This window comes from Sminthopsis crassicaudata, chromosome 4 (assembly GCF_048593235.1).
Source record: "Sminthopsis crassicaudata isolate SCR6 chromosome 4, ASM4859323v1, whole genome shotgun sequence".
Lineage (NCBI taxonomy): Eukaryota > Metazoa > Chordata > Mammalia > Dasyuromorphia > Dasyuridae > Sminthopsis > Sminthopsis crassicaudata.
Window position 1 is genome coordinate 378,294,721 of NC_133620.1, and position 72,089 is coordinate 378,366,809.

The following is a 72,089-nucleotide window of genomic DNA, read 5'->3' on the forward strand; positions in this document are numbered from 1 at the left end:
GGATTCAAATTCAGGTCTTTAGATTCTAACTTCAACATTCTTTCCACTGTACAATATCAATTCTCTGGGATAACATAAAATCCAGTTGGATCATTTTCCATGCCAGATCCTAGAGGGAATGTTGAAACAAACTTGAAATGATATTGAAAGATCATCTGGACATACCTCTTCATTTTATAGACTAAGGAAAAAGGATTGAGAGAGGTGAAATTATTTTCCCTTCTACTTCAAAGCTAGATGTCTGAGGTAGAATTTGAACTCAGGTCTTATTAACTCTAGAGCTAGTGCAGCTGCCATATTAATTCTGAAGTTTCAGATATCTACTAGACGTGTGACCTTGGACAAGTCACTATGTGTCTCAGTTTCCTCAAACACACACACACACACACACACACACACACACACACACACATACACATAATGCAACATGCAACATAATGTCTTGTTCCCCCCACAATTAACAAAGTCACCAAGAGCAGATGGATATTAGGGTCAGTGTTCAGGAGAGCATCTAAAATGGAAAGGAAAGCATGAAGGGAATTGGTACAAAGAGACATAATAGCCTGTGAGCTGCATGTAAATGTTTAAGGAAGACAACAGTTTTTTTTTTTTTTTTTAAGCCAAGGAGAGACAGAACACTATAATTATAAGTTTGCTTGCTCTTGTTTACAATAAAGGTATAGTATTAGGTCTTATGGGGAGCTTCTACTCTGGTGCTCAGAAATGTGGCAGCAGTCCGAAACACTGAATTCTAAGACAGGATTTGAACTCAAGGTTTCTTCATTCATTAATTTAACAAGCATTAAATTCCTGTTCCATATAATACACTGTGAGATATGAAGATGAAAATATTGTTCTTGCTTCCAAGATTACAATTGTTAAGAGCCCTCTCCTTTTCCCCAAAGGGCTGCCATGTTCCCACTCTAATATGGGACCAGAAAGACTGGAGGAGGAGCCTAAACCGCCAGGGGCATACAGAGTGTGGAATGTCTCTAAGGGAAAAAAAAGGTCTTGAAAGAAGCATTGAGAAGACCTGAAATAAAAGAAAAGATAAGGAAAATAGCTGAGTTAAAGGATTATCTTTCCCCTTGTTATGAACGAAAGATTTCATATAAAAAGGAATCATCACTAATGTATGTCCCTGGTAGCTAAGAGATCTAAGCTAATCTTTCTAAGTTGTAGATAATCTTGCCATTTTTATGGTTCCAATCATAATCCCAGGAACTTTTTCTGGAACTGGACCAATCTCAGCATGTTGAATGCCTCATTCAGCTCTTCGATTATTATCTGAGACACATTGAAGTACTCTGCTAGATACTATGGAAAAAGCATTGGTTTGGAAGTTAGAAGACTAGAGTGTGAAACTACCTATGTGACACTATATGAGTCACTTAAATTGCCTGGGTACCACTTTTCTCATCCGCAAAATTAATAGGTGAGAGTAGATGACTTCAAAGGTTCTTTCAACTTTAGAGCTCTGATCTCTAGTAATATATTCTCCACTGACTGTTTCCTCTAGTTGTATACCCCTTATGATATTATATGGGACATATTTGATTTTTAGGATTTTGACAGCCTCAACATAAAGAGAATAATCAAGATTGTAACCAGCATGAGGTACAGAAGTCTATTGTGGCTTTTGTCATATTCAACACCTTAAAAGAGAAGAATCAAAGAAGCAGGGTCACTGGGAGTAATCGGAACCATGCACAATAAAAGAATTACTTTTTTTCAATTCATCTAGAGGAACTGATCACTGAAACAAATACCTTTCTCAGAGTCTCAGAACAAGAGTATTTCCTTTGGCAGAGGCATGGCAAGTGACAAATCTCAGAAGGTCTGTTCCTGTAGATACTGAGTTTGTACCAAGTTCAAGAACAACTATAATTCAAATCCCAGCAGGATTCCATGATCACAGGCTCTTGGGAAGACAGTCAGAAATTTACCTGCACAGAGTTTACTGGCAAAAATGGTATAGGAACTGTTGCTGACAGGGTTCCTGGCAATACAGGTGTACTGGTCAGGGTCACCAGGTTTCCATCTGATACTGAGGATGATCCCTTCACTGGATGCTTTAGTTCTCTGTCCCAAAGGTATCCAGTTGTATGTAACATTCTCTCTTATTTGTTCCACAGAACATGTCGCATTGATGAGACAGGTGCCATTATCATTGGAACTAAGACTCAATGCAATTTTGGGCTTTGTCAATCGCTCTGCATGAAAAGTAAAATATAATATAAAATATGATAAATATATAATATAAATAAAATATAACATGTAATAATCAATAAGATATTTTAATTATGCTCCTCCCCATTCTAAAGATGGTCAATAATTTAAAAACCCTATATTTCAGAGTTCTACCCTAAAGATATCAAAAAGGAGAGGAAATCAGTGATTCAGGATATTCTCCATCCAGTTTCATCTGCTAACATTACCTGAGTCTGCACATCTAGAGTTACAAAGGGGTGGAGTGTTCAGATCAGACAGAAAAACCTCCTTCTACACAAATAGAAGCATGTAAGGGGGGCAATAGATACTGGCTTCTCAGGTCCCATATGTGAAAGATTGTCATTTGTGGGACAGAGAGTGATAGTGCCCATGGCAGTCATGTTTTCCTCCAACCATTCTGGGAAATAATTTACCTGTTCTAGGTTGTTATTGATCAGAAAAGGATGGTAGGGAAAGGACATATATTTACAAATAGTGGCAGTCTGCTGTAGGGACAAGGAAAAGGATAAGACTTCTTCCTTTAAGCTTAAGATGTTCCATCATATGAGAAATCAATTAGCCTTAGCTATATACACTTGGGAGTCTAGTATGTTAGAGATGAAAGGAACCTGAAAAACAACAACTCATCCAATTTAAAGATTCTCTCTGCAACATCTCATCTGGTCTTTATTTGAATACATTAAAACATGGAGTCCATGACCTCACAAAGCAGTCCATTCCAATTTTAAACAAGTTAAGTTGTTAGAAAGTTCCTTTTTTCCCCTTAAATCATTGTAATGTATAGGATCATAAATATAAGAAAGGGATAGAAGATATTTAGACCAATGCCCTCATTTGACATATAGGAAACTGAGTCTCCCAAAAGCTTAAGTGATTTGTTCAAGTTACATAAATGTTAAAGGGAAGAATAATGATTTATAAGAGTCAGACTATTATAAGTAATCCCCCAAAAGCTCCCTGACTGAATTCTCTCAGAATGTGTGGGATAAGTATATATTCTTGCACATAGTGTAACCATCTTTGTCTTGATCCATTGATTTCTGCCTTCATCCCTGTTCTATCCTTGGCTTGATTTTCTATTTTCTAATGGACCCAGTTTCACCTGGTGATTTTTCTCTCCATTCTCATTCATCTGTCCCTTTTTTGAGTAATAGTATATACTTTATTCTCCAAATTCTTCCATTTTTCATCTTGTATTATTTAATAAACTTCTTTTCAGATTTCATAATATACATAATATTTGACATTAATTATATTATCATTTTTGTTATATTAATATACCTTAAAGTAATCTACCATTGCCCATACTTGGTGAACATTACTTTTCATTATTACTTATAATTCTTTTATGTCAATCTTACCAGAAATAGGTTTTTTTTGTTTGTTTTTTGTTTTTTGTTTACAAAATAGCTCTTTTTTAACAAAGCATTTTTTTAAGCTGAGGCAATTTTTACCCTGAGACAATTGGGGTTAAGTGACTTGCCCAGGGTCACACAGCTAGAAACTACTAAGTGTCTGAGATCAGTTTTGAACCCAGGTCCTCCTGACTTACAGGACTGGTACTCTATCTACTACACCATCTAGCTGCCCAGAAATAACTCTTTAAAAATTTTTTTCTTGTTGCTCCTAGTAACACACACACACACACACACACACACACACAAAAGCATTTATGGTCTATGTCCTTAAAAACAGTGAAATTATTGAGTCAAAATTACAAATGTTCTTGTAATTTTTATAGTGCATTCTCGCTTTCTGTCTAAAAAGATTGTGCAAATTTGTGATTCTTCTAGTGATAAATGTGAGGACCTGCTCTTCCATAGTCTCAATTTTTATCTATTGATCAGTGAGAAATAGTATAGCAAAAGAGTTTAAATTTGCATCTCTTGTTACATCTCCATATTCTCTAGTGACTCCCCATTGCAAGATTGTCTTGCCCAAAAGTATTCTTGTGTGATTGAGACTCAAATTCAGCAGACATCGCTATGCCCTCCCCTCCCCGCCAAACCCAAAATTCTTTTCAGTTTTTCTCTTGCTTTTGAGGATACCGCCATCTTTCCTATGTTTGAGTTCATTACTTTTTTGTCATCCTTGACTCTTTGCAACCAAATCTTGTTCTATCTCTGTAACATTCCATATATGTATGTGTGTATTATCTATGTATGTGTGTCTTGATAAATGTTTTATCTGTCTATATCAGCTTTCTATCCCTGTACATTCTTCCAGAACCTGAATTCTGTCCCTCTTGAATGACAGAAACTTCTAGTCCTGTCCTGCCTACCTCAATTCTCTTCTTAGATTATGCCCTCCTACTAGCTTTATCTTATTTTTACTTATTATAACTTATAACTTATTATTGATGCCCCACTATGGCACTAATTTTCTGCAAATATATCCTTTGACATAGTACTTTGGGGCTCAGGCATCCATAATAACTTTATATCATATTAAATCTCAAATCCATCTGTCAAAGATCTCTCTCCACCTATTCTCACTATTCTCAAAACCCATATTTCAGTAAAGTTGATGTTTGCCCTGCCCTTAGAACATGCAAAGCAAGTCTTTATCTGACCTCTGAATTTTCTCCATATTTTTACTCTCATCTTTAATATTCTCTCTTAATCCTTTTTTACTTGAGTAAAATAAGCCCGTATTTCATCCTAGTCTAGCTGGAGCCTCAACTCTCCTTCTTTTTCTTTCCTCTTTCTTGCTTAACTTACCATATACATCCAGTCTGACATGTTCTGAGAGTTCTTGTCTTGTACTCAGTAAGGAGGCTTGGAGCTTATAGGTACTACTGTCTTCTTTCCGAAGCTGTCGGATGTGTAAAGTGATATTATCATCACCAAGATGGATTCGTGTTTTCATATTGGTTTCAAATATTTTAGTTTGTTCTTCTCTTTCCCATAGCAAGATCTTCTGGGTTTCATTGTAAAACCAAGAGATTTCTGAGTAAGGCCCAGGATTGAGTTCAGAGAAACTGAGATTTACAGATTCACCAACAACACACAGCACATTTCTTGCTGAGTAAACTGCCAACCAGAATCAAAGCAAAAACCTTGTTAGTAATAGGATGATAAAAATCATAGCCAAGGAAGTATCTTGATGGTGCCATTGAAAGGCATTATCATACTATCAGACATAATAATAGATGACATTCACATAATGTTTTAAAGTTTGCCAAATGCTTTACACTAGATATTATATCATAAGAACCTCAAAACAAATCTACAAAATGCTTTTTTTGCTCATTTTTTATTTTTATGCTTATTTTAGAGGTAAGGAAACTAAGGCTCAAAAAAATCAAAAGTGACCAGCACAGAAATTAAAAGAAACCTGGTTAGTATCCAAGTTGGTATTCAAAACTGACTGCCAGGATCCTGTGAACCATAATATAAGGAGGACTGAGAATGGTGAATGGCCAAGACCATGTTGTTTAGATCACAGCTGTGACTGATCTTGTATGAGAGTCATCATCGCCCATCCCCTTGGTGTATGTGATGAGATTTCAGAAGGCTTGCAAAATAGCCTACTTTACAAAACCTTTCCTAGAAAGATACATAGTTCAGAAGAAGAGAAATTCTATTAAAATTATCCAGGTACCCAGACTCCTTAAAGCTGTGCTTAAAGATATTTCACCTGTCTCTCATTGTCTCTCTCATTTCAACACATAAAGATCTCTTATAGTAACAGTATAAGGAACTGTTTAGGAGTATAAGGTTAAAGGTATAGGCTCTCCCTGCTTTTACATGATACTTCATAACTGGAAAGAAATTGATGATCTTATTAGAGTTACTGGTAGCAACTGATACCTTCCTGTACCCACAACCCAGTTGTTTTGTCTCCCTGATTATGGTTATATATTGTGGCAAAGTAAACTTTATCATAGACTTCAGTTGGCAGGAGATTCAGTGTTAAATGAGTAAATTAAGTATAGTGACAGAGCTAAAAAATTCGTTTTACTGTAGATTAAGAAATCCTTATGGCAAGTTCTTGCTTTATCTTGACTCTCAGAATACTTTAGTACACTAAAATAAAGTGATAGTGAATCACCATCTGTCCTTGAGTTCTGCTTTCTTTTTCTATAAGATATAGAAAATGAATTGGTTCTTCCTATCTAAAATGACCACTTGCATTTGTACCCAACGACTTTTGTCTATAATTAAAGTGTTAGGATATGTCTATAAGACTTATTTGGTTTATTAGGGGATGTATATTTTCTTCACACACATATCCACATATGTGTGTTGCAATCCATAATGATTGTAACATTTCTGCTGATACATGTGGTATTTCATATATCACTGCTGGAAAAAAGAACAGAATTGATCACAGAATCATTGTCAAATTTTTCTATTATGCCATAGACAATATTATAAGTGCTAGAAAATTAAAGAAAAAATTTTAAAAAGAAAAAGATAGATCCCAAGAATTAGACCAATAAGCTTTATGTTGATATTCAACAAAATTCCAAGATATATAGTTTTTAAAAAGAGGAGATGATATTTAGAAAAAAGTCACTAAAAAGTTAAAACTTTTTTTGCTGATGCAATTGGGGTTAAGTGACTTGCCTAGGGTCACACAGCTAGGAAGTATTAAGTGTTTGAGATCAGATTTGAATTCAGGTCCTCCTGAGTTCGGGGCTGGTGTTCTGTCCACTGAACCATGTAGCTGCCCCAGTCAAAACAATTTTAAACTAAAAATATGATCACCATTCTTATAGATTAGGTAAATATAACTGGATTTCTGCAAGATATTTAATAATTTTTAATGATGGTTTTGAACCAAATTGAAATGATAAGGACTGGATTATAGTCAAATTAGATTTTTAACTGATTGAATTATCAAAGATTGATGATTGATAGTTTAATGTGAATCTGAAAGAGTCTATAGTGATGTATCTTAGAGACCTGTACATAGACACTGTTCAATACTTTTATAAGTAACTTGGATGAAGACATGAAAATGATATTTGTAAAGATCACAAATGACCCTAAACTATGAGGGAAAAGCAAAACAGTCTTTGACCAGATGGCCTTTAAGATACATTTCATCTTTATTTTTTTATGATTCTCTCACTAATTGTCAGAATTACATATTAAAAACATGATTAATAAATTGATCCACAATTCCAAAGGACTCATGATAAAAAAAAAAAATTACCTCCAGAGAAAAAAGTGAAGAACCCTGTGTGCAAATTGAAGTATAATTTTCTCACTTTCTTAATTTTTCTCATTTTTTTGCAACATGGTTAATATGGAAATGTTTTCTATAATTTCACATAAGTAATTGAGATATAATATTGCTTTCTTTCTCAGTGGGTAGAAGGGAGATAGAAAATTTATAATTCAAATTTTTAAAAAGGAATGTTTATGATAAAAACATATATATGTGTGTGTACATATATACATATATATATACATATATCTTTGTACTAAAAAAAAAATCCCATACCAATAAGCCAATAGACACATATATGAAGTGCCTACTATACCTAGAACATGCTGTTAGGCACTGGCACAAAGAGAAAAATTAAAACCAATTCCTGTCCTCAAGACCCTTATCCTCTACTTGGGTCTTACTAAATGATAATAGGTAAATATATACAAGATGATTTGAGAAGGAAGGAGTGCTAACAACTAGGGGAAAACAGAAAAGTTTACTATAGGACATGGCATATGAAGGAGGCCAGAGATTCTAAGAGGTAAAGGTGTAGAAGGAATGCAATCCAGATATAAAGGATTAGTAGAAGTAAAAGTAGAATTAGAAAATGAATTACTGAGTTCAGTGAACATAAAATTTATCATCTTGACTGGAATACAGAATTCCTAAAGGGGAATATTGTAAAATAAACCTGTAAAGATAGCCTTCTCTTTTGGCTGCTATTTGTTGAAAAGGGGAATTAGCTTCATATGAAACAAGCATTTGCCTTCTGATTGACAACACTCCCAGCTGAGGCTGTCTCGGTGCTGCAAAGGTATCAGACATTATGAAAACTCACGGATGAATTGTCACCCCAACTTCCCTTTATTTCTAATCCTGGAACCTCCCAGCAAAGAGATAGCTAAAGATGAATATAAAGTACCTTGAGAGGAAATCATGAGCATTAGCAGACACAGCCTCCACCAGCTAAAGATCATGCTGTTTCCTTCTGTAGTCTGGGTTATTCAATCCACTTGAAGAGAAAAGATGTCTAACCTCCCTCACACTTCCTGCTCCCTTACAAAAGATAACCCTCTTCTGGAGGTGCGGGAGGAAGGGGAGGAGTCTGAAATTTAAAAAATGGGGAAGTTGTAATATTTGTAAAATATTCATTTTTTTTCCTTTTTGACTCTCTCTGGGTAAATGAGTTTTAGTAAAAATGACCAGTCTTATAACTGTTTGGTCTGGTATTGAAATAGTTATCTCCCGGGTGGAGCCAAGATGGCAGAGAAGAAACACATGACTCTGTGAACCTCCTCACTCCCTCACAACCAATTAGATAAATTAAGCCTCAGAATAAGTCCAGGACTGATAGATACCACAAGGACTGGAAGCACGACTTACCAGCTGAAGAGAATCTGGAGTTCCAACAGGAAAGGTCAGTTCTCAGGGGAGGAATAAGAAAGACCAGCACAGACGGTGGGGTAGCTGGCACACTGCGCCCATTGCGCTGGGAAGGGCTCTGGGATCAGAGAAGCCACTGAGGTAAAGGAATCTGGCACAGGCTGTTAGCTCTTCTCTGCTAATTATTTAGCAGTTCAGAAGAGAAAGCCAAAATATTTTAAAACTCAGATTAGATTTTCCCCGGACCCTGGAGGTGACTCAGCAGATCTCAGCACCAGGGGGTGTGGCCTCAGCTACCTCCTGAGAATAGTTAAGAGACTGACAAGTGGGTGGATACGGCCCAAGGCAACACACACTGCCTAGCTTAGCTGGAGGGAGTGGAACTCAGCTCCAGGAAGTCCCAGAGAAGCGGAACCTTTGAACTAGGGACCGGGGTTTCTGGCAGACACTTCCAGTTTGAGCACAGGGGCTTTTCACGTCACCTGCTGCAGACATCCACGCCCCACCCGGACACATAGGCTGGGCTTTGTGCTGTCTTTACTATTCAACGCCCTCGAAGCACAGCAGTGCTAATCACCTCTGAGGCACTTCCAGGGAGGGGGTGGGGAACTCTCTCCCAGAGCTCTCTCTTTGCTCAGGCGCAGTAGTCGCTGCATCCATCCGGTCTGGGAGGAAGCTGGTAAAGAAGTAAATAAATAATTTCCTACCCCAGGGACAGACCCCAAAAGATTTTTTAAATATGAGCAAAAAGCCCCAAAAAACTATAGATTCCTTCTATACAGAGAAAGAGCGGGTATCCAACCCCGAGGAAGTTAACAGCAGAGAGACAGCAGATAACAACCTAAAGGGGAACGATTCCTGCCCCCCATCACATAACTCTCTCCTAGAAGAAACTCTTAAAAAATTAAGGGAGTTTGAAGAAAAATGGGGAAAGGAAAGGGAAGCTATGATAGAGAATAACAACGTCCTGAAATTGGAGTTGGAAAAAATAAAGAATTCACAGGCGATGCAGGGAAACAAAATTTATGAATTAGAAAAGGTTAAAAAAAACACAGGAAAGTAGGATTTCTGAATTGGAAAAGATAAAAAAAAGTCTCAAGAAAATAGAATTTCTGAATTGGAAAAAGAAAATAATTCTCAAAAAAAAATTAGGGAAATGGAAAAAAATTCAATAGAGCAAAATAATTCATTTAAAAACGAAATTGGGCATTTACAAAAAGAACTAAAAACTGTGAAAGAAGAAAATAACTCCTTAAAAGTCAGGATGGAACAAATAGAAATGAATGATTCACAGAGAACCCAAGAATCAGTCAAACAAAACAAAAAAAAAATGAGAAGCTGGAGAACAACGTCAAATACTTTTTTTTTTTTTTTTTTTTTTTTAGGCTGGGGTTAAGTGACTTGCCCAGGGTCACACAGCTAGGAAGTGTTAAGTGTCTGAGGCCAGATTTGAACTCGGGTCCTCCTGAATTCAGGGCTGGTGCTCTATCCACTGCGCCACCTAGCTGCCCCCTAACGTCAAATACTTACTGGGAAAATCTATAGACCTGGAAAATAGATCTAGGAGAGATAATCTGCGGATTATTGGACTTCCAGAAAACTATGACCAAAAAAAGAGCCTAGATTCTATTTTACAGGAAATTATCAAAGAGAACTGTCCAGAGATAAAAGAAACAGAAGGGAAAGTAGATGCGGAAAGAATTCATCGAACTCCTTCTGAAATAGACCCTAAAAAAAGAACACCACGGAATATAGTAGCTAAGCTGCAGAATTACCACACAAAGGAGAAAATCCTGCAAGCAGCTAGAAAAAAACAATTTAAATACCAAGGTGCCACAATAAGGGTCACCCAAGATCTGGCTGCCTCCACATTAAAAGATAGAAGGGCCTGGAACCTGATATTCCGTAAGGCAAAAGATCAAGGACTGCAACCAAGAATGAACTACCCAGCTAAGTTTAGCATCTTTTTCCATGGAAGAAGATGGTCATTCAATGAAACAGAGGAATTCTATATGTTTCTAAGAAAAAAACCAGACTTAAACAAAAAATTTGATCTACATCCACAAGACTGAAGAGAAACAGAAAAAGGTACACAGAACCCTTGAGAACTGTAACTCTGTTGTGGGTATATAAAAAGTACTCAAGGATAATTTGATTTTACTGATATAAAAGAAAAAAAGGGGGGTGTAGTAAAGGGAAGGAGGTCAGTTCAGAAAAAGGGGAAGGAATGATAAAAAGAGGGAAACTACATCCCAGGAAGAGGCATAGAAAATACACCATATCTGAGGGAACTTAGTGAGGGGGAGAATCATTGTGTGAATCTTACTCTCATCAGGAGAGGCTCAAAGAGTAAATAATTAACATATTTGTTTTTCAGAGAATTTTCTCTCACCTCATTAAAAGGGGGGAGAGGAAAAGGGAAAAGGAAAAGGAGAATAAGTGAAGGGACTTGGAGGGAGGGGGGAGGGATCCTAAAAAAAAAAAAAAAAAAAGAGGGAGGGTTGCGTGTCACAAGGGGGGTCTGTAAATTAAATATCAGGGAGGGGGATCAGGGGGGTCAAGGGAAAAAAGCATAATCTGGGGATAATACGATGGCAGGAAATACAGAATTAGTAATTTTAACTGTAAATGTAAATGGGATGAACGATCCCATCAAACGGAGACGGATAGCAGATTGGATCAAAAAGCAGAACCCTACAATATGTTGTCTACAGGAAACACACTTAAAGCAGGGAGATACATACAGAGTAAAGGTAAAAGGTTGGAACAGAGCCTATTATGCTTCAGGTAAAGCCAAAAAAGCAGGGGTAGCTATCCTTATCTCAGATCAAGCAAAAGCAGAAGTAGATCTCGGTAAAAAAGATAAGGAAGGAAACTATATCCTGCTGAAAGGTAGCATAAATAATAAAGCCATATCAATACTAAACATATATGCACCAAGTGGTTTAGCATCTAACTTTCTAAAGGAAAAGTTAAGAGAACTGCAAGAAGAAATAGACAGTAAAACTATAATAGTGGGAGATCTCAACCTTGCACTCTCAGATTTAGACAAATCAAACCACAAAACAAACAAGAAAGAAATTTAAAAAGTAAATAGAACATTAGAAAAACTAGGTATGATAGACCTTTGGAGAAAACTGAATGGCAATAGAAAGGAATATACTTTCTTCTCAGCAGTTCATGGATCCTATACAAAAATAGACCATATATTAGGACATAAAGATCTCAAAATTAAATGTAGGAAGGCAGAAATAATAAATGCCTTCTTCTCAGATCACAATGCAATAAAAGCTACATTCAGTAAAAAGTTAGGGGTAAATAGACCAAAAAGTAATTGGAAACTGAATAATCTCATCTTAAAGAATGACTGGGTGAAAGAGCAAATTATAGAAACAATTAACAATTTCACCCAAGATAATGACAATGATGAGACATCATATCAAAATCTTTGGAATGCAGCTAAAGCAGTAATAAGGGGAAATTTTATATCTTTAGAGGCTATTTGAAGAAAATAGAGAAAGAGAAGATTAACGAATTGGGCTTACAACTTAAAAGGCTAGAAAAATACCAAATTATAAACCCCCAACCAAAAATTAAACTTGAAATACAAAAATTAAAAGGAGAAATCAATAATATTGAAAGTAAAAAAACTATTGAATTAATAAATAAAACCAAGAGTTGGTTTTATGAAAAAGCCAATAAAATAGATAAACCTTTGGTAAATTTGATCAAAAAAAAAAGAAAGAGGAAAATCAAATTGATAGTCTTACAAATGAAAAGGGGGATCTTTCCACCAATGAAGAGGAAATTAGAGAAATAATAAGGAGTTACTTTGCCCAACTTTATGCCAATAAATTTGATAAGTGAAATGGATGACTTCCTCCAAAAATATAGGCTCCCTAGATTAACAGAGGAGGAGATAAATTGCTTAAATAGTCCCATTTCAGAAAAAGAAATAGAACAAGCTATTAATCAACTCCCCAGGAAAAAATCCCCAGGGCCAGATGGATTCACATGTGAATTCTACCAAACATTTAAAGAACAATTAGCCCCAATGTTATATAAATTATTTGAAAAAATAGGGGATGAAGGAGTCCTACCAAACTCCTTTTATGACACAGACATGGTACTGATACCTAAACCAGGTAGATCGAAAACTGAGAAAGAAAATTATAGACCAATCTCCTTAATGAATATTGATGCTAAAATCTTAAATAAGATATTAGCAAAAAGACTTCAGAAAATCATCTCCAGGATAATACACTATGATCAAGTAGGATTTATTCCAGGAATGCAGGGCTGGTTTAATATTAGGAAAACTATTAATATAATTGACCATATTAATAATCAAATTAATAAGAACCATAAAAGCATTTGACAAAATCCAACATCCATTCCTACTAAAAACTCTTGAGAGTATAGGAATAAATGGACTATTCCTTAGAATAATCAGGAGCATATATTTAAGACCTTCAGTAAGCATAATATGCAATAGAAATAAACTGCAACCTTTCCCAGTAAGATCAGGAGTGAAACAAGGTTGCCCACTATCACCATTACTATTCAATATAGTACTAGAAACGCTAGCCTCGGCAATAAGAGCCGAGAAAGAGATTCAAGGAATTAGAGTAGGAAATGAGGAAATTAAACTATCACTTTTTGCAGATGACATGATGGTATACTTAGAGAACCCCAAAGACTCTGCTAAAAAGCTACTAGAAATAATTCAAAATTTCAGCAAAGTGGCAGGATACAAAATAAATCCACATAAATCCTCGGCATTTTTATATATCACTAACAAAATGCAACAGCAAGAGATACAAAGAGAAATTCCATTCCAAACAAATGTTGAGAGTATAAAGTATTTGGGAATCCATCTACCAAAGAAAAGTCAGGAATTATATGAGAAAAATTACAAAACACTTGCCACAAAAATAAAATCAGATTTAAATAATTGGAAAGACATTCAGTGCTCTTGGATAGGCCGAGCGAATATAATAAAGATGACAATACTCCCCAAACTAATCTATTTATTTAGTGCTATACCAATCAGACTCCCAAGAAACTATTTCAATGACCTAGAAAAAATAACAACAAAATTCATATGGAAGAATAAAAGGTCGAGAATTGCAAGGGAACTAATGAAAAAAAAAACTCAGAGGAAGGTGGTCTAAGTGTACCTGATCTAAAGCTATATTATATAGCAGCAGTCACCAAAACCATTTGGTATTGGCTAAGAAATAGACCGGTAGATCAGTGGAACAGATTAGATATAAAGGACAAAAAAGGATACATATATAGCAACCTAATCTTTGACAAACCCAAAGATACCAACATTAGGGATAAAAATTCATTATTCGGAAAAAACTGTTGGGAAAACTGGAAATTAGTATGGCAGAAATTAGATATGGATCCACACTTAACACCATATACCAAGATAAGATCAAAATGGGTCCATGATTTAGGCATAAAGAGGGAGATAATAAATAGATTAGAGGAACAGAGGATAATCTACCTCTCAGACTTGTGGAGGAGGAAGGAATTTATGACCAGAGGAGAACTAGAGATCATTATGGATCACAAAATAGAAGATTTTGATTACATCAAACTAAAAAGTTTCTGTACAAATAATACTAATGCAAACAAGATTAGAAGGGAAGTAACAAATTGGGAAAATATTTTTAAAAACAAAGGTTCTGACAAAGGTCTCATTTCCAAAATATATAGAGAACTGACCCTAATTTATAAGAAACCGAACCATTCTCCAATTGATAAATGGTCAAAGGATATGAACAGACAATTCTCAGAGGAAGAAATTGAAACTATATCCACTCACATGAAAGAGTGTTCCAAATCACTACTGATCAGAGAAATGCAAATTAAGACCACTCTGAGATACCACTACACACCTGTCAGATTGGCTAAGATGACAGGAACAAATAATGATGAATGTTGGAGGGGATGTGGGGAAACTGGGACACTAATACATTGCTGGTGGAGTTGCGAAAGAATCCAGCCATTCTGGAGAGCAATCTGGAATTATGCCCAAAAAGTTATCAAACTGTGCATACCCTTTGACCCAGCAGCGCACTACTGGGATTATATCCCAAAGAAATACTAAAGAGCGGAAAGAGACATATATGTGCCAAAATGTTTGTGGCAGCTCTTTTTGTTGTAGCTAGAAACTGGAAGTTGAATGGATATCCATCAATTGGAGAATGGTTGGGTAAATTGTGGTATATGAAGGTTATGGAATATTATTGCTCTGTAAGAAATGACCAGCAGGAGGAATACAGAGAGGCCTGGAGAGACTTAAATCAACTGATGCTGAGTGAAATGAGCAGAACCAGAAGATCACTGTACATTTCAACAACAATACTGTATGAGGATGTATTCTGATGGAAGTGGAAATCTTCAACATAAAGAAGATCCAACTCACTTCCAGTTGATCAATGATGGACAGAAATAACTACACCCAGAGAAGGAACACTGGGAAGTGAATGTAAATTGTTAGCACTAATATCTGTCTGCCCAGGTTGCATGTACCTTCGGATTCTAATGTTTATTGTGCAACAAGAAAATGATATTCACACACATGTATTGTACCTAGACTATATTGTAACACATGTAAAATGTATGGGATTGCCTGTCATCGGGGGGAGGGAATGGAGGGAGGGGGGGATAATTTGGAAAAATGAATACAAGGGATAATATTATAAAAATATATATATAATAAAAAATAAAAATAATAAAAAAAAAAGAAATAGTTATCTCCCATGACCGTACCCTTGCCTTGAGAGGGGGAAGATTAGTACCTCTGGTATGAAGACTGCAGAGTCCTTAAGAGGACTACTTTCCATCTTTGTCCACCTGATCCATCTAACTCTTACCTGTGGCTCTAGGAAGTTATAGCATGTATACTCTTGTTGAGGGCGGTAGCCCTTTGGTATTCCTTGTTTGATCTACAACTTCCTTTGGGACTTGGACCTTTGATACAAGATCTGGTCAAACTAGTTTGGGCTTGTACCCAGCCCCCCACTGGATCTGAGCTGGCTTGGATAAAGCCCGCCAAAAATCTGGCCTTCAAAGAATTAACCTGAGCTCCGCCCATTACTTCTTCAAGCAGACAAAAAGAGCAAAGCTAGAACCATCTTTGGTTCAGAGATTTGAAAGATGCCAGTCAAGATGCTTGCATCAGAGATTCTCTGTCCCCTCCGCTTTTGGCGTTTATCTTTCTCTGTCTAATGCCTTTTACTAACCAGACTTTAACCTTGCTTCTAAACCCTGCAATAAATCTTTTACCCATCTAGGTTTTCGGGCTGTAAATTCATTTACAGGGGACTCTCGCTGCCACTAGACCTGACTTAACTTTGTATCCTTGCGCCGAATCCTAAGGGGGTTGCAGGGGAGCTCCGTGTGACTCCCTGTACCCAGAATCCTGCCACTAGACCTCACTTAATCCTATTGAGGTATATACCTCATTATTAGGTATTTACCTCATGATTTGGTGCAAGTTACCTCATCATTTTGAGGTTCTCTATTACCTCATCACTCTGATAAACCATTTTGGAAGACGGGCTATACCAGGCGGAAGGTAGACAAAGAGTTTCTAAACCTATGATGAATTGAAAGGTGTCTATATCAAGCACATAAAAACTTCTGACGGAATGAACATAGGAGAAGAATTTGTCCCACTGACCATGAAGGCAGGTGAAGCAGGTGTTATGGAGTACTTAGCACTTGGGGTTAGACACAAAGATCATTCACTTCATCTAGAATCATCTTCAGTCATCTTGACTCTGTACTGGCTTGAGAGTGGTGGCTTTGGAACAGAGTGTGAGGCTGATGACTTTGTGCAACTCTGCCTCACTTATATCCAATTTATGCACAAATCAAAAGACATCATCATACCATTTTACCATTTCTACGCTCAAAGCCCTGTGGCAATGGGTGGGGGATGGAGCAGCAGGTGAGGTTACATTGGGAACTATAGTCACAGCCCTGTACATAGATGGCCCAGGCCATAGAGTTGTCTTTCCCCTGAAAGTAGCAAAGGAATTTGGATCAAAAGACATCATCATACCATTTTACCATTTCTACGCTCAAAGCCCTGTGGCAATGGGTGGGGGATGGAGCAGCAGGTGAGGTTACATTGGGAACTATAGTCACAGCCCTGTACATAGATGGCCCAGACCATAGAGTTGTCTTTCCCCTGAAAGTAGCAAAGGAATTTGGTAGTCCCCTGGGTGTCTGAACAACAAGGATTTTACTGCTCTCCTCCATGTGTGAGGAAGGGGCTAGAAAAGGTGCCCTAAAAATTGTCTGCTTACAAATCTTGGTCAGATTACTGTGGTGAACAGAGATCCCACCCTGTTGTCAAGACACTAAAAAAATGTACAAAAATTTCTGAAAATTTGATTTCACTTACCATCAATACATAGAAGGTAATACAAACTTACAGAAAATACAAAATTCAGTAGACCTGAAGGAAGAACTTGTTGTAAGAGAACTCAATAGGTATAACAGTCAAACAGCACCCTGAGTGAAACAAGGCTAGGAGATGGATACACATTTTTCTGACGTGGCTAGAGTGAAAGGGGACAATGTAAAGCTGGTGTACATTTTGCAATCAAAACTAATCTAGTAAACAAGCTCACATCTTCCAAAAGGAGCGAATGCCAGCTCATGACAATGTGATTACCATTTGCAGGAAAATGCCATGCCATTGTCATCAGTGCCTATATTTCCACCATGATGAACCCTAATGAAGCCAAAGGAAAAAAGTTACTAACACTCGGAGACCCTTATCAACACTGTGCCAAAAGAGGACAAGCTTATAATTTGGGTGACTTTAATAGTAAAGTATCTCAGACTACCAGACATGACAAGGGGTCTTTGTGAGGAATGGAGTTGAAAATAGCAATAGCAATTGTCATCTACTACTGAAGACTTGTGTATCTCATGACTTTCTCATCACATTCTCTTTACCTAAACACAATAAAACTTCATGAATGTACCTGCAGAGCAAATTTGTGTTTTTTAGTAGACTATGTGATTGTAAGGAGAAGATACAGTCAGGATGTGAGAGTAACAAAGGCAATATGTGGTGAAGAGTGCTGGAAGTGCTGGAATGGTCATAGACTTATCCTCTCCAAAGTGAATATTCATATTCAACAAAAGTGGCAGCCCCAAGGCAAAAAGACTACTAGAAGAATTGAAGTCAATAGATTAAAGTGCTTCTCTGAGAGGGAACAGTTTGTTACCAACTTGGAGGGTAAGTTGAGCCAACATACAATTGGCAACAATGGAACAGAAAAGGAACAGGCAGCTTTCAGATATTTGATGTACAGCACTGTATTTGCTCATCTGGGGCAGAACACTCACAAGCATCAATACTAGTTTGATGAAAATGATAGAGAAATTCAGAAGCGGCTAAATGAAAAACAAAACAAAACAAAACAAACTCCACAGGCTGTACCAGCAGGATAGTTCATTCATTTCTAAGAAGGTAGCATTCAATTCCATCAGAGTAAAGTATAATCAAAACTTAAGAGAGATGCAGAATTCTTGGCTCAGCAAGAAGGGAGATGAAATTAAGTTTTATACTGATAGTAACGATCCAAAGCATTTTTATAAAGCACCGAAGGTTATTTGTGGGCTAGAGACTTATGATGCATCTCAACTATTCAGTGTTGATAGTGCCACACTGATTAGTGATAAGGACATGATCCTAGAGAGGTGGGCTGAATAGTTCCATAGTGTTCTCAACAAACCACCATTAATCAATGCTGAAGCTCTTGACTGTTTACAATCACTCCCTACCTGAAGTTCCAACTGAAGAAGAGACTTTGAAAGCTATTAGGCTATTTTTGCATGGTAAAGCACTGGATGCTGATTCTATTCCAGCTGAGGTTTACAAGGTGGGAAGTCCATTGCTCATATAAAAGTTGACTAAAATTTTTCAGATTATATGGCAAGGGGAAATTATGCCTCAGGAATTCAAGGATGCCTCCATTGAACATCTTTATAAAGGAAAAAGGAATAGATTGTTCTGTGACAATCACAGGGAGATTTCTCTCTTGGTCATTGATGGCAAGATTCTTGCCAGAGTCCTTAGGAGGTTGACCGGAGTCTAGAAAAAGATCGTCTACCTGAGAACTAGTATGAACTGAGGAACAGTTGATAATGGTGTTTACTACCCAACAACTCCAGGGAAAATGCCAGAAACACAACAGATGTCTGTATCCAATATTCATAGATCTGATCAAGGCTTTTGATACTGTCAGTCATGAAGGCTTATGGCAAATTGTGTCAAAATTTTATTTCTATATGTTATTTTTGCATATCTTTTCCAATATTTTTGTATTTCCTTTATCAAGCTGTTGACTCTTTTCATGATTCTCTTGCCTTACTCTCATTTCCCCCAAGTTTTCTTATATTGTTTTTTAAAATCCTTTTTGATGGGATGGGAGTGAGGATGGGGGGGCTCTTCTGGCTTCCCTCAGAATCAACACTAGATCAAGCCTCTGAACTGATTTTGGAGTGACAGAACCCACAAACATTCAAAGTGTAATAATTTTCCAGCTTAAGATATCTTGGATATTGGTGGAACTGTAAATGAATACAACCATTCTGCAGAGCAATTTAGAACTATGCTCAAAAAGTTATTAAACTATGCATACCCTTTGACCCAGAAGTATTACTACTGAGCTTATATATCAAAGAGATCTTAAAGGATGGAAAGGGATGTGCAAAAATGTTTGTGGCAGCCCTTTTTATAGTGGCAAGAAACTGGAAAATGAATGGATGCCCATCAATTGGAGAATGGCTGAATAAATTGTGGTATATGAATGTTATGGAATATTATTGTTCTGTAAGAAACAACCAACAGGATGATTACAGAGAGGCTTGGAGAGACTTACATGAACTGATGCTAAGTGAAATGAACAGAACCAGGAGATCATTATACACAGCAACAATAAGACTATACAACAATCAATTCTGATGTATGTGGCTCTCTTTAACAATGAGTTAATTCAAACCATTTCCACTTGTTCAGTAATGAAGAAAGCGATCTGCACCGGAAAGAGGATTATAGGAACTGAGTGTGGACCACAGTATAGCATTTTCACTCTTTTTGTTATTGTTTGCTTGCAATTTTGTTTTCCCTCTCATTCTTTCTAAATCTGATTTTATTGTGCAGTAAGATAACTGTATAAAGGTGTATACGTATATTGGATTTAACATATATTTCAACATATTTAACATATATTGTACTACCTGCCATCTAAGGGAGGGAGGGAAGGGAAGGAGGGGAAAATTTGCAACAGAAGATTTTGCAAAGGTTAATGTTAAAAAAAATTACCCATGCATATGTTTTGTAAATAAAAAGCTATAATAAAAAAATAAAGAAAAAAAGATATCTTGCAAAGACTTCAGGAAAGGACGGTCAGGACTTGGTCAGATACTCAGTGCAATAGGGAAGCTGATAGTAGGCCCCAGCACAGTCAGTGAAAAGTCCTTGTCACCCTGCAGAAGAAGTTTGGGACAATCTCCCCTATGCCATAAGAAGAGACTTCAACCTTTAAAAATAAGCAAAAAGCAAAAAGAACTTTGACCATAGAGAGCTACTATGAACACAAGGAAGATCAGAACACAAAACCAGAAGAGGACAGGAAAGGCAAAAAACCTGCAGATGAAGCCTCAAAAGGGGATGAACTGATCTCCAGATCAAAGGGCTCTCTTGGAAGAATTCAAAAAGGAGCTTAAAAGAAATATAGAAGGGAAAATGGAGAAAATAAATGAGAGTATTGTAATACAGTTATGAAAGTTTTTGGGGGAAAGTCAACATATTGGAAAAGGAAGCACAGAACTTGACTGAAGAAAACAACTTTTTGAAAAATAAATTTGATGAAATGGAAAAAAGATACTGAAGAAAAAAACTTCTTGAAAAATAGAATTGGCAAAATGGAAATAAAAATTCTATGAAGGACAGCTAGATGGCACAGTGGACAGGGCATAGGTCCTAGAGTAGGGAGGACCTGAGTTCAAATCCAGTCTCAGACACTTAATATTCCTAGAATTAGAGGGTAAAATAGTCATTGAAAGAATCCACAAATTGCCTCCTGAAAGAGACCCCAAGGTCTAAGGAATATTGTAGCTAAATTCCAGAATTATCAGATTAAGGAAAAATATTACAAATGGCTGGAAACAAAGAATTCAAATATCAAGGAACCATAATCAGGCAGCTTCCACTTTTTTACCCCCCCTGAGGCTGGGGCTAAGTGACTTGCCCAAGGTCACACAGCTAGGAAGTGTTAAGTGTCTGAGACCAGATTTGAACTCGGGTCCTCCTGAATTCAAGGCTGATGCTCTATCCACTGCTCCACCTAGCTGCCCCCAGCTTCAACTTTAAAGAATAAAAGAGCCTGGAATATGATATCCTGGAAGGCAAAGAAGCTTGGACTACAACTAAGAATGAACTATCCAGCAAAATTATATTATCTTTCAGGGGAAAAGATGTGCATTCAATGAAATAAGGGATTTTCAATCATTTCTGTTGAAAAGATCAGAGCTGAACAAAAAAAAATTGATCTCCAAATACAGAATTCAAGAAAAGCATAAACAGATAAATGGATGAAAAAAAATGTGTTTTTAAAGGTTAAAATGGTTACATCCCTAAATGGGAAGAAAATACATGTAACTCTTAAGAATTATTTCTTTTTCAGGGCAGTTAAAAGGGATATACTTAGAGGGTGTAGTTATAAGTTGGCTTTAATGTAATGATATTAAAAGGAAAAATATAACTTGGAGAAAACAAGATGATGCAGAAATACTGACCTTATAATTTTAACTTGATAGGACAAACTCTTCCATAAAACAGAAGCAGATAGCAGTGTGGATTAAAAACCAGATGTTTACAAGAAACATCTGAAGCAAAGATATACTTACAGAGTAAAGGTAAAAGGCTGGAGCAGAATCTATTATGCTTCAACTGAAGTAAAAAAAAAAAAAAAAAAGGCAGGGGTAATGATCCTGATTTCAGATTAAGCAAAAGCAAAAATAGATTTAATTTTAAAAGATAAGAAAGAAACATCTTTTTAAAGGGTATTATAGATAATGAAGAAATACCAGTTTTAAACATATATACACTAAGTAGCAAAGCATCAAAATTCTTAGAGGAGAAGTTAAATTAGTTCCAAGAATGAATAGACAGCAAAACTATCCTACTAGAAGCTCTCAACCTCCCTCTTTCAGAATTAGATAAATCTAACCAGAAAATAAACAAGAAAGAAATTAATGAGGTGAATAGAATTTTAGAAAAGTTAGATCTATCAACTTTTGGAGAAAATTGAATGGTAGTAGAAATGAATATAGCTTTTCTCAGTAGTATATGGCATGTACACAAAAATTAACCAATTAATCAATAACCAAACTAACAAATTATATGATAATCTTAATATATGCAGAAAGAGCTTTTTGACAAAATATAGCACCCATTTCTATTAAAAATACTGGAGAGCATAGAAATAAATAGAGTTTTCCTTAAAATGATAGGAAGTATCTATCTAAAACCATCAGTAAGCATTATTTATAATGAAAAGACACTAAATACATTTGCAATAAGATTGGAGTGAAACAAAGATGCCCATTCTCAAAACTATTATTCAATGTTATACTAAAAATATTGGCTTAAGCAATAAGAAAAGAATAAAAAATTAAAGGAATTAAAAATAGACAATGAGGAAACAAAACTATCATCCTTTGCAGATGATATGATGGTGTACTTAGAGAATCCCAGAGGATCACCCCAAAACCTTCTTGAGACAACATTTTTAGAAAAGTTGTGGGATATGAAACAAACCCACATTAATCAACAGCATTTCTGCATTTAATAATGAAGCCCAGCAGAAAGAGATAGAAAGGTAAATTCCACTTAAAATAACTAGACAAAATAAAATATTTGGGTGTCTTCCTGCAAAGACAAATTTAGGAACTATATGAATACAATTATAAAACATTTTTCACACAAAGTTAGACAAATCAGAACTTTTTTTAATTTAATAAGGCAATCTAATAGAGGGACAATAAGGACAGGTATATTTCTTCTTCTGTGCAAAGGCAGCTGCCCTTATTTGGTCACCAAAAGTGAACAAGTGTGTAACCAAACATGATCGAACATTAGACTCCACTAGCTATTCATGCTTTTATATTTGCATTAGCCAGCAGATGGAACCCTTGTCTTGAGTTACCAGATAAATTGTCTTGCTTTTTTGGATCTCTGGATATTGCAAGAATTAATCAGTGAAATAATCAATAAACTATTTTAAAGTGTCTATTAAGTGTCATTTTCTGTACTGAGCAGAAAAGGACTAAAATCTCAAGGGAAATAATGAAAAAAAAACTAATAGGAATGAAAGGAAAGTGGTATTCCAAAAGTCCAAATTATATTGTAAACATAGTCATTAAAATTATTTTGAACTAGTTAAGAAATAGAAAAGAAATCAGACTACATATGTAAGCAGTTTTCAGAAACAGTTGAATTCAAAGGCCCAATATTTATTTAATGAACAAAAAAAACCCCTAAATAAACAAAAACAAACAAAAAATTTCTTTTGAAAAAGTCTCTTCTATATGATAAGGAATCTGGATCAGGAAATCTGGGAATGTTCTCTGTCATCCTATGCCTTCCATGGCCTTCTGCTGCTGCCTTCATTAGGCCCTCCTCCAAATGACAAAATTACTTGGTAATTTCAAAGAAGTGAATCTCTCTCTAAAGCTGAGGTGTCACAGAGCCCTGAATCGAGACACATGGCCTGTTTCCTCCAAAGATTGTTCCTCTTCTTCTATCTACTTACCGGTAAGTCCAAATAGCTTACCAGGATCCAGTCTTTATCTTGTCTCAGAAAAGAGGCAGTAAGGGTTAACTGCTTTTCACTTCAATTCAATTTAACAAGATTATAAAGTGTTTGCTATATGCAGGAACACTGCTAAATGTTGAGCATACAAGTCAAAAATAAAACAGTCTGTGCCTTCTGTGGATCTCCTTTAAATCTTTTTGCATTTTGGTTCCTATTATAAGGTATTTCGCCATTTGTTACAATTGTGGTCTATAGAATAATTGTAGACTTCAACTATTTCTGGGGGATAACTTAGAAGAAATTTCCCATGAATGGAAAATGATTCTTTTATTAAATCTACTGGACTAGACTCTGATTTTGACATAGGACAAGAGTCGACTTCTCTTATGTCCAGAGGATCCAAAGACTGCTTTCTGTCCAAAGTTGATTCGTCTTTAGAGGATGCCTGAAAGAACAGGATAATGGCTGTTGTAGGATGGATGCAGTAGTGGCTTCTTAATGTCCCCCTGGTCTTATGTTCATAGGCATAAATGTATGGAGTGAATCCCTAAACTGGCTTTATGTCTTCTCTGCCACATAAAGCCATAGGTGAGAAATGGGGATTAGGTAGACATAAACTTAAGGATATGAGTTTGTCTGGTATGGAATGAGTTGTGATATTCTCAAATTTAGATCCTCTGTATGTTAAGAGCTTAGAGTAAGAATGAATTCATAACAGTAATTAAATCTTTTTTTGTTTTGTTTTGTTTTTTTACCTTTCTCTATAATTTTCAAATTCACCAATTTATTCAGTATTTGGGGATATAGTTCATCTTGAGCAGGTGATTTGAATATAACAAAAACAACCAAGGGTAGTTAAAAGGCATCTAGATGGTAAAGTCACCAGTCATCCTAATGATGAGCTGCTGGACTTTGTTGACTGTGGAAGAGAAATTGAGGCTAACTGAGAAATTCACTTGAATATCATGACATTACGTATTCATTTTGTCTTTGGTCTTCTTCAAAAAACAAAGGATGAATAACAACAACAAATAGTACAATGGATAGGTGCTGGTCCTGGAGTCAGGAAGACTCATCTTTCTGACTTTAAATCTGGTCTCATTTACTAGTTGTGTAACCCTAGAAAAGTCACTTAATCCCATTTGTCTTATTTCTCTCATCTGTAAAATCAGTTGAAGAAATAAATGGCAAATAACTCCTAATATCTTTGCCAAGAAAACCCTGAAGGAGTGAAATAACTGAACAATAACAACAAAGGATAGAAAAAGAAAGGAAAAGAGAAAGAAATGGAGAAGATAAAATGAGGTAGATTCTTTTTACATAAATTGGGGAAAGAGGAGAAAAAAAAAGGTATAGGAATACTGCAAAGGATGGATTGGACTATAGTAATAAAAAAGGTTACCATTCACATCATGATTTAAAGTTCTCAGGTGCTTTACAACCAACATATTATCTTATTTGTTCCCCTGTGAAGTGGGTATTATGAATGTCTCCATTTTCAGAGGAAGAAACAAATTTGAGAGATTAAGTAACTATCCAGGATTTCATAAGTAATAAGCAAATAAAGTTGAATTTGAACCTATAGATTCCTGCTTTAATACCCTATCAATCAAACAACAATAATGATGATAACTAACAACAGAAAGAAAACATTATTATTCAATTTTTATTTTCTTACTGTTGTTCTTGTCAAGAAGAAGGCTCTTTGGATTGGATATTAAAAATGACTAATAAGCATCCAATTCTGATAGTAAATTATAAAAGAATATTTAGTTATTTTTACCATTTTCAAGTCCCATGGTCAAAATGAACTATATTCCTTGGGTACTGAATGGTTCAACTGGAGAATGTTATTGTTGACCCAAGGTCAGTGATACTTGAAAATTGTGAGAGTGTGATTCTTAATAATCAGAAAGTGGAAAAGGACATGAAATAGAAATAGAGATAAAAATAAATATGTTGTGTTCAACTATTGGAAGGGCTATTTTTAAAAAATGAATAAATGAATGTATGAGGCTTGTTCTATTTGGTCCAAGAGGTCCAATGCAGGAGAACAGAATGGAAATTGCATAGAAATAAATGTAGGCTTGCTAACAAAAAAGCTTTCTAAGAATTAGAGCTTAACCAAAAATGCAATGGGTTGCCTCTGGAGGTGAGGGAGTCCTTTTAGTGGTAATCTTCAAATTTATTGCTGCTATTGTTCAGTCATTTTCAATTGTGTCTGATTCTTCATGACCTCGTTCCGAATTTTCTTGGCAGAGATATTGAAGTGGTTTGCCATTTCCTTCTCCAGCTCATTTTACAAATTAAGAAACTGAAGCAAACAAGATTTAGTGATTTGTAGAAGATCATACAGGTAGTAAATGTCTGAGGCTAAATTTGAACTCAAGCCTTCCTGATACCAGACACAGTTCTCTAGCTATTGTGCTACCTGGCTGCCTCAACTAAAATCTTACATATCCATTGGTTTTCTTGTTTTTCTTATAAGATATTTCACATTCTGTTCCATTTTTTAATTCTTTATGATTTATTTTGTTATTTCTGTATCTCTCATAGCTTCACTGGCTTCCTCTTGCCCAATTCTAATTTTCAAAGAATTATTTTCATCTTTGAGACTCTGTATCTCCTTTTCTTGTTGGTTAACGTTTTTCCCATAATCTTAAGGTTTTGGGAGATGGCTTTTTATTTATTTTTCCTCATTGTCTTTCATTTAATTTTTAAATTCTTCTATTTTTCAGTTCTTCTTTAAATTCTCTCTGAGCAGGGAGCCATTTTACTTTACCTTTTGGAATAGAAGAAGCTTTTTTTAACTTCATTATCCTCTCAAGATCAACCTAGGTCTTCTCTGCTCCTATAATAAATTTCTATGTTGGATTCTTTCTTCTTTTCTAGTTAATTTTATTTTCAAAATAAGAGGTATTCCCTTTGGAATCCAATACTTAACTTGCAACAAGAAAATTGGATTTACACACATATATCTAGGTTATACTGTAAGACATGTAAAATGTATGGGATTGCCTGTCATCTAGGGGAAGGAGTAGAGGGAGGGAGGGGAAAATCTGGAAAAATGAATACAAGGGTTAATGTTATAAAAAAAAATTACTCATGCATATATACTGTCAAAAATTTTATAATTATAAAATTAATAAAAAATAATATATTAAAAAAATAAGAGGTATTCATGTGAGCACCTCTAATTGTGGGCTGGGGGGATGGTTCCTCCAGCTTCATTTCAGCTCTTCCCTCTGACTAGAATCCCAAACCCTCCTATGAGTGCCTGAAACCAGCAGTTTCTCTGGTATGCTATTTCCTTCTTAGCCAGTTACCTGTCTCTGCAGCACAGCTGGGCCTCAGGCTGCTAATCCGCAGAGGTTTCCTCAGTCTTCCGGGACTCAACGTCTCCCCTCCCCTACACTCTGCTTGCAGTACAGGAGGTGAAAGTTTTTGTGGTTCTTGCTTAGGCTCCTGCTAAACCCAGCTCAATCTGGGGTCCCCACTTACAGTTTCTGTGGAGCCAACTTGGAGGCATCTCCCACTGGTTAATCCCTGGCCTGGGGGCTTTCTTCAGATCTTCTTGGATTTTTCTGGGAGGATCCCAGTTCTGCCTTAAGTCTTGAATTTTTCACCAGTTTATGTTGGCCCTGAGGCACAAATTTGTTCTATTTTGGGTGGAAATCTAGAGAACTTGAAATTTAGCAACCTACTCTAGCAGCTTCATAGAATTCTCCCACAGAAGTCCAAATGACAGTGGTCAATCTCAAGATATTGAGACTTCAATGCAGCCCACCTACCAGTTCTATGAAGTAAAGCGAAAATACCCAAGCAGGATGTGATGGATCCTTTTCCTTAAATTCAAGCTCTGTGGGAATAAATATTTTTTTCAATTCATACTAACTAGAATATTCTTTTTTTTTAATTCCCATTCCTAACTATAATTACATATGCTCATTTTGTCTTCTTGGGTTTGCTATGTATCCACATCAAACCAAGAACCCTGAGGATAAACTTCTCAGATGAGAAGTTGAGAATAGAGAATGAAATATTAGGGAAAGATCCCTATCTGCTAGCAATTCTAGACATTTCAAGTCTGTATTACATGTCCAGATATTGATTTTCCTGTCTCAAGTCTCTCACTACATCCAGATAAAACAGTGATTAGGCTGGTCTCTACTGCCTGAAGTTCAAGTGTGTCACATTTCTACTCCATCTCTTACCCCTCAGAGATCTCAGGTGCCCAAAGGTTGGAGGGAGTAGTCTTTCCTCTTTGCATTGACCAAGTCCCCACTAACTATGTTTCCCCAATATTAAGGGTCCAAACACTCTAGTTCCATTTAATTACTTGTCAGATTAACTTTTACAAAGGTACAATTAATATTCACTACAAAGGCATAACAAGAAGGAACATACAAATATCTCATCCTCCTTCCCCAAATGTGGAGACATAACCATCCCTACATGGTCCTCACTCTTAAGAAGAGAGAGGGTTAGGTTCCCAGTTTAACTCAGTTCTTTATGCCATAAGCTCATTAGGCCCACCAAGATCCATGTCTAAAGCATCATATCTCCCCTCCCACTCATCTTCAGGCTTATATTCTAGAATTCTGGTTTCCCCAGGGCTTCCCTTTTGGATTTACCTTCAACATCCAACCTAGAATCTTGGACTTCAAGGTTCCCATGACTCAAGCTCTCAGATCTGGGACTCTACATTCTGTACATATAACTGAAAAGAGACACACAAAACAGATCAAAACCTAAAGCCTATTTCCCAGGACCAGTAGACTTAGAAGGTGTTTTAACTTAACAGCATGATACCCTTGCTGTGAATGAATAAGACCTTCAATATTGATTCCCACAATCACAATATAGCATTTTCACTCTTTTTGTTGTTGTTTGCTTGCATTTTGTTTTCTTTCTCATTTGTTTCCTTTTTGATCTGATTTTTCTTGTGTAGAAATTATTGTATAAATATATATGCATATATTGAATTTAACATATATTTTATCATGTTTAACATATATTGAATAAATTGCCACCTAAGGGAGGGATGGGAGAAGGAAGGAAAAATTTGGAATGCAAGGTTTTGTAAGGGGCAATGTTGAAAAATTATCCATGCATATGTTTTGAAAATAAAAAGCTTTAATAAAAAAGGGGAAAGGACCTACATATTAAAAAAAATACTGATTCCCACACAAAGAGAGAATGCCTAAGTCTCCTTCAGGTAGATTTAAAGATGCAGACAGTTCTTACTACAAATCCAAAGAGGCTGTTCCCACCCACAAATTAGACTGACATCTTCTTTAGGAAACAGATGCCTTGGCATCTCCTACATGAATCTCTTTCCATCTTATATCATTTGAATATGAATACACTGACATCCTGTCACATTTTTTTTTACATTTTTACATATCCTTTCATCGTCATACAACTAAGCAAATGTTAGATGTGGTATTTGAAATATAGTGTGCTCTTTATACTAGAACATATTCAAAGGCCAGTGAGGAGACCAGTTTCGTGTGGTTGACAATTCTGCTCAAGATGAGGGGAATAGAATTTTTAACCATGCATGCTCAGAATGGTATATGTTTGCATAAATAGAAGGTCTAGAGAATAATAGCTTTACCATAAAGTAACTGTACAAGACATTACCTATCAGTTCTGGTCATTTTCTCTGGCTGTCTCCCATTCCTGGAATTCTCTCCCTCTTCATTTCCACTTAGTAGCATCCTTGGATTCCTTCAAGTCTCAGCTAATGTCTCACCTTCTACAAAAAACTTTTCTCAATCTCTCTTAATTCTAATGCCTTCCTTCTCTTAATTATGTCCTATTTATCCTATATAGACTTGTTTATTTTCTACATAGATCAAACATATTTGTTGACTAATTTTCTCCCTCATTAGATTATGAGTTTTCTGAAAATAGGAACTATCTTTTGACTCTTTTGTATCCTCAATAGCATAGTGCCTGTAATATAGTCAATTATATACATAAGTATATAGTTTTTAGAGAAAAGTCTAATCCTGTTGCTTTCCCAAAATATACTATTTCAGAATTAAGTCACAAGAAGTCAATGTGATTCACTCAGTTCCCATAATTCCCTCAGCTCTTAATGCTTGTTGACTAAAATGAGAAAAGACATATGGTGGGGTGAGAAACTCCAGCCCTTCTGCTTAATACTTCAGTTTACCCAATACAATACTCACATATCATAAGTCTTTCACTGAACCCTAGAGAAATATTTATACAATATATATGCAAATTTGCCAGCTAAAAAAGCTATATGGTAGTCGTCAAGATACAGCTGAAAGGAAGCACGGTACCTGGAGGCTGACTGGTTTATCCCTTTCCAAGTTCTATTATGATTTGACTCTGCTTCCATTTAGTTCCCCTTAATCTGGAGGCACTAGAAAACTACCAAACTGTTCCTACATTTTCAGGTGTGAGAGGGAAGTGGTAAGCAAATGTGTATATGTGAAACCAGAGAGAGGAAGAGGGGGGCTTATGTATGCAAGTCAGGAGTTCTCACTTCTATTACCTTAGACAGATGGAAATTTGCCCATTTCTGTTCTTGTGTGAAACCTTTCTAAGTGTGTTTCAGTACATATGGACGTAGAAGAGACAATTAAGCTAATATTTGTTTGCTTGCTCTCTCGCCTGTTAGACTGTGAACTCCTCATGAGCAAGGACTGTTTTTGCTCTTATTTGTATTCTTAACACTTAACACAGTACCTAGAACATAGCTGGTGACTGATAAGTGTTTATTTACTGAAAGACTGATTAAAGTTCTTTGCCTGTTGTCACCTCTTGCACATAACTTCTTTTATTATAGTGGAATTCATCTGTGTGGGGCAATTTTTTTCCCTTCTTGCTCCAACTCTTACTCCAACTCACCCTCTCCATGTGATAAAAGAGTTTTTTGAAGGATAGATATTATAATTTAATGAGAAAGATTTATAAGAGCTTCAATTTCTCATTTTCAGCTATTCTGAAAAGCTGAATTCAATTTTTCAAGGGAAAGGCTTCTATATTCATAAAAATATATTGGATTTGGATTGGTCTCCCACATTTTCTGTATTAGCTGAGCCTTACAACACCTAAAGGAAGTTTTTATTTTATCATAGGTATCTATTTAAAAGATAGGAGTGTTTTTTCATGTCAGAAGTTATTGTTATTATTGTTCAGTCATGTCTGATTTCTTGATTTCATTTGAGGTTATTTTTTTCAAAAATAAATCAATAATAGCATCATTTTTGTTCAGTTATAGCTGACTCTTCATGATTCCATTTTTGGGTTTCTTAACAAAGATACTGGAGTATTTTGTCATTTCTTTCTCCAGCTCATTTATAGATGAGAAAACTGAAGCAAATAAGGTTAAGTGAGTGGCTTAATCTGGATTTAAATTCAAATCTTCCTGACTATAAGCCTGGCACTGTCCACTATGTTACCTAGGACTAATATTTAAGTGCCTGTTCTACTTTGATCTGTATTGATCTTGGATATTTCTTGGTTCAATTTTCTTCATAATACTAAGAGGTTGAACTAAATAACTTTTCAAGTTACAATTTTCAGATATAGATTGATGATCCCAACATCCTCTTTGGAAAAATAAGCAAATGTCATTTCATTTTATCTTTTTGAGATAAAATAGTGTTTTTGGAGACATAACTGCTCCATGGGAACTAGATCTAGAATAGAGATCTTTCAGTTCCTAATTAATGCAGTCCTCTTTGCCTTGGAGATTGGAGGAAGATAGCTTCTTTTCCTATAAAGAGCCTATTACCCAAAGAGATAACTGTAGCTGTAGATATAGTCAGTCTGCTACTCAGTATTGTCTTGGCAATTGCTAATTGATATTGATTATTAATAAAGAGGTAATTACTTTTTTCAAAGAAACTATTCTTTTCAGAAAATGAAAAGAGGAACAACATGAAAGCATAGTACTTTATTTTTATTAATTATAACAGTTGGTGAGGGTCTGAATTAAGGTAGAAAAGGAAGAGATGTGAGAATTGTGGAGATAACATCAAAAAATACTTGTTAAACAATTGTTTGTATCATCCAAGAAAGAAGAAACATATTATATAATATCATATAACATAACAGCATAACACAACACAACACAGCATAACATAACAGTATAATAACTAGCATTTACATATTGCCAGGCATGGTGCTAAGCATTAATAAATCTTATTTGATCCTCACAATAACCCTGGAGGTAGGTGCTATTATTATCTCTGTTTTACATATGGGTAAACTGAGACAAACTGAGGTTAAGCAAATAAGCCATCTAGTAGATACCTGAGGCAGTGTTTTAATTCAGGTTGAATCCTGACTGTTAGCCTGACACTCTAACCACTATATTATCTTGCTGCCTCAATGGTCAAATATGATATGAAAGTTAGGTATCAGTTCTAATTTTCCTTGATTAGAGCTCTTGATTAGAGATTTGTTGGTTACCTTATAGATTTAATCTTTTTTTCTGCTAGATTAGACTGTGGAGATCCCTTATACCTTTGACATTCTATGATTCCATCTCACTGGAAACAGCTTTATGTATTATTCCTGCCGTTGCTGAGGTTCAAAGGAACCCCAAAAGATTAGAGTTGTAGATTAGTGTCATGAGGTATCTCAAAAGAATTTGCAGGCTTGAATCCATCTCCAAGTCAAGGGGCAAAATTTATTATACTTGTAATGCCAATTGAAGTGGGCTAAGTTCCAAAAGAATTTAACAAAGTACCAGGAGCAAGAAGATAAATTTCTAGGAAAAGTTATAGAGATCAGGAACTTTGTGTTACTTATTTGCTACTTTTATGAGTTACAGGTAGATTTGAGGGGTGGTCCATTCACTATTGTCTCAAGAACTTTGTTATCACTAATTTAACAGATTGTTTACCTAACATTCAGCAATGTTTGTAGGACTATACTATAGTATCCTAAAGCCAAAAACCTTTAGGATTATTGACAAACATTGTTAGAACAGAAGCATTCTAAGATCAACAGATCTCCTGATGCTACATTTCTCCTCAAAGCTGCACCACATGCACCCCATTACCATGAGTCATTTTTGTTGTTGTTCAGTCACTGTAAATACGTCCAACTCCTCATGACTCCATTTGGGAATTTCTTGGGAAAGATACTGAAATGGTTTGCCATTGGCAAAGAAGCAAAATTCTGAGTCCATATCCTCTACTCTGACCACTACAGAGAATTGTTTGAGTATTTATATCTGAACAAAGGGAAAAATACTTTAAAAAGCAAAAGAATCTTTAGTGGTGGTGGAAGCTGAGGGAGTTTCCCACCTCCACCCTCCACTCCACATTCCTCAACTTTTTCTTTTCCTTCTACTCTTAGTTACATTAGCTTTGTTTGTACAAAACCTTATTAATATTAATGTAATTTAAGTTATCTATTTTATACTTCACCATGCCCTTTATTTCTTCTTTATTTATAAATTCTTCTCTTATACATAAAACTAGCTAATATATCCCATATAAATAAATAATAATAGCTAATTTGTTCCATGTTTTTCTTATTTACTTATAACAATCTGCTTTTGTGTTGAGGTCATGTATCTGTTTTAACTTTATCTTGATAAATAGTGTAAGATACTAGTCAATATTGAGTTTCTGTCAGACTGCTTTCCAATTTTCTGCATATTTTTTTAACAAAACCATGAATTCTGATCCTGAAAGGTTGACTCTTTATATTTATTATACACAAAGCTACTCTAATATCTTACTACTGTTAATTGCCATATTTTCTACAAGAAGTATTGTGTTCTTAAGCAAGATATGAGGTAAGACAGGAAAATAGACTCCTGAGATTATGTTGTACTTTTTACAAAGACTCTATGTGGCTCATGGAAAAAGCCCAGAAACAAGAAGTCTTTAGAATAGACTTCTTTAGAAAGAGCTTTAGAAGAGACCATTTCTGAAAGAATGCTCCTGGAGCTGGAGTTCTTCTGGGCTCTAGCTTGATATAGAGAAAGAAAGAATGAATGGAAATGTATTAACTGTGATCTTCTTTTATGTTTTCAGAGCCAAGTGCTTCTGAAGAGGACTCAGTCCCATTAATCGTGACTGGAATTCTGGGGGAGTCTGTTATTCTCCCATTAAAAATTCCAAAAGAAAATCGAATCACATATGTTGCCTGGAATTCCCAAAGATCTCTTGCCACCTTAATGATAGAAAAAGAAGGAAAACCACCCAAAGTAATGATAAATCCTTATTATAAGGAGAGAGTGAATTTCCTCAATGAAAACAATACCTATAGTCCACGGATCAGTCACCTGAAGATGGAGGATGCTGGCTTCTACACCGCAGAAATAACTATAGCAAACATCCCTGACCCCATTAGAAAGTTGTTCAACCTCTTCATCCATGGTCAGCATTAAGTTTTACCTCAATCACTTTTCAAACACAGAAACATCCAAAAATTGAATATGCAGAATATTTCTGCTTGATTTTGGTGAAAGCTGCTTTCTTTCAGCACTTCAGAGTACAGGCTAAATTTAAAGATTATTTGGCTTGAGTGTATACCTAGAAGAAATGCAAAATCCTATGATAAAGGTCCTTTACTATATGTTGACTTTAGGTAGAAAAAATGTCAAATGAAGGCAAAACTTGGTCCAATGGGGGCAGCTAGGTCACTCAGTGGATAGAACACCAGCCCTTAATTAGGAGGACCTAAATTAAAATCTGGCCTCAGACATTTAACACTTACTATCTGTGTGATCCTGGGCAAGTCACTTAACACCAATTACCTTGCAATACTCCTAAAAAAAAAAAAAAAAAAAAAAAAAAAAAAGGAGGTGGTCCAATGGTGTGGCACAGCAGATAAAACCCCATTTAAACCTAGTTTAAATCTTGATTCTGCCCCTAAACATTCATGAAATTTTAGGCAGTTCCTTTACTTTTGGAGCCTTTACCTTTTGGAGCCTCAATTTACTATATGTCAAATCAGGCGATAGCCACAAAAAGTCCTTCCCCATAACTATGATCCTATAAGTTACAATATTTTAATGTTTAAAAAGAACTTTCTAACAATTAGAGTTGTTTTAAATTGAAATGGACTGCTTTATGAGGTTGTGGGCTCTCTGTTTTAATGTGTTTAAACAAAGGCTAGATGAGATGTTATAGAGAGAATCTTTGAATTGGATGAGGTGTTAGTCTTCAGGTTCCTTTCATCAATAACATATTAGAATTCCAAGTGTATATAGCTAAGGATAACTGATTTCTCACATCATGAAATATCTTAAGCTTATTAGGAGGAAGTCTACTCTCTGTCCCACAAATATAATAGCAGTTTCTAACCTCTCATAAAGGGGACATGAGAAGCCAGGACATGTTACTCTCCTTACATATTTCTGTTTGTGTAAAAGGAGGTGTTTCTGACTTGAACATTTCACCCCCTTTTTGGCTTTAGGTGTGTAGTCTCAGTAATGTTAGCAACTGGAACTGAATGATAACTGTCTACCGTCACTGATTTCTTCTTCTCTTTAATATTCTAGGGCAGACTTTGAAACCCAGGGTTCTGATCTATAGTGCCTAAGGAAAGCATTGACTATCTTTAAAGGGGGAGGAGCATAACCAAAATATTTCACTATATATTGTATTTTACTCTTCATGCAGAACGATTGACAAAGCCAAAAATTATGTCAGATCCTAGGATCAATGATAATGGTACCTGTCTCATCAATGTGACATGTTTTGTGGAACAAGTAAGAGAAAATGTTACATACAACTGGATGCCTTTGGGACAGAGAATTAATGTATTCAGTGAAGGACACATCCTCCACATCAGATGGAAACCTGGTGACCATGACCAGTACACTTGTACTGCCAAGAACGCTGTCAGCAACAGCACCTATACTATTTTTGCCAGTAAACTCTGTGAAGGTAAATTTCTGACTGTCTTCTGAGAAGCCTGAGATCATGAAATCCTGCCAGATTTGAATTATAATTATTCTTAACCTTGATACTAACCAAGGTGTTTTTTTTTCTGAAAATGTGAGGACAGCACTTGTTTCAGTGCTTAGTTTCTTCTAGTTTAATTGATCAAAACAATTTTTTCATTGTGCATGGTTCAAATTACTCCCATTGACTTTGCTTTTTTGTATTTTCTTTTTTAAGGTTTTGAACATGACAAAAGCTACATCACAGTCCTGTGCCTTGTGATATCTACCATCTCAGTTATTTTATTTATCTTGGGACTGACTTTCTGGCATATTCAGAGAAAGAAAAAAAAAGGTTTGAACTTTTCTGAAAGATTAAAGCACATGTTCTTTTATTTTTTTAATTTTCAATATCATTTTATTTTTTTCCAAATACATAAGATAGTCATGTGTTTCCAAATGCAAAAGATAGTTTTCAACATTCATTTTTGTAAGATTTTGTGCTCCAAATTTTTCCTCTCCCCAAAATAGCAAGTAATTTGATAAAAATTAAATATGTACAATTCTTTTAAACATATTTCCATATTTATATTGTGCAAGAAAAAGTAGAACAAAAGGGGGGAAAACCATGGAAAAGAAAAAAAAACAAAAAAAAAGATGAAAGTATTCTGTAAGTATATTTTCTTAACATAGAATCTCTGTGTTAAAAGAGATAACCAATTTCAATTCAAAGCTATACAACATTGATCTCTAAAACACGTGGGACATCCATTATTACTTGAAGACCTTTAGTAAGAAGGGACTCACTCTTATCTAAAGAAGTCTACTCTACTTTGGGCTCTAAGCTTTTTCTTGATTATATCAGGCCCAAACTTGCTACTTGGTAATTTTCATCCATTCATTGCTCCTCATTCTATTCTCTGGGGCAACACAGAACAAGTACAATTCCTCTTTTATGAAGCCTTCAAATACTTAAAGATAGATGCATGTCTTTTTTTTCTTAGAGGCTTAACTTCTCTATTTCTTTCCACAAACATTTCTGTATCATATTCCTACAGTCTTTCACCATATATTTCTATTAAGACATTACTTAAAAGGTCCTTCCTAAAATATAACAATGAAAACTGAATACAAAACTTCTGCTGTGGTTTTGATTAGGGTACAAGAGAATTATCATCTCTCTAGACCTTGACATCATTCATTCAGTCACTTATTCATCAAACATTTATTAAGCAAAAATGCCAGGAACTACATGGGAGAAAGCATCACGTGATGGTTTGGCCACGATTGATGCCATCATAAGAACTATTCAAATAATCCCAAAGAACAGCATGTTTTTATTTTGTCCTGAATATATAATGACAAGATGGAAAATATTCTCACCCTCATGGAGTTTACAATCTATTGCAACAGTAATGTCTACATGTGACAACATTTAATTAGATAAGTAAACACAAATCACAGATCAGGTAAATACAAATTAATTTGGAGAGAATGGGTACAAGTAATTGAGACAGGGAAAGAAAATAAGACTGTATGTCTCAATGCAGCGTAAGATTCCATTGGCTTTTTTTCAGCAGCTATATCATATTCAGCTCATATTTAGCTTTAAGTTCATTAAAATCTACTAATGTTTTTCAGACAGATGACTGTCCAAACATAGTTTCTCCATTTTATACCCGTGAAATTGGGAGTTTTATAATTGTATGAAAAACTTTTACATTTATCCCTTTTTAATTTCATCTTATTTGAATCTGGTTAATATTGCACCTTGACAAGATCTTTTTAGATTCCAATTGTTATCCAATATATTAGCTAGTCCTTCCAACTTTATTTCATCTATAAATTGGTTTTGTGGTAGCTGTCTGTGCCTGATCTATGGTATATCCAAAATAATTATATTAAACCCCTCAAAGTCAAGCACTCTGGGATGCTTTAATAGAGCAGTCTTACAAGTTAAAATTGAACTATGAATCACACTGAGATTTGGTGGTTCTACGTAAGTGTCTTACCTCATGGAGGCCAGCAAAATTAAGACTCAGATGGCTCTCAAACTTAGTATCCTAATTCTGTGGTCCTATACCTGACAGGAGGTTCTCCCCATAGCCAATTCCTTATATTTTTCAGAGGATGTTTTTTTATTGTAATTACACTGATTTGGTTTCATTGCTGAAGAGTGTATATCTATCTATCTATCTATCTATCATCTATCTATACGTAGATAGATAGATAGATAGATAGATAGATAGATAGATAGATAGATAGGGAAATAACAAAAGTATCCTGCTTTTATATCTCATGAAGAAAGCTGAATAGCAACCCTATATTTTATTTTTCCCCCAGGATCATTTCCCATTCTTTTAACTCTGTCAGAATCCAACACCTTTTGTTTGGTATATTGGTAAATGTTTAATAAGCTTTCAAAAATCAAGCCTTAATTTGTAATATATGTTGATTACTAAGATATAAATGATTACACTGAAAATTTTAACAATTGTCTTTGCAGAAAGTTGTTGAGCTGGCTTTAGCACATCCATGACTATCCATTTTCTCCCTCTTTACAGGTTTTCTCCATAAAGAACAATCCTCCAATATAATTTTCTTTCCAGAGAATCCTATGACAACAGCAGTAAAACTTCTCTATCTTTATCTCCCTCCTTCTTTGTCTGTCTCTGTGTGTGTCTCTCTCTTTCTCTCCATCCCCTTTCTCCTTCCATCCTCCTTCCTTTTCCTTCTCTTCCTTTATCCTATTATTGTTTTGCCTCCTAATGACTTTCTTTTTAAAATTGCTTCACTGGAAAATCCTCTAGAAAATATTCTAGTGAGGAAGTATCTTTTGGCTCTCTATGATGTCTCAGATGGTCAAAGGATTTACCCTGAGGATAGCTATGGGGGCTGACAAGTGATGCAGCTTTCTACAATATATTAATATATATTAATAAATGAGGTGATTTATTCCTGGTAATATATAAAGACTATATTCATGACGCTGTCTGCAAATGTGGTACACAGGGACATGACAAATGGATTGATACCATAAATTCTAAACTTGTCATTCCTCACTGGGTTGCAGAGGCAGATTCAGGAGACCAGAAGTGTACTACTTGTGACTCAATTCCTAATCTAAGTACTGCGGCTATAGAACTCACAGAGTATGCTACAGTTTCACATACTAAAGTAAGTTCTTTCTCATTCTTCCCCAGAGCTTAGTTCTCTCCCATGTGAAATTTTTGTTCATGTGAGGCTGAAATTTGACAAGTATTAAATCATTTACAAGGGGATGGGGGTGTGAAGTATCATGTAAACTGTCTTCTGATGTGTCTAATGCTATCTCCTCATCCCCCAAATGACATTACTGAAATCTTCCACTCCCCACATAACCAGCATCTTTCTCTCCATCCGAGCTCTAGTTACCAAAAACCATATCATTTTGGTTATCTATCCATTTTTAGCTTACCAGGATATAGAGCATAACTCTGAAATACCACTTCCAATACCAGATTGGTTAATGATATAGAAAAGGGAAATGACAGATGCTAGAGGTGATGTGGAAAAATTGAGACACCACTACATTGTTGGCAGAGTTGTGAACTTTTTCAATTGTTGAGGAAAAGAATTTGTAACTACACTCAATAGACTATAAAATTATGTATGTCCTTTAACTTAGCAATACCATTATTAGGTCTGTTTCCCAAAGCAAAGGGAAAAAAAGATTTCTTTGTACAAAAAATATTTATAACAGATTTTTAGTTGTGGCAAAGAATTGAAAATTGAGGGGATGCCTATCAATTGGATAATGGTTGACAAGTTGTGGTGTGTGATTGTGATAGAATACTATTATCTTACTAAGAAATGATGAGCAAGTTGGTTTCAGAAAAACATGAAAAGACTTCTATGAACTCATGCAAAGTGAATGAGCAGAAGCAGAATAACATTGTATACAGAACATTGTACACAGTAATAGCAATATTATAAGGTCAATCAAATGCGAAAGACACAGCTACTCTGATCAAAGTGATGATGTAAAATACTTCCAAAGGACCTATAATGAAAAATGCTATACATACTAAAGAGAGAACTGATGAGCTTTGAATGCAGAGTAATATCAAAGCATACCTTTTCTAAACTTTATTTTTATTGCTTTATTTGATATGTGTCTATATCAAGTTGTCTGCCTTCTCAAGGAGGGAGAGAGAAAATAAGGAACTCAAAAAAATTTTAAGTGGTTGTTTAAAAAATTTTACATGTAATTGGAAAAATTTAATAAATTTTTTTATATTTTATTTTGTTTTTTATTAATTTTTTATAATTATAGCATTTTCTTTGACAGTACATATGCATAGGTAATTTTTTTTACATTATCCCTTGTACTCCCTTCTGTTCCAAGTTTTTCCCCTCCTTCCCTCCACCCCCTTCCCTAGATGGCAGGCATTCCCATACATATTAAATATCTTATAGTATATCCTAGGTGAAAATTTAATAAAATTAAGAAAAATACTTTTAAAAGATTTTTACTTTCTATTTTGCTAATTTATGCATTCCATGTTTTAAAATAAATTTGAAATTTTCAGGTTTCCTAGAATACAATTATAGATTTTCAAATAATAAGAAGTGGTGATGTTTCTTATCTCTTAGTTTGGATCTTACCTTTCTTTGTTTTTTTATTTTGGTTATTTTATTTTCCTTTTTCTTTTTTAAACTTATTGATTTTGTTAAACTTTTCAAAAGAGATCTTTTTCTTTATCATCGATACTTTTGTTTTCAATTTTATTAATTTCTTCTAAATTTCAAGATTTTATCTTTAATAAGCTAATTTTAGATTTGTTTGTTGATTTCCTAGTTATAAATATATGAGCTGTTCCTAAATCTTCTATTGCGTTAAAATTTGTTTTCAGATAGATAATTTTTCCCAAAGAATGCTTTTATGGTATGTTCCTCAATATACTTGTTCTTTATAATATCATAATCAAATCTCTTTTTAGGCATATATCTCCATATTAATCATTATCACATCAATATGTTGTTGTAATATGCAAAGGATGTATTTAATAACTCCTCTTTTATATTTACTTATAATTTTATGATCCCTATCATATGGCACATTTTATAAAGATATGGTGCTAGGAAATATTTTTTCTTTGATATTCCCATTCAGAAGGCAATCTTTTGTATCTAACTTCCCTAACAGTTTGCTCAGTTTTGTACTTTATTTTTTGTTATTCTTGTTAGATTTATCCAGCTTCAATCTCCTAAATTTTTCATATTACTATTATCATCTAGTAAGTTAGTTAACCCTTTATGAATTTATTTTATATGCCATTTGGTTCACATATATATAATGTTAATATTCTATTTCATTGCCTAAATGTCTTAAAATATGATGCAGTTTCATATTTATCTCTTTAGGTATCACTGATTTTCAATTTGCTTTGTCTGATAGTATGATTGTTATTCCTACTTTTAAAAAAAAAATTAATGCTTAATACATTTTCTTCCATCAGCTTCTTTTTATTCTGTATGTATTCTTTTTTTAGATTTTTTTTGTCTAGATAAAATTCTTTGTTTTTAGTTTTTTATTCATTGGACAATTTTCTTAGTATTTTGGATTGCTTAATATAATCAAATTTATAGTTATGTTTGTTAGGTATGTATTATCTTCCATGTATTCCTCATACGATAATTTTTAATTCTTTTCCACCATGGAGGAACTAAGTAAGGACTCCAGAATCTTGACCCAGAAGCACAATCTTAAGAATTTACTTATATTTGGTGTGCTGGTTTACCTAGTACATGGATCCTAGTAGAGTTGTGGACATTGCATGGGAACTCTAACTTTTATGATGTCATTTATTAACTTCTATGATATATGTGATTTTTTGTTTTGTTTTGTTTATCTTTTACAACTTTTTTCTCATGTGTTCATTAAGTTACATTACTTCTTTTTCTAATTTTTTAGAGAAGTTTCAGAAAAAATAAGATGGTGGTCCTTGACAACCCTATAATGTTCCTTAATGTTTTCTTAAAGTCAAAAGAAGCTTTCTCAAAAGTGTTTTGCTATTGACCACTTTCCACCCAATATGTCCTCTCTTTGATTATCTTCCCCTTGTATTCCCCATGTATATGAATATATAGATCTCTTATCGATATTTACCTGTTTTCATCCTTTTCTGCAGCAGCTAAATGATATGGTGGATAGAGCTCTAGGTTTGCCATCAGGAAGACCTAAGTTCAAATCCAGCCTCACACACATCCTAGCTATATGACTTTGGGCAAGTCATACCTGTTTGTTTCAGTTGCCTTAACTGTGAAATAGGGATAATTATAATACTTCCCTCACAAGGTTGTTGTGAGGGTTGAGATAATATCTGTAAAAGCACTTTGTGGCTAATAAAAGTTTGTTCCCTTTCTTCACACATTTCTGAGTTATGACAGAGTTTCTGTGACTCAGGAAACTTATGATGGTATTTGAATTTTTGTTTTTTACAGAAAAACATCCAAAAGAATTTGGAAGCACTCAGTACAGTTTATGACATTCTGAAGAATCCTACAATGGTAAGGAATTTTTCCTTAATATTTTTATTCTCCTTCTTTCTACCTCAAGCCTTTATTGTCTTTTTTGGAGTTTTCTAAGGAATAGCCAATTACCATAGACATGGTCTTCATGAAGATTATATTTTAGTAGAAGGGTGATAAGTACTAAAAAGAAAAAAAAAGCACTAATTGTTCTGGGACAGGGGAAGCTGTTAACAACTGAGAAAATTCAGGGAAGGCTTCATAGATGAAGTTGCATTGGAAATGGACTTTAAAAAACTTAGTAAAAATTTAACAAGTGAATTGAGGGATCAACACTCATTTTAAAAATAGGCAACACCATGAGTAAAGACAGAGAGGGAGGACAGGCTCCTGGGATTATTTAATCAGCAATGTATTAACCTTAATTTCTGAAGAAGATTGCAGCTTCTGGGGAGTCTTATGTTTGGAAGATTTTTAAAAGATAAGATAATTTTCCTATGTGTCTATGATGGTTAAGCCCTGTTCAATGCAAAGGGAAGAATAGAGAAAATACCAAAAGATGATCCATATATGTATATGTTTATGCCAAGAGTGTGCTAGAGCCAATTTTAATAAGCATATAGAACTATAGTTAAGTTTTCGTTGTCAGTATTTATGCCTTAAAATCATCCAGCTACAAATCAGGCATATACATGTACACACACACATCTGTAGAATGTACACATATTTGTAATATACATACATAATACACACCTATATATTCATGTGTATATATGTGTGTATACATGTTCTTGGTTGTCTAGGCTTAAATAACTTTTTAATAATGCAAATTAAAAGTATGTGTGCATACAGTTCTTCTATCACCAATCTGGTTGTTAAACATCTAGTAGCACATCTTTTGTTCTGAAAATATTGCTTAAACTTTGCAGAAAGTCAGTAGAAAACTCAAAGAATGAAGTCATCTACACTCAGAAATCCTGGGAAATAGAGTTTAGTAGCAATAATACTGCCATCTATGTGGTGTTTTAATGTTTTCAAAGTATTTTACATCCATTATCTTATTTGAGCTTGATAACACCCTGCTTCTATCTTTTTTTACAGGTGGATAATGACGTTCTTGAAAAGAATGCAAGATCTTCAGGGATATTAGAATAAACAACAAAAGAGCTTTCCTGAACTGCCTTAAGCCTTTTTACCAACAGTTAATGAAGACTTGGGACTCATTGGAAGAACATAGACAATTATAAGCATATATCTAAATGAAGAAAGTTTGTGGGCAAGTTAGCAATCATGGAGCTCTTTAGCTATTGCAAGAATCCTTTATTCCTTAAAATCAAAGCCAAGGCAAAGCCAAGGTAGAGTAGAGAAAACACTGAACTAATTTCTCAACATTCAGCATTAAACAGTTTTAAAGTAACATCTCATTGCTTGCTGTTTGGGGGAGGGAGTAAGTAAGAGAAGGAGGGAGAAAAAAATTGGAACTCAAAATTATAAGAGTGAATGTTGAATACTATCTTAACATGTAATTGTAAAAGATAAAATATTATTGAAATTTAAAAAAAGATTCAATTCACCACCAAAATAAAATAATATTTCAAATCTAACTCTGGAGTCACAGAGCCGAGACAACATCAGAATGAGACATTTTTCCAGTCCAAAATATTTATAGAAGCTCTTTTCTCAGGGCAAAGAATTGGAAACTGAGGAGATGACCATCATTTGGAGGATGATGGAATGAACTGCAGTGTTGGGACCCTGTCTTCCCAGAATCCCGCCAGAGTCAGGATAATCAAAAGTCTTTATTCTTGTTCTATCCATACCAAGAAAAAGAAGAAGATTATGTCTGAATACAAATTGAAACATAAATCTTTTTTAAACCTCTTTTAAAAAAAAAAAACCTTATTTTTCTTGAGAGTTTTTTGGGGTAAAGAATTTATATTTTCTTTTGCAACATTGATTTTTATAGAAGTGTTTTATTGCTTTACATTTGCCTTCTTAATGGGGGGCTAGGGCTAGGGAGAAAGGGAAAGAATCTAAAACTCAGTTTAAAAAAATAAATATAAAAATTGTTTTACATGTAACTTATGAAAATAAAAATACTGAATGAAAAAAAAATGTGAAATCTCTATTGATTAGAGAAATGTAAATTAAAACAACTAAGATGCCACTTCATACCTATAGGATTGGCTAACATGACGGAAAAAGAAAATGACAATGCTGTATGGGATATAGGGGGAAAATGAGACACATGCATTACTGGTGAAACTGTGAAGTAGACCAATCATTTTTGAATACAATATCCAATGGGCTCCAAAAACTGTGCATACCCTTTCATTCAGCAATTCTAATACTACTGTATTTCAAAGAAATCACAGAAAAAGGGAAAAGAACCTATTTGTCCAAAAAGTATTAATAGTTTTTGTTGTGGCAAAGAATTTTTAATTGAGGAGTTGCCTGAATAAGCTGTGGTACATAATTGTGATTGAATACTATTGTGTTATAAGAAATGACAAGCAGGATGGTTTCAGAAAAAAATCTTGAAAGAAATATGAATTGATACAAAGTAAAGGGATCAGAACATGGAGAAATAGTGCACAATAGCATCAATGTTATAAGAATGATCAACTGTGAAAGATTTAGCTACTCTAATGAAACAATGACCCAAGATAATTTCAAAGGACCCATGATGAAAAATGCTATCCACTATCAAAGAGACCTGAATTGAAGGAATAAATCTCCCCAGGAAGATTTTTAAAGACACAAAAGTATTGTAGTAAAAAAGGTAGGAATGACTCAAAGGGAATGTCTAGTTAATATAAGTAGTTCCCCAGTAAGCCTGATGAAATTACAAGCCATGGGGACATTGCTGAGTGTCAGTTTTAGGACAGAGATAACTCCTCATGATTGGGTGACTTCAGAGGAACATGCTCTACTCATGGCTGTTAAAAGTTTATATTATCTTCTGGAAATTTTGTCTTTGCCTTTTTAATTTCTTCCCCAAAAGCCCTACAAATAACAATGTCAACTTATAGCAGAAATTCATGACAGTCATAAATGTTTTCATTTTGCTCAGCCTGACATGGGAATTCAGGGATACCAGTTCTGAATTCCAGCCTTCTGGGGGTAGAAAAGGGTGGATATTGATTTCTTGAATAGTATGATCCTTGAATATAGCTTTCTATCTAGTGAAGGGAAATTTCTAAGATTGCCAAATTTTGCAGAATACCATAAGAAAGCTTTTATCTAAGTTACTAGTATCCAACTTGTGCTTAATCTTCAGATTCTTTTTTTTTCTTTTTGCTGTTATTATTCATTTATTTCAGTCCTATCTGATTCTTCATGACCCCATTTGGAGTTTTCTTGGCAAAAATACTGGAGTGGTTTGCCAATTTTTTTCCTCCAGCTAATGTTACAATTGAGGAAACTGAAGCAAACAGGATTAAGTGACTTACCCAGGATATATAGCTAATGACTATCTGAAACAATTTGAACTCAGATCTTACTGACTCTAGACCTGGTATTCTATCCACTATGCCATCTTGTTGCCTTATTTTTTAGGAGAAAACAGATAAACCTTTCTGCTTTTCCAACTGTTCTATTCTACAGAAAGGAAGGAAGAGTAAAAGAATCAAATAGAAAGATAAGAACAAGGATTTCCTTCATTAGGGAGACCAGAAGACACCCTCACTCAAGTGAGCAGAACAGGGTAAGAAAAAAAAAAAAGAGAGGGGAAAGTAAATACATATACAAACAAACATACAGACAGTCATATAGTGAGGGGGGAAATTCTAAGAATGGGGTAAGGAGCTTAATATAGACTGGTTTGACAAAGGGCAGAATCCCCTTGAATTAGGGGGAAACATGGTAATTAGAGAAGAGAGGGAAAATGGAGTTTGAAAGAAGGGAAGGAAAGAGTCTGTGATAGGTATGGTCCCTAAAGTAAAGAATGATTTGAAGAAAACGTGAATTGGTATAAAAATGTAACAGAAATTGTGCCTCTTAAAAATAAATGTGTAGTGGAGAGAAATGGAGAACTCATTTCAGTGAGGTTGTGGAGAGAAAAATTGGGCTCTGCCTTAGAGAATGAAAGGGGTTGGTAAAAGAGAGATTATCTCATAGTGAAAGGAAAGAATTGAGAAGCAAGATGGAGAAAAGAGGTGGTCTTTCCTCTAGGATTTTATGAGTCAGAATTGAGAACTAGGAAAGAGAGATGGGGGTGATCTTTCCTTTAGACTTTTATGACTCTCTTCATCCTACCCTCTTGTCTTTTTTGGGTTAAATGGGGAGAAAGGAATGGCAGGTAAATTAATAAGAATTAGTTATTTTGTTTGTTTTACTATGGAGAAAATGAGGCATATTAGGGGCAGTAGCAATTTGTTCAAATCTTAGGGCATAAGAATGAATATATTTCAAGGAAGAGAGCTGCCTCTCATGACCAATGTTAATACCAACACCAGTACAGAAGACATAGACATCTACCCAACCCCCTTAAAACCCCCTAAACCAAAACTTTCACAGGAAGATTTATCATGCATTTTTTGCTATTTGAGGTCACTTTCTTGTTCAGTTTGAGGGGTGGAGGAGTGCAGAGAATCTTTCCTACACTGGTTAGCATGGTTACAAGAAGAGCATAAGCTTTAATTTTTAAAAAAAAATCTTTGTATATTCAGCCCAACCAATATCTTGGACTATGAAGATCTTTTTACACACTGACTTTTAGATTCTATTATCTAATGTGTTAGCAATCTCTCCTAAGGTCATATCATCAGAAAATTTTAAGTTCGTGCCAGCCACTTTTGTATAATTGTTAAGAAGTTGTTTGTTTTCTATATACCAAGACCAAACTAGCTTTCTACAACTTCCAGACTTTGTTTCTAATTTTATTCCCCAGACCAGAACAAGTCAGAGCCTTCTTTCATGTGACAGTCCTCAAATCCCCCATCCTTTCCTTTTTCCTGAACTAAAAATGCCCAATGCCTTCAAAATACATTAACTTGAGATCTTCACCACCCAGATTCCTGTCCTCTTTTTATCCACCTTTGTCTTAAACAAAATACCAGAAATCATTTAGCAGCCTCAGAGTAAAAAAAGTACTATCACTTTCTTATTCCTGTAAACTATATTGCCCTTAATAGAACTCAAGATTATGAACTTTAAAAAGAAAAGGCAGCTCTTACCCTCTATTTCATTGCATTGAGCTTAAGGTCTGCTAAAGTAAACACATTTTTCAGAAGAAAAAGCAAAACTATATTTAATCTGCTGAGAGCCTAGTGGAAAGAGCACCAGACATAGAGTTGGGAAAGTCCAAGTTTAATTGACTTATTGCCTCATTAGATGTTATAGTGGATAAAGTGCTAAGTCTGGAATCAGAAAACTTGAAGTCAAATCCAGTCACAGACACTTATAGGCACATGATCTTTGGGTAAATCTCGGTTTCTTTAAGGGAAATAATAACAACACCTATCTCAAAGGGTTATTGTAAAGATCAAATGAGATAATATTTGTAAAGAACTGGCACAAAATAGGCACATTATTCATGCTTATTCTCAACAGCTAGCACAATGAAAAATGTCATTAATAAATTTATTAGCAGGGTTGGCTCATAGGCAAATCATTGAATCCATTTAAAAAGATTCTTCAAGAGGTCACCACACTCTTGACTTGAGTATAGAGCCTTCATTAGACAAAATATATATATATATATATATATATATATATATATATATATATATATATATATATATATATATATATATAAATTTCCCATCCTTGCTAGTTTAATGGCAATGTGATACCCTTTTTTTATAACTTAACAAATAACCTAACAATAATCTAACAAAAATCAAAACATGAGCTGAGTGTGGACTGCTAAATGTTACTATGGCATTTCCAATATTCCCTGAAACATGCACCAAGAATACACATAGCTCAAACCAATGTCAGATATTTAAAATTGTTTTATTTTTCCTTTTAAGCAGTTACAACTCAGTGATATGGAATCACAACTAAAGACATGCAACCTGAAATTTTCTTTTGATAATTTTGACATTTGAGTTTCATTTCATTTTTAGTTTTGCTAACTTTCTTGGATTTTTTTCATCCACCATATTTTATTTTGGAAATACTTCCTCTTTTTTTTTTTTTTTACTGGAATCTATTTTCCAGTTGAGATTTTATTTTTATTTTTACCTCATAGGAATTTGCTCTTCCATCATCAACTATTGGAATTATAAACTGTCTTGTGGTTTTGTCTGGTTATTCAGTTATTGATAAGTTACTGCTTATTTGCATGAAGTACTAGATATTGTTTGCCTGTTCATGTGTAATAATAACAACAATAGCATATGTATATGTATATCTATATCTATATAAAACACTAAGATATTGAAAGTATTTCATTTCAATCTCATAATAATCACAGGCAATAAGTGCTATAATTATTGTCGATTTAAAGTTGAAGAAATTGAAATAGGTAGATCACAAAACTGGTAAGAAGCTGGTTAGATTTGAACTTTGAGCTGTTTTTCAGTTGTGGCTAACTTTTTATGATCCCATTTGGGGTTTTCTTGACAGAGTTAGAAGGTTACTTCAATAATCCAGGTAAGAGAAGAAAAGGTTCTGAATGGGAATGGGATGGAAGAAATTGAGCTGTGTGGCTGGAGAGAAGAGAACATACACAAGAGATGTTGGGAAGATAGAAACTACAAGATTGGGCAGTAGTATGGGAAGGAAAGACTCACTAGATAATTTCTGTGTTATAAGTAGACTGAATTGTATCCATAGAATCTCTAACTCTTGATCTCTTGATTTAGGCCTTTTTCTTTGTTTTTAATTATTTTCAATTAATTTTTAAAATGCAAAATAAGAAAAATAAAAAGAGGCCAAATAAAAAACAACATTGTAATGAAGATTCAAAATATGTAATAAAAAATTTCCATTTCAAGAAAATATATATAATACTAGAAGATGTTGTATTCATAATTGTCCATCTTTGCTTCTGTGTAGTTTTTCTTTTGTTCTTTGATAGGTACTTTTTACTTTATTCCTTTTCCTCTTTTCTCCCTCCCTTCTCCCCAAGAAAACTATAGTTAAGCACAAATATATTTATGTATACATACCCCTCAACCCTTACATATATATACACACATATAGATATATATCCATACATATATGTATAAATGCATATATATACATATGCATATACTGTATACATATATACACACACATATATATATATATATACAAATGCATATATAAACATACACAAAACAATATTAATATGGCTAACAAATTTCTCTTTTGATTGAATTTTTTAATTGACAGTTTTTTCATTTATATCATATCTTTCCTATTTGTAGTTTTTTCATAGTTTCAAAAATGCATTTAAAAAAATTTTTAAAACTACCCCCTTATAATTTCTAAGTAGGCCTCTACTGACTTTCCTCCCTCATCTTGGAAAATTTTCTTTCCCCTTCAAATAGACTCATTTAGGAATTTGCAATAAAGGTTTATATTTTAGAAACATATATAGGGACTCCCCCAAACACATAATCCAATTTTAGGGTCTTAACCACCTCTGGTGCAGTAAAAAGTTTAGTATAATACTAATTATGCAAATATGGTTCTTGTCTCCATTCTAATAGACCAAGGCAATGAGGGCCTGCACCAGAGTTATGGCACTATCAGGAGAAAAGGAGGCTCTGATCAGACAAGGGTTAAGAAGGATGCCATATGAACTCAATTTGCCTCTTCATGTTCATTTGTCCAGCCCTTCTTCCAGAATTCTCAGTGAAAATAAATTCTAGAAGTTCTAGTCTAGGTTCATTATTGGCTAATGAATACACAATAGTAGCTCTTTTAAATATACTCTTTTCATTATTAAAAAAAAAAAAAGAAATCAAGCAAAACAAGACAATAGAGACTGCACAAAGTCCCATATGTGCTACAAAAGAAAAAGTAGAAGATGGGGGGAAAATAGCAGGACCAGAACAAACAAGCCCAGAGGATAATTGTTTGGAGTTTAGAGTTTAAGTTTTGAAAGTGTTAAAAGATCAGTTCTCAAAGTATTTGAAAGAAAAAAAGATACCAAAGATATGAAAAAACATTGGCTGCTATTATTATTATTATTATTATTACTGCTTCTGCTACTATTAGGTGACCAAAAGATTATTAACCCATATATTAACTTTTCTGTCTCTACAAAATTTTCATGAGATTCATCTATAAATGCATTGAAAGCATCAAATAAAAACATGAAAAAAGGATCATATGGGCTTCTTCAAATGATATTCTATAACAGACCATAAAAGTCACATTCTTTAGAGCTAGAAGGACCTCAGAAATCATCCTCTCCAATCTCCTCCTTTGCAAAGGGAAAATTGAAGCCCAAGGAAAAAAAGCATTTGGCCAGGGTATCATAGGCAATAACTAGCAAGGTCAGAATTCAAACCCATGCCATTTGACTCCAAACGCTGTACTCTTTTCATCACCTCACATATTGAAAATACTTCAAAAGGTATTCTATGACACTCATTTTCTTACAAAGGTGTTGGTCTTTATAAAGATATTTCCCTGTCAGGGGAATTTCAATCTTTGTATTCATATAAGTAAAATGGAAAGAATACAAGATCTCACTGGTCTCATTGTTTCTATATCATTTTTAAAGCATTTGATTCAGTAGGTCAAAATATTACTATAAAGTCTGTCTTCTTCAACAAGGTACCTTACAAATATAAGCCAAAACTGTTCAAGATTCCTTAAAATATGTAACAACAAAATTTTTGAACATAGCCAATATAGGAATTTGTTTTTCTTGACTGCAAATATTTTTATAAAGATTTTGTTTTTCTTTTCTTTTCCCAGTGGGAAGGGGAGAAGTGAGACAGAAAAAAAATTATTCATTGAAAAAATTGAACTAAATTAAAAAGGAAAGCTGTAGTAATAGAGATAACTTTGGTTGACAACTTTTGTATTATTAATATTAATTGCATCATCTGTAGGATACTGTATATTTACTAAAAGTATTCAATGATGGCAGAAAGGACATTTATTATGGAGTTGCTTTTTAATCAGAGTTCTCTGTAGATGATGAGGAAACATTTGTAGATGACATTAAGCTGATTCATTAAACTGTAGACTACTGCAAAGCTTCCTAAATGATATTTACAATCAATTCAAGAGTTCAGTCTAAATTCACAAAAACAACTAAGTGAATGAAGAATTTGTCTAAAGAATGTAATCACCAAAATATATGACCAGAAAGAAAATGAACCCATAATATAGCGGGGTTAAAAATAGTAAAAAAAAAAAAAAAAAAAAAAAAAAAAAAAAAAAAAAAAAAAAAAAAAGAAAAGAAAAGAAAAAAAAAAAGAAAAAAGAAAAGGAAAAGACCGTCTAAATACTTTATTGGTATCCAGGAAATGATAAGAGGGTGGTTTTAGCACATTGGGTAAAATCCATATTTTCAGTAGAACATGGACTCTTAAGAGTCTCATGGGTTGGGTAGACATGGATGGGATGTCCTCTGTTTCATTGTAAGAAATATTTTCGTGAATAAGATTGCAGATCCACTGGAATGTAGGAGACATCTCTTATGGCACATTACATATCACATTTCATTTTACAATTATGGAAGCTGACCAACATCTCTCATAAGATTGATGACCATTTCTACCCAGATAATTGCTAGGTCTATAGATCTAGTCCCAGTATCACTAGTTGTCTTTGACATGTCATGACATGGATGTCATGTCGGTGGATAATGTGCACATGCATTTCAGACTCAATATATCCAAAACTGAACCTATTATCTTCCTTTTTCCAAACTGCCCTATTAATGTCAAGGGCACTACTATCCTTCCAGTAACCCAGGGTAATTCATTCTACATAATCAATCTGAAATCAAATCTTGTCTCTTCTATCTTCACAGTACCTCTTGTAAATACCTTCTTCTTTCCACTTATACAATCAACAGTATATTTCAGGCCTCTTTTGCCTCTCTCCAAGATTAATGCAATATCTTTCTTTGTTGGTTCCCTGCCCAAACCTCAATTCACTCTAAAATGTCCTCCACTCAAATGACAAATTAACTTTTCTAAAATATGTCTGACCATCTCTCCCCCTTTCTTAGTAAACCTTAGTGGTTTTCTCATTACCTCTAACATTAAATACCAAATCTTCTCTTTGGCATCCAAAAGTTTATCATACTTGGCCCCTTCCAGATTTTTTATACTTTACTATCCTTCTCTATTCCATAGTCCAGAAATATTGGCCCACTTTTTATTGCTCTAGCAAGACACTCCAATTACCTTCTTTTTGATTTTTCATGGGCAATTGTCCATGTCTGGAATGCTTTCATTTTTCACCTCTGCCTCTTTGCTGCCTAGCAGCCTTCCTTCAAATCTCAGTCCAAATATTAATTCCTACAGGAAGTCTTTCTCAATCCTCTCAGCTTTCTTCTCTTCTATGATTATCTTTCATTTACTCTGTACTGTTTGTACCATGTATTCCCCAGCTATTGATATGTTTTCCTCCCCACTAGATTGTCCAGAATTTCTATGTATTTACAAACCTTAGTACAGTGTCTTGCAGTAGGTGCTTAATAAATGCTTGTTGCAAGGTTGACTTTGTATTCATTTTTAAGTAAGGAACACATTTTAATTAAACTAAATTTAACAAATCTCATAAGGGGCTAAAATAAACACCACAGAACAACTTTGTGTTTCAGAATCACCATTTCCTTCATGGCATATCATAATTTCTGCAATCAGAAGAATCTCAACAATTGGGAATACATTCTCTTTCTCTTCATGCCTCCTGTGAGATCTTTGTCATTGTTATCATGTGGCATCGTTTTCTACTTGATTTTTGTTCTCCTTTTCAAAATCTTGTGATAAGGAATCATTTGTAAAGATAATGGCTATCATGCATCATTTATTTCAAGATTGAAAAAAACCCCATTTCTCAACTTAAGAAAGTTTATTAATTCCTTTACAAATATGAGCATTTCTTAAGTGAGGTCACCAACATATGAATCTGACATCCCTTAAAGTTCTATGTTCCTGGGGTACTGTGATCTTCTTTCTTCTTTCTGGACCTAAAGAGCATGAGTTTTCAGATACAGATTTTTTCATAACAAGAGGGTAGACTTTGATCCAGCAGTGTGTTACTACTGGGCTTATATCCCAAAGAGATTTTAAAGAAGGGAAAGGGACCTGTTTGTGCAAGAATGTTTGTGGCAGCCCTGTTTGTAGTGGTCAGAAACTAGAAACTGAGTGGATGCCCATCAATTGGAGAATAGCTGAATAAATTGTGGTATATGAATGCTGTGGAATATTATTATTCTGTAAGAAATGACCAACAGGATGATTTCAGAAAGGCCTGGAGAGACTTACATGAACTGATGCTGAATGAAATGAGCAGAACCAGGAGATCATTATATACTTCAACAACAATACTATATGATGATTAATTCTGATGGACGTGGTCCTTTTCAACAATGAGAGGAACCAAATCAGTTCCAATAGAGCAATAATGAATTGAATTAGCTATACTCATCAAAAGAATTCTGGGAGTTGACTATGAACCACTACATAGAATTCTCAATCCCCCTATTTTTGTCTGCCTGCATTTTTTATTTCTTTCACAGGCTAATTGTATACTTTTTCAAAGTCCAATTCTTTTTGTACAGCAAATAACTGTTTGAACATTTATACATATATTGTATTTAACTTATACTTTAACATATTTAACATGTATTGGTCAATCTGCCATCTGAGGGAGGGGGTAGGAGGAAGGAGGGAAATTGGAACCAAAGGTTTGGCAATTGCCAATGCTGGAAAATTACCAATGCATATATCTGGTAAATAAAAAGCCATAATAAAAAAAATTAACAAGAGAGTAGAGACCTGGACTTTTTCATTCCCCTGACATTTTACTTAGAAACCTCCCATATATTGTGTATTCTCATTCTATATCTCATAAAAGCAGAGAACCAAGTATCTATTTCTATTTCTACTTTAATTTTTGATGAAAAACAAAAGTGTTTGTACCCAAAGTATTTCCCTTTTACTTTTACTTCTCATTTCTTATTTTCTCATATGATTAAAATTCTTACAAGAAATCATAAGACATTTATTGAGAAATCACAGAATTGCTCATTTGAAAACCATATGTTGTGAACCTAAGGGAATAACTCAATGAGCATTGTGCTTTAATATCACAGGTTGGGTTAGTTTTGTCCTCTTAATTTTGCAGTGTTCCTTTAGACCAAGAACCTAACCTAGGGTCCTTGTGCATAGAGTTCAAAGAGTCTATGAATTTATATGGAGAAAAATACATAATTATTTCAACATGTTTTCTTTTTTTACACTCTTTTTTGTTTATGCATTTTAAAACATTCTGAGAATGAGTCCTTAGACTTCATCAAAGACGCTCAAGTCAATAAGCATTTGTTAGCCACTAACTATGTGCCAAGTACTGTGTTACAGCTTATGCTCTAAAGGGGAGACTACATTTAAACAACTATGTACAAACAAGATACAGAGAGTAGATGAAAGGTAATTTCAGAGGAGTTGGGAAGACTGGGAAAAGTCTCTCACAGAAGGTAGGATTTGAAAGTTACAAATCTATGCAAATGCTGTAACCTAACTATATCATTAGTGGATTTATACTTCAAAAGGGTCAAAAAAAAGAGGGAAAAGACCTATGGATGAAAAGATTCATAACTGATCTTTTCATATTAGACTAAAATGGAAACTAATTGGGGAATGGATAAACAAATTATGCTTTAAGAATATAATGGAATATTATTTTTTCACAAAAAAAATCAGAAGATGGGCATTTTCAGAGGTACTGGGAAAATTTGTGAAGTGATACAGAGCAAAGCAGGGAAAAGTAGAACCATGTGTATATTGACAACAATCTTGTAGAGAAAAACAACTTTGAAAGACTTTAGAACTCTGATCAGTACAATGATAAACCACTGATCCAGAAGACTGGAGATGAAACATACCACTCACTTCCTGACAGGAAGATGGCAAACTCCAAAAATAAAAAATAAGATAAAACATGGCTAATATGAAAATTTGTTTTTCTGAACCACATATATTTGTAATGAGGGCTCTTCTTCCATTTTTTGGTTGTAGTTATTGTTCAATGGAGGAGAGGGACAGTAAAGGGACAGATTATAAATGCATGTAAATAAATAAATACATTTTAAAAGGTGGGATTTAAGCTCAATTTTGATGGAAGTCAAAAAATTAAGAGGCTGAGGTGAGGAGGGAAAACACTTCAGGCATTGGGGACATTAAAAAGATACAGAGTAAGGAGATGTGAAAAACAGGAAAGGAGTAAAACCTCCAGATGAGCACTATGGAACTTTCAGTATTGGTCGACAGAAAGCTTCACTCCAAGTCATCTGCCCAGGTGTCTCTTTCTTTGAATATTTATGTTTTACTGCCCTCCCCCAGCCCAAATCCTTTATAAGTCCTGTCCTCTGGGAAAAGAAAAGAAAGAAGGTACAAAGAAAACAGACATTTATTAAGTGATTATTATGGGGTGGGCACTGGCCTAAGTGCTTTATAAATATTTCATTTGGTACTCCAACTCTGGGAGTTACCCACAACTCAGAATTAAAATTTAATAGTCCATAGTATTAAGATGTTAAAAATAAAATAAGACAAATTAAAAATAAAAATGAGTAAGCAGGTAGAGTCAAGATGGCAGAGAGAAGTTGTCTGAACTCTCCCCAATTTTTTTCTGAAACAATGTTAAATAAAATCTCTAACCAGATTCTAGAGTGACAGAACCTAAAAAGAGACAGGATAGAAAAATTTTCCATCTTAAGATAGCTTGGAAGGATTTCAGGAAAGGTCAGACTTGATGAAAGGCAAACATAACCAGTGCAGACAATGTTGGGATAAGCCAGTGGGAGGCTTTTAGCCACAACACATATCAGTCACTGAGACCTCTTGGGCCTAGATCAATAGGCCAGTGGCACAATATGCCAGTAGGGGAGCCTCCAGCCCCAGCACAGAAAGCATATTGTCAGCCTTGGTAACCAGACAAAATCAGTAGGAATTAATCAGGCTATGCCAGTATAATGAGCAAATCACCAAACATCTGAAGTCCCAGTGTTCCCCTGCCCATGGAATCCAGGACAAGAAGTTTGTGATAGCACCCTAGTACCCCAGGAGTACAACTCAACTTTTAAAAGCCAAGAAATAGGCCAAAAAGTGATTAAGAAAAAAAACTTTTGACCATAGAAAGCTACTAGGGTGATGGGGAAGATCAAAACACTAACTCAGAAGAGGAAAAATTCCTGCATGTGACATCACAGAGGGAGGTATAAGTTGGTTTCAATTCCCAAAAGCCTTCTTAGAAGAGCTTTAAAAGGATTTTTAAAATAAAATAAGAGAAGTAGAAGAAAAAATAGAAAAAGAAATGTGAGATATGTAAAAGGGAGTCAACAACTTGGAAAAGAAAGGACAAAAATTAACTGATAAAAATAATTCATTAAAAAATAAAATTGGCCAGATGTGAACAAACAAACACTGAATAAACCTGAATAAAATTCTACTGAATAAAACAACTTTTAAAAAAGTAGAATTATCAGTGGAATAGGTTAGGTTCACAGGACAAGATAGTGAATAAAAATAGCAATCTAGTGTTTGACAAACCCAAAGATCCCAACTTTTGGGATAAGAATTCATTATTTGACAAAAACTGCTGGGAAAACTGGAAATTAGTATGGCAGAAAGACTCACACAACACCACATACTAAGATAGTAGTGGGGGACTGCAACCTTATCCTCTCAGAATTAGATAACTAACCACAAAATAAGCAGAAAAGTTAAAGAGATAAATAGACTTTTAGAAAATTTAGATTATAATAGATATCTGGAGAAAACTGATCATCAGTTTATCAGTCATAGATGATATGTACACAAAAATTGTCCATGTATTGGGGCATAAAAACCTTACAGTTAAATGTAGAAAGTCAAAAATATTAAATGTCTCCTTTTCAGATCATAATGCAATAAAAAATGCATGCAATAAATAATCATGGAAAATAGACAAAAACTAATTGGAAATTAAACAATCGAATCCTAAAGAATGAGTGGGTCAAGCAACAAATCATAGAAACACCTAATAATTTCATCCAAGCGAATGACAATATAGCAAAATTTATGGGATGTAGCCAAAGCAGTCCTTAGGGGAAATCTTATATTCCTAAATGCTTAAATGAATAAAATAAGAGACTGAGAAGATCAGTGCATGCAATTAAAAAAGGTAGGCAAATAACAAATTAAATTTCTCCAAATAAATACCAAATAAAAAATTTTGAAAATTAAAGCAGAGATTAATAAAATTGAAAATAAGAAAGTTATTGAACTGAAAAACAAAACCAAGAGTTGGTTTTATGAAAAATCTATAAAATAGATGAACCTTTTAAAATTTTTGATTTAAAAAAGAAAGAAAAAAACCAAATTACCAGTATCTAAAAAGAAAAGGATGAATTTACCACCAATGAAGATAAAAATAAAACAATAATTAGAAGATATTTTTCCATACACTATACCAATAAATCTGATAAGCTAAGTGAAATAGATGAATATAAATAATAATATAAACTGCCCAGATTAAAAGAGGGGGAAAAAATACCACCATTTTAGAAAAAGAAATCAAACAATTCATCAATGAACTCTCTAAGAAAATATCTCCAGGGCCAGATCATATTTACAGTTAATTCTTCTAAATAATTAAAGCACAATTAATTCTAGTACTATATAAACTATTTGAAAAAATAATGCAACTATGACTAGGCAGTTTTCAGATGAAGAAATTATAGTTATTTATAGTCATATGAAAATTGCTTTTAATTACTATTGATTAGAGAAATGCAAATTAAAACAAGTCTGAGGTACCATTTCATACCTATCAGATTGATTAATATAACAGAAAAAGAAAAGTATAGATATTATCATGGATGTGGAAAAATGGAAGTGGGGAGGATTCTGGGAAGATAGCAGAGTAGGCTGGTAAATTTCATACTCTCTCTATTTCTCCTACAAATAGAACAAATTCATGCTTCAGAACAAACATAAACTAGTAAAAAATCAAGAATACTTGAAGCAGAACTGGGATCCTCCTGATATAGTCCTGAAGAAAGACCCTGGGCTAGGGATTAACCTGTCTAAAATGAAAACACCTCTGGGCCAGCTCTGCAGAAGTGGGGACTTCTTAGGCTAATTGGGTGGAGCGGGAGTCTTTGTAGGAACCACAGAAATTTTCACCTCCTAAAATGTTTGTGGAGTTGGGGTTTCAGTTCAGGAAAATTAAATGAGCCCCCAGTTGATTGAAGGCCCAGCTGTGCAGCTAAGACATGGCCTTGGATGAGAAGGAACCAGCACCCATTGAATGCAGAACAGGATAGGAAGGCTGTTGGTTGTGGGCACTTTCAGGAGAGTGGGGTTCTTGGTTTGGAGTTCCTGGTAAGAGTGGATTATTGAAGAAAAGCTTGAAGCAACATTCCTCCACCCCGTGATTATAGGTGCTTACAATAATACTTCTTATTTAAAATTTTAAAAATGGTCAGCAAGAAGAAAAAAATCCATCATTGAAATATATTATGGGAACAGGAATAACTGGAGTTCATCTTCAGAGGAGAACACTTTAGTAAAAAATGAAAAATGCTTCTACCCCAAAGAATAACATAAAATGGCTCCCTGTCCAGATATGTTAAAGAATTCAAAAAATAATTTAAAAATCAAATGAGAGACATTGAAGAAAAACTAAAAATAAAAACCATCCAAGAAAAACAAGAAAGTTATGAAAAAAAGTTATTCGACTAGAAAAGAAGGAACAGTCTCAAAGATGAAAACAATTCTTTGAAAATTAGAATTGGGGAGAGAGGGGAGCAGCGAGGTGGCTCAATGGATAGAACTCTAGCCCTAAAGTCAAGAGGAGCTGAGTTCAAATTGGACCTCAGGGTCCTAGGTGTGTGACCCTGGGGAAGTCACTTAATCCTTTTTGAGAAAGAAATAAAGAAAGAATATTAGGATTGGGCAAGGAGAAGTAAGCAAAGCAATGAGAGACCAAGAAATAACAAAACAGATCATAAAGAATGAGAAAGTATAGCAGAATGTGAAGCATTTTATGAGAAAAAATGACAAATCTGGAGAACGAATTAAGAAGATAAAATATAAGAATAATTGGACTGCCAGAAAGTTGTGACCAAAAAGAGAACTGTGACACAGTAATGCAGGAAACAATTCAAGAAAATTGTCCAAGAGTGATAGAACATGAGGGGAAAGTAGAAATAGAAAAAATCCACCTATCATTACTTCTAAGAGATCCTTTGTGGAAAACGCACAGGAATATTATTGCTAAATTACAAAATTCTCAGATCAAAGGGAACATTTTGCAAGAAACAAGGAAAAACAAGTTCAAATACACTAGAGCTACAATTAGAATTGTACAAGACTTATCAACAGGTACAATAAAAGATTAAGGGTCTTGGAATCATATCTACCAACACTCAAAAGAACTAGACCTGTAGCCAAAAATATCATATCCACCAAATTATCTATAATTTTGAATGAGAAAAAATGGACCCTCAATGAACTTGCAGATTTTCATGACTTTCTATCAACAAAACCTGAATTTAATAGAAAATTTAACATATAAAAGCGAATATTAAAGATTGGTTTTAAGGAACTCAACATGGACAAACTGTTTAAAGATGGACAAATTGTGCTCTTTTTTACATAGGAAATAGTATACTATATGTTTAAGATTCACATCAATAATTGTTTGCTCAAAAGAAAGATTGGCAGAGTTAAGGTAAAAATAGTAATCATGTTATACAAATGAAGTACAGAGGAAGAATAGACATAGAGCCATTAGAAGGGGGAGGAAGTTCGTCGTTCTAAAAATCTACTCACATCAGGAATGGGTTCAATAGGTAACACATCTACTGTGCCATAAAGGTCATAGGATCCTCCAAAATCTATAAAATAAGGGGGTAGGGATGGCCAGGTAGGGAAGCAAAGAGTGAGGGCAGAAGACAAGGGAGAGACAAGGGGAAGGTTAAGTAACAGCAAGGCAAGTTGTGGAGCAGAATTTAATTACAGAGTCAGCAGAGATAGGAAAGACATGTGTGTGTATGTGTGTTTGTGTGTTTATGTATATATTTATCTAAATATGTCTTTTCTTAACTGTAGATTGTTTGGACGTGGTAGAAGGGATGAAAGGAGAAAAAAGAATAAAGCAAATAAAGTACACAGCAATGAACCAAAGAACAACTTATAAGGAATTAAAGAAAAAATGAATATTCATGAATATAATTTCTTCTACTAATATATATACTTTCTTGATCTGGTAAATTGTTACATGGGCACATGACAATTTTTTTCATATTCATTTTCTGTTTTTCTTTTTTTTCTTACTATTTTCTTTTTTCAAATAAAATAATTTTTTTCAGAAAGGATGTGGAAAATGGAACACTAATATATTGCTGATAGTGCTGTGAACTGATCCAACCATTATGGAAAGCAATTTAGGACTATGCTCAAAGGACAACCATACTGAGCATATCTTTTGATCTAACAATACCACTACTAAGTCTGTCCTCCAAAGAGATCATAAAAATGGGGAAAGGACCCACATGTACAAAAATATTTATAATAGTTCTCTTAATGGTGGCAAAAGAAGTATAAAGTGAGGGGATAACCATTAATTAAGGAATAGCTGAACAAATTATGATATATGATTGTGATGGAATACTGTTGGTCTATAAGAAATGATGAGCAGACAGATTTCCATGACTTCCATGAACTGATGGAATGAAGTGAAAGAACCAGAAGAAAATGATACACAATAATAGCATCATTGTACAATGATCAACCTTGATGCACTTCTCAGCAATACAATAATATAAGCCAATTCTAAGAGATCCAAGATGGAAAATGCTATCCATAGTTAGAGAAATAACTACAAATTTGAATGTAAACAAATCAAAGAATACCATTTTCACTTTCTTTGTTTTTTTTCTTTCTCATGTTTTTCACTTTTTTCAAACATGACTAATGTAAAAATAGGTTTAATATGATTATATATGTATAACATATCAGATTGCTTGCCAACTTGGGGGAAAAAGGATGAAGGGGGGAGAGAAAAAAATGGAAATCAAAATCTTACAAAAATTAATGTTGAAAATTATCTTAACATCTAATTGGAAAAAATATAAATATTATCAAGTGAAAAAAGGAGTAAACAAAAGGAAAAATTGATCATTGATAGCTACTTTGGTATAAAAAAAAATCTGGCTTCATATTCAGAGGAAGATGGTGAGATTAAGAAAAGAAATTCATTCCAACTCTAAAGAGTAAATCAAATGATCACAAGCTTCAAAAGAAATTATTCTGAATAAATCAACCCATGTGGCAGAAACTAGATAAAGACCAATAATATCTCCATCATCCTGAACTTAATTGCAAGCCTGTCACACGTCATTCTTGAGAGGGAACCATTATATAGCAGAAATTCATAGTCTCAAATGCAATCATCTTTTTCTGTACTTTATATATGAAAATGTACATTTATTGGTGTTTGCCAGCTTAAATAACAAAACAATTTTTCAAGTAAGTAAATATACAATGATTTTTCAATCCCATATTCAAGTTTCAGGTAAAATTACTATTTTACTTTCAATGATAGCAGGAGCAGATGCAGGAACATCCTGCAGCCAATCCATCTCTACAGATATAGGGATTCTAAGAGAAATAAGGAACTAGGAGAGTTGTATTCTCAGATCGGCTGATGAGCATAAATGGAAACTGATTATTCCATAGTGCCTCAAAACAGGATATCTGTCTTCACACGCCTCCTCTTGATTGTTTCTGTGTTAGAATCACACCTGTCCAATTCTCAAGACCACCAGAAATCCAAGGAGGAAAGTCCCCTTTCCCAAAGAGGAAGAATCTGATGAGGCTGAATGAGCAAGAACTGCAGAATCTGAAAGAAGAGAAGAACAAATGAATAAAAGTCACTAGGAAAATAAAGGAAAAGGGGAACTATTACAGAGAATATTATCAAGGAGGCACCCATAGCTGGAGCCCTGAACTCCATCCTTCAAAGTAGTCTGGACCTTAGACTAATGGAACAGAGGGTTCTGTTCCTCAGGCTCATAAGTATCTGAAACCTGATTTGAATTTTGCTCTTTCTGACTCCAGGCCCAGCAATATACTCACAGCACCTCCTAGCTGCCCTTTTCTAGTTCTGGGATATTTGGCAAGGCTGTTGGCTTCTATGAATCCCTGTTTCCTCATCTATAAAAATAGAATAATAATAGTATTTATCTCACAAGATTGTTGTTGTGATTTTCAAATGATATAATAATTATGATATAATAAAGATTAAATTCCCCAAAAAATTGTCCTGCACTATTTAAACCAATTGAGACCTCTTTAGTCTGGAAAGTGTCTTAAGCTTTTGTATTCTATAATATCTAGCACAATACAGGCTCCATGTTACTCACTTGATATCAGTGAATAAAATATCAACCTGGAAATGATTCTCCTCGCTAGCAAAAAGTGCACTTGTTAGGGTCAGTCTTAGAGAATTGAAGTAAGAAGGATTGTGACTCTTCCAAGGAGAAAAATAAAAAATCTCTGTGTTCACCTCAGAAAGTTTCTGCCCCTGATTCAGAACTCTGGGCAGAAGCTTGAGAAGAATTCCTTCTTTGAACAACTTCTCCCAGATCACAAGCCTTTATAGGTACTCATTCTTCTTAGGATTGGAAAGGATTTTTAAAAGCATTATTTTACAAATGAGAAATGAGGTCCAGAGTTAGGCCCTATTCCTAGAGGATTCCATTTGAGAAAAATTACTTCCCTAGATAAAGACTAAGAGGGAGGAGAGGACATCATATTCTTCGTAAAAATAAATGATGCCCTTTTAAATTGGTTTCATATTTCCAGTGAAGGTTAAAAATCCTGGGGATTCCAGATGGAGGAAATCCATCCATAGATGCCTTTATATTTTCTGTTTTCAATTCTACAAATCTAGTCTTCCTTAAGTTATTAATTACAATGCTGATAATATTAACTGCCACTGATACATCACTTTATGGATTTTGGCACTGTTTACATTCATTGTTCATTTGATCTTCCCAAAAGCCCTATGAAGTACATAATATAAAAATTATTATCCCCATTTTAAATCTAAGGAAACAGTTTCAGAGAAGTTATGTTATTTAGCTATGATCAAACCACTAATAAATGGTAGGATCTTGAACTCAAGTGTTCTGGATTCACAATCAGTTTTCATTCGTATATTATGATTACTTCTGACAGCAATAATAGCCCCTGTCCAGACTTCATCACTTCCCCAATATTTCTGAGCTCTCTCTAATGTTCTTATCAGAATCACAGACTCTTGGTTTTAAAAGGGGATAAATAAAAACATTAATGAATTATTATTATATACTATAACATTAAATTATTAATAATATTGGATTATTAACAACAAAATATAACATTTTAAGGTTTGTGAAATATTGAAAAATATTAGCTTTTCTCTCCTTTCAATGGCATATATCAAGATAATGACATAGGAGCCATCAGCATTGTAATGTTTGTCTCTATAAGCAATGCCAAGTGAAGGGAAAGACACTCACTGTGAAGATAAACATTCCATTATCTTAGCTCCAGAAGAGAAAGCTAAGGAGCCAGGAGCTTTAAAAAATGAATAGCCAGGGATCAGTAGTTTAAATGCCAGGAGCTCTGCTCCTTAACCTCACCATGAATGCTCAAAAGGAATTCCATGTTGGTCCCCACAGAACAGGTCTGAGTAGTTATCAAAGCTCTGTAGGACCCTGCATCCTCCATCCTCAAGGGGCTGATCTCCAAGGAGTAGCTATGGACAGGTACTTTCAACCTTCCCACATAAAGAGGGTTGATTAAAGTGATATTGGCTGGTTTTCTTCCTTGTCCTGAGTACACAATAGCAAGCAGTGTTTCGGAAATCCAAGTGATGTTTTCAACCTTCTCTCCTGCCATGATTTTCAAAGGAAGAGTAATTGACTCCCCTACAATGCCAATGAACTTTCCTGGTCCTGCAGTCCTTTTGGAGCCTCCTGGCCCTGCAAACATAAAAAGAAAATAACAAAAACATCTCTTTCCCAGATCTCTAGGGTCCTGGGAGCCCCCCTTGTTGATAAATCTTTGTACAAGAACATTTCACAGGACCAGCTAGGTGGTGAAGTGGATAGAGCACCAGCTCTGATGTCAGGGGGACCGAATTCAAATCTGATCTCAGATATCTTAACACTTCCTAGCTGTGTGACCCTGGGCAAGTCACTTACCCCCAATTGCCTCATGGGGGAAAACATTTCACATTTCTAAAGCATGATGAGCTTTATTTTAAAAGCTTGCTCACAATTAACCTTTAAAAAGGGTAAAATATTACCTTCATTCCTATTTTGCAGATGAAAAACGGATACTCTGAGAGGTATAGTAGAGTTGACAAAAGTTTCAGAATATATAAGTGTTGGATCTAGATTCAAACCTGTTTCAAGCTCTCATCATGGTGATAACAAAGGACCCCTTTTCTTTTGGGGTTGTAAAGAAGAGGTACAAATGGAATGACAATATATTATGATCAGGTAAAATAATTTCATAATTCATGAACATGGATTTAGAATGCTTGGGAGTGACACCAAGATAAAGAGCATATATATATATATATATATATATATATATATATATATATATATATATATATATATATGTTTGTGTGTGCGTGCTTGTGTGTGTGTGTATATATATGTATGTATGTGTATAGATATGCATATATTTATGTACAAACATTTACATATATGTATACACATACACATGCATATATGTATATTTTATATTTATATATATATATATATATATATATATATATATATATATAGTTTGAGGAAGAGTGTAGGAATAGGCCATGGGACTTAAATTTGTTGAAGAATTGGGAGGTTAAGGTGTTTGAAATGTGTCAGTATGCATGTCAAAATCTCTTAATATGAAGTCAAGGATTGCAAGAGAGAGAAAGACTGGGCTAGGTACTCAACTGAATAAGCAAGAAAGGAAAATATCTTTGAGGTCAGAAGACAACAGCAAAACAATCTTGAAAGGCTAGCAAATATGACTTAATTGAATCTCAAAGGAGGAGAAGTTATAGAGTAATGATGGTACAAAGGGTGCCTGAAAATAGCAACAAAAAGTAAAGAATGTTCCAACCTCCCCCATCATGACCAGTGAGTCAGAGGTATGAGTAAATGTTCAATCAGTATTGGAAAAGGTGACCTCCAAAACTGTGTCATCAAGAAGGAGCCAGTGTGGGATCTGAGACTAGGGAGGATGAAACAGAAAGCAAGCCCCACCACTCAGCTCTCATAATAATAATGGTTGACATTTAACATAGCCTCTTTAAGGTCTGCAAGTTGCTTAATCTACATCTTATCTATCTGATCATCACAACTCTTGAGATTCTGATGCTCAAAGATGCTAAGAATCTTGCCTATGATCCTACAGATAAGAGGAAAGATTTGGACTCAAATGCCTCCTGATTCCAAGTCCTATATTTTTTCCATCTTGCTAAAGTTCTCCTATTCTGACAAACTTGGGGGTGTTTATTACCTCACTTAGTATTTCTTTTTCCCAGTCCAGATTTTCCATGGAGCTTTCTGAGACCAGTGCCATTGGTTTAAGAGTCCAGATCACACTCGTATAAAACTCAGAGCCTCATTTGTTGGGCCCTCCCTTGTCCTGTACTCCCTTTCTTTTTTTTCCCTCATAACCTTATTCCCTCTTAATCGTCTTTTTCTTCTTTCAGATTTTATAATTCCTACCAATTTCCTCTCTGCATCCTTCTGCTTTGGGGAAGGGGCTTTCCTCTTTGAGATCTGGGAGATTTATATCTTTTTTGCTTTGTGACTTATAAATCTCAAGGCCACCCAATCACATCCAACCCTTAAAGTTCATAGATTAAGGAAGTGTCTGAGTGTCTTTTTAGAAGGGGTGAGTACAGAGGTAAAATAAAAGGATTTTTAACTATTTTATATTACATAGTTACATATAATATATTATGTGATCTTATAATATATGCTATAATATGTACTATATAATTTTACATTGTATTATTTATATTTTATCTGATCTTGTTCTTTTAGGATATTTCCTGCCTAATTTATGGGAAAGTTGTTTTCTGAGATAAAAAAAGTCATATTCTTTAATCATGAAAACCTTTCCCCCCACAGAATGTCAATCTAAGTTCCATAAAAACGTTGTTTTCTATGATTGCAACACTAAGGGGACAATGATATTAAGTAGGCGTTCACTGTTCCTGGGAGGCAAAGATGAGATATAGTAAATATCTGTAACAGCCACAAGATGGCCCCAGAAGCTTGAAATCTTATTATCAACAAACTGGCACTGGATCTTTAGTGACTAAATGATTTATTCTGCTGGGCAAATATAATTCCCAGAGCACACAAAAGGTGTTTTAGTTGGAAGGAGGGAGAAGATTGAGGTGATGACAGTAACAAACTTTGCTTTCCAACTATAAGGAGAAACATAAAGAATAAGAGAGTAAGAGAAGATAAAGTAAAAGTGACAGGGTGAAAAGAAAGGTTAAGAAGGAAAAGAGTGAGTAGAAATAAGGAGGGAAATTCACAAATAGAAATTATATCTCTGAATGTGAATTAGGGAAAAAATAATAATTCATTTGGAAAAACAAAAAATCAAAAATATTAAAGAAAATAATGAAAAAAGTATAAAGAAAGGGGGGTTATTAGTACCAAATTTTTAATTGTATCATAAAACAGTATTTATCAAAACTATCAGGTACTGGCTAAGAATTAGGTAAATCAGTGAATTTACCTATTTACATCAGCAAATTTACAGTTTATATCAGCAAATAAAGATAACCATTTTGTATTTAACAGAATGTAAAGAGGATAATTTGCTATTTGGCAAATATATATAAACATACATATATATACATAGATGTGCATACACACACACATATATATATATATTTATAAAAATTGGGAAAACTGGAAAGCAATATGGGAGAAACTGGGAAAAGAACAATTATCTTGTACTATTTACCAAGATAAAATCATAATATATACATAGCCTAGATGTAAAGAGAGATTTTACAAGAAAATTAGAACACAAAAATATTATTAGACTTACATATAGATGAACAACTTATAAATAAACAAGAGATAGAGAGCAAAGTCAGGTTTAAAATAATTTCAATTATATTAAATTAAAAAGGTTTTGTACCAAAAATGTGCCAAGATCAGAAGAAAGAAAATTGGGAGGGAGTGAATTTCTATAGATAATTTATCAGATAAAGATCTCATATATAAAATATATAAAGAACTTTGTCAAGTCGATAAGAATACAAGCCATTCCCCAATTGTTAAATGGCAGTAAGCTCAAAGAGTTTTTAAACTACCTACATATAACTTTTGACCCAGCAATATCACTATTTGGTCTATTTCTGAAGATAATTGGAGGAAAAGGAAAAGAATTGAGAGATTCTAATATGTTCATCTCTCTTTGTGGTATCAAAGAAATGGAAATTATGAGGATCCCCATCAATTGGTGAATGGCTAAACAAGTTGTAAGATATGATTGTGATGAAATACTATTGTGCTATAAGAAATAATGGGCTCAATAATAAAAAACATAGATAGACTTGCATGACATATTGAAAAACAAACTGAACAAAATTAAGGAAACATTAAATATAGTAAAAACAAAATTGTTTTAAGAACAATTTTGAGTGAATAAGTTATTTTGTCTGTAAAGGACATATGAAAATGCTATCTGCATCCAGAAAAAGAACTAATATAAGTATGTATAGAATCACTTTACAAACATATATATATATATATATATATATATATATATATATATATATATATATATATATATATATATATATATATATATATATATATATATACCTATTTGTGCTTAATGGTAGCCTTCACTAGGGTGGAGGGAAAAGGAAGAAAAAATTTACATGACAATTTTGTTGTATATCTAAAAGGAATAGCAAGTCATGCATAGCAGATTCGCAATATCTTTTGCAAGCATCTTATATTATGCTATGGAAATTCTTGTTTTATTCCATAAACACACACACAAAAAAAATTAAAGGGCATATTTCTAAGAGATCTCCCCCCTCAGATTCTGGAAAGAGTTTAGGAGGACAACTGCTTCTTTTTCCAAAAACAGAGGTCACTAGGGCTACCCAGTTCTCTTAGAATCATAAATTTAATTAAGTAGTTTAGATGTTATCTATTCCCACTCCTCATATTACAGATGAGGAAACTGAAACCTAAAATTAATTTCTGTTTTTCATTTTTTTCTTTGTATCCCAGATATCTAAAACAATGTCTTAGATGTGATAGCTAATAAAGGTTTATTTAGGGAAAATATAATAAATGTTTGTTCAACAGAACTGAAACAAGTTTAAACAGTATAAGAAAGCAACATTTCCATGACATCTTTAGTGTAAGAGGATATGGCTATGAAACCTTTCTGTACAAAAATCTTGTTGTATAAAGACTTTTCAAAGAAATGAAGATCCTCTCACTCTGAGATCTCATTTCATATTGGGGGCTTCAAGAAAGTTCATGTCCTGGGGACATTATAGGTAGGGAAGATGAGCCCTCTGATTATCAATAACTCAAAACCAAAGGATATATGTAACCTGTCCCTACTGGGCTCCTGTAATATTCTTCTCTGAATCCTGGCTGAGGCTCTGAGAGCTTCTACTGTGCTTGTTCTTTTGGTCCCGAGAGCTGCTTGCTTATATGCCCCACACTGAGTATACACCAATCATTATATCACTAGGAAACCATTATTTGTTGTAGGATTAAATCAATGCTAAACTAGATTTAACCATGTCTCCTCAATTCCACTTAGTACCTTGTTTCAAGTTCTGTCCCATAACATCTCCTTGTAGGATTAAATCAATCATACTGAACCATGCTAAATTAGGTAACTATTGTCTCTATCAATTCCACTTAGTATCTTGTAAGAATCCTTTGTTTCAAGTTCAGAATTCTGATAATATATCCTGCTTTCTTTTGTTTTAGAATATAGGTGGTCATGACCTCTCTGACTTCTCAAGGAGGTGAGAACCCCAAAAAAGAAGTGATAACACCTTCCCTAACTGCTCAAAAAAGGGATGAAAGCACCATAAAAAGAGGTGATCATGCCCTCCCTGACTTCTCAGGAAGGGAGATGAAAACATCAAAGGAAATAGGAAATCTGAGTTTAAAGCTTATCTCATACACTTAGTGACATACACTGGACATGTCACTTAACTAGTTTGAGCCTTACTTTTTTTAATCTGTAAAATGAGGAAAATAATAACCCCTACCTTACAAGCTTGTGAGAATCAAATTAATTCATGTATCTTTATTTGCAAAAAGTTCTGCAAACCTTGAAGCTATCTCTATGTGAACTATTATTAATCTAGTCCCAATTCATATCTTATTTTTGGTTGTTGTCCCTTAGAAACAACTCATCTGCAACAGAACTAAATCAATATCTAAGTCTAAAGTCAGTGACTGGTCCTTTTACTCTTTCCCAAAGCTTTGTATCCACAACCATATCCTCCTTCCCCATTAACCACCACTGAGTATCATCCCCTCTTCTCAACCTGGCTTCTGAAAACAAAAAATATGTGACCTGTTCTAGTCATAAAGTTAAATTTTTAAAATTACTGGTTTCTCTTTTATTACACTCATTATAGATCCTTAGGTTATCTACAATCTTGTATGATGGTGACATTGGATTTCTTTGGGCTGATATATGACCAGTAGGGTCCTCCATTCACCCTGCTCAGCTATAGAATAACTTCTAGAAAAAAACAGGCACGACCCTTGTAATGAGGGTCAATGTCCTATAACATATCAGATTTTTGATGATTCATGAATGCAAAGAATGAGAATTCTAGGAAATATCCTCTATCTTCCTTCCCAAAGCAATATCTAGAGATAGAATTCTGACTCCCTTAGAGCCACAATCACCATCATTGTTTTGGGGTTCCTTCTAGAGCTCTTCTGAACCAGCAGACTCTCTCTCTTTCCTTCTGTCTCTCTGTGTCTCTGCTCTATCTCTATCAGAGAATTTAGGGACAAACATTTGTTTCAGTGTCACAGAATTTTTGCTTCTCATAAACCCCTCTGGATCATTCTTTATCCATGGATACTAAGTATCAGTGAACAAAAACAGCTTTTCTTGGTAACATATATTTCTACAGAAATAAAGTAGCCCTGTATATCTAGAATATACTTCTTTGCTCCTTCATTTCTTAGAATCCTTTAAAAATTTCAAAGCACAGTTGAGGAGCCATCTCCTATAGTTATTTCCTGATTCCCAAGTTATAAAGGCTCTCTTTTTTTGGAAATTACTTTGTATTAATTTGTGCATAATTTTTATTACCTATCTGTAACAATATTACAATATCCCCCATGCCCTAAATTGAAGAGGTCAAAATAGATAGCCCAGTATGCAAATAATTAACAGAAACTTACATTCTCAAGAGAAATCCCTTTCATATATATATACACACATATAATGCAAAGGATTCACGGCCTCCTGAGGAACTTCTTTAACATACAAACTTATCTATATCCAAAGGAAGCAGAAAAGTTTTTTGTAAATACAAACTCTGTTTTATGATCCTGTTTGTGTATAAAATGTGTATAAAATTCTATTCCTTGCAATAGGCTTTTCTCCTGGAAGCCTTTTTGTCTGCCAACCCTACAACGTCCCTTTCTAATCAATAAAGATTTTGTTTAATATGGCATGAAATTAAGGCATTTAACTAAAGAATGTCTTCTATTCTTTATAAAAACTAAAATTTAAGTGATTTACATAAATAACAGACAGTAGACAAGCAAATAAATAAATATGTAACTGAGCTCCTGGAAAATCTGAGAGCTGTGAATCTAGAATCTCTTAGTACTTTTTCTAGGCTCATTGTGACTATCTATGATAGTTAGGTAACTCATAGCCAAAACATTATTCAATACCACTCTATTAACTTCAAGAGTACTAGGATGAGTACAAACCCTACAGTGGCACCAAGCCTAAGACCTCTAAAGCTAAAATGAAAATAATTATAAGCAGAGGTATCACCAGGGATCCTCAGATATAATGTTTTTTTTTATCATAGCTGGAAGAGAGAATCCTTGATGATCTTATACAAGACCTTGAACATAATTTTGTTGCATTCAGAGGAAGGATATTGGAGTAGGAATACAATTATCTGCCCTTTCTATACATTGTTAATATAGGAGAAATAATTTTTAGATTCAAGCTATACTCTTGATCATCATCCCTTGATGGGAAGGAATACCTAAAACTATATATTCAAATCTTGTCTCCCTTTCTACCAAATTCCAGTTACACAAGACAACATATTGTGAGGGTTGGTGAGAAGGCAATGTTCTATTTCCATAGATATTGTAACTGGCTACATAGATAAGGAATTAGAAAGGGGGAAGTGGAAACCAGTGATCTACACTATCTTGGCAGCAGTAAAAAAATTATTCAAACACAATGTCATGATGGAAGATTCTGTAGGAAGCAAATAAGGAGTAACTGATAAGTATTTTTATTGTTCCACATTCAACTGGAGATGCACTTTGGAGTGGATCCTGAGCTGTAACTCATCATAATTCAAAGAATACAAGATATGGCAGATATTTAAACTTCTTGGGTTCAAACTTTGGTCATAATTCTCTTGCTAGTGCACACAGTTATCCTAATGAATATTAACTTCTCCTCTCTAGGGGGATCTCAGAATTCATTAACATAATATGCAAAATATGATTAGGGATGGGGGGGGGCGTATTAAGGAATGCATGTAGAGGATGTACAAGGAAGTGGTGTAACTTAGAAGAGTTCAGATCAACTAGGATCTGAAGGGAGGAGTAGGACCAACCTTAGAGTATAAAAGCTTGT

General features: G+C 34.4%; 3 protein-coding genes across 4 annotated transcripts in view; 1 reads left to right on the forward strand and 2 right to left on the reverse strand.

The window, feature by feature from the left end:
• Nucleotides 1-9,055, reverse strand: part of LOC141539482 (SLAM family member 7-like) — an 11,382-nt gene extending 2,327 nt beyond the window's left edge. The window contains exons 1-4 of one of the 2 annotated variants that reach the window (XM_074262334.1): nucleotides 8,779-9,055; nucleotides 8,318-8,500; nucleotides 4,953-5,264; nucleotides 1,947-2,213 (exon numbers count right to left, since the gene is read on the reverse strand). In XM_074262334.1, the coding sequence (XP_074118435.1) occupies nucleotides 1,947-2,213; nucleotides 4,953-5,264; nucleotides 8,318-8,372 (634 nt within the window). In that variant the 5' untranslated portion in view covers nucleotides 8,373-8,500; nucleotides 8,779-9,055. The remainder of the gene's footprint in view (nucleotides 1-1,946; nucleotides 2,214-4,952; nucleotides 5,265-8,317; nucleotides 8,501-8,778) is intronic. The other variant, XM_074262335.1, reaches the window with a different exon arrangement.
• A 14,498-nt stretch (nucleotides 9,056-23,553) lies between these two features.
• Nucleotides 23,554-44,111, forward strand: LOC141539479 (SLAM family member 7-like). The gene is made up of 7 exons (XM_074262330.1): nucleotides 23,554-23,638; nucleotides 33,677-34,021; nucleotides 35,270-35,536; nucleotides 35,771-35,887; nucleotides 38,606-38,709; nucleotides 42,019-42,084; nucleotides 43,147-44,111. The coding sequence occupies exons 1-7, from the start codon at nucleotides 23,590-23,592 to the stop codon at nucleotides 43,198-43,200; spliced, it is 1,002 nt and encodes a 333-aa protein (XP_074118431.1). The 5' UTR covers nucleotides 23,554-23,589; the 3' UTR covers nucleotides 43,201-44,111.
• Nucleotides 44,112-61,655: 17,544 nt separating this feature from the next.
• Nucleotides 61,656-72,089, reverse strand: part of LOC141539483 (SLAM family member 9-like) — a 17,483-nt gene continuing 7,049 nt past the window's right edge. Inside the window, exons 2-3 of the mRNA XM_074262336.1 lie at nucleotides 63,848-64,189; nucleotides 61,656-62,061 (exon numbers count right to left, since the gene is read on the reverse strand). Of these exons, the coding sequence (XP_074118437.1) occupies nucleotides 61,958-62,061; nucleotides 63,848-64,189 (446 nt within the window). The 3' untranslated portion in view covers nucleotides 61,656-61,957. The remainder of the gene's footprint in view (nucleotides 62,062-63,847; nucleotides 64,190-72,089) is intronic.

Coding starts and splice junctions, on each gene's coding strand:
- LOC141539479 (XM_074262330.1), top strand. CDS start 23,590: ATGGCCTGTTTCCTCCAAAGATTGTTCCTCTTCTTCTATCTACTTACC. Junction 35,537..35,770: donor TGCCAGTAAACTCTGTGAAG/GTAAATTTCTGA, acceptor TTCTTTTTTAAG/GTTTTGAACATGACAAAAGC. Junction 42,085..43,146: donor TTCTGAAGAATCCTACAATG/GTAAGGAATTTT, acceptor CTTTTTTTACAG/GTGGATAATGACGTTCTTGA.